Raw genomic sequence first — 72,089 nt, 5'->3', positions numbered from 1 at the left:
TCTTAAGGTGGTCCTTTTTATTTTATTTTTTTCCACAGTTTTCTTTTTTTTTTTTTAAATAAAGCTTTTTATTTTCAAAACATATGCATGGATAATTTGAGAATATTAACCCTTGCATAGCCTTGTGTTTCAGATTTTCTCCTCCTTTCCCCACCGCCTCCCCTAGATGGCAAGCAATTCAATATATAGTAAATATGTTAAAATATATATTAAATCCAATACGTATAAACATATTTATACAATTCTCTTGCTGCACAAGAGACATCAGACTAAAAAAAGAAAGTAAATGAGTAAAAAAACAAAATGCAAGCGAACAACAACAAAAAGAGTGAGAATGTTATGTTGTGATGTTGGTCCTTTTTAAAGACAGAGGATGAATTAGTCTTTTAAATTTTCTTTTTTTTGATTAACCAACAATTATTTTCTTTGCCTCTCCCTCCATCCACCATATACTGGGGCGGGGGGGAGAGAAGGAAAAAAACCCTATTAATATATATATGTTTAGTCAAGCAAAAACTAACCCCAGCATTGGCCACATCCAAAAATTTCTAACTGCACTCAGGCTCGGCTTCTCTCTCTCCTGGTAGCTCCAGAGCCATAGGCTGAAGGGAGCTGCCAGATCAATCAGAAGCTTTCAGGGGTCGAAGATCAGGGTGGATAAATAAAGGGCTTCCTTCCATTTGAGTGCTCCACCAATATCATTCAATCAACCAATCAAATATTTATTAATTACCTTCTATATGCTAGGCACTGGGGATGCAAATAAAAAGAATGAAATAATCCCTACTCCCAAGGAGTGTTTAATGTAACAACTCAAAATAAAAGAAGAATAGGGATCTCCTAGATGTCTTCTGGCTTGGATATTCTGTGACTTAAGATAGAAGGCTCTTCTTTAGAGTCTCCCTGTCTTCCCTTAAAAATATTGATTTTTTATTGCTGTCCAAAACCAAGTCCAAAGCCTCTACCCTGGCATTTGAGCCCATCTGCAGCCTCTTGCTCCCCTCTCAATCTCATCTTGAATTACTCCCCCTGCTCTTTGCCCCTTCTGTGCTCCTTACTATTCTTTGTCCCATCTCTGTGCTCATATTGTTCCCTATGCCTGGAATGTTCTCTCTCTCCCCTTCACCTGCTGGGTTCCCACCCAAGTCAGACATCACCTTCTTCTTCAGGACAGGCCTTCCTGTTCTGCCAGTGATCAGGACCTCGGGATGAATTGTATTCTGCATTTAATCAGTGTGGGGATCAACATTTGTGTCTCCTGAACTTGGCATCAGGAGATGGAACCCTGCTCTGGCTAGCTGTGTGATCCTGAGGAAATCACTAAATTTCCCTGAGCCCCCTCAAAATTACCTCGGATTTATCTTGGCTCTTGTTTGTAACTATATAATACAGTACAAGTTATCTCCACTGAGAAACTGTAAGCTCCAACAAGGCAAAGGATGTTTCACTGGATGTTAGGACTATGTAGCTCTTAAGACGGCCACAACAACTGTAGTCTTTGCACCCCCATTACTCAGCACAGTTCCTGGTATGTAGCAGATGTCTAGTAAATTCTTGTCAATTGACTGAGCCCAAGTTTTCTCATTTTAAAAATGGAGATGATAATAGTTGCAATAATTCTCCTCTCTCCTCTCTTCTCTTCTCTCCCTTCCCTTCCTCTCCTCTCCTGTCCTTTCCTTTCCTTTCATCTCCTCTTCTCTCCTTTCTTTTCCTTTCCTTTCCCCTCCTCTCCCTTCTTTTCTTTCCTCCTTCTTTCCTCTTCTCTTCACTCCTGTCCTTTCTTTTCCTCTTGTCTCTTCTCTTCTTCCCTTCCCTCTCCTTTCTCCTCTCTTCACTTCCCCTCCTCTACCTCTATTTTTGCTTCCCTTACTTTCCATCCCTCTTTATCTCTCATTATAAATGAAAAAAAAATTGCATTTTAGTATTCTTATTTCTTGCTATGTGTGGAAAGTTGCACATCTTTATTCTCTGCCTCTTAATATGTCTATTCAGAATGTTCTGTCAATTAGAAAATACTTGTCATCTAAGTGACAATTTGAAAAAACAACCTATGTGACTTCTCTAGCACTTGAAGAACTTAAAATAATGGAAGGAAATTAACTTACAGGAGCAGGTATTGTTTAGAAGCAGGGTTCTGAATAGCAACCCTCAGCAAATAGAGATCCATTAATAACAACTTTCATCAGGGTTCCAATTACAAGTGAAAAGAGAGAGTGACTGCCCTCAAAAAACTTCCATTCTAATGAAGACACAAAAAAAGGCAACTGGAAGGGATTGGGGTGGGACAGGGAAGCTGGTGGAGGAATGCTGGTGGAGTCTGGAAAGTTAGAAGCTCATCTGGGCCCTTTCTCAAAACGGAGACCCTGGGAGGGATCCACCAATGGAAGGATAGACATTTCTAAAGCTCCTACTGTGTTCCGGGTGCTGCGCTGACCCTGGAGATACACACAAAAATAGAAATACGGTTCTTGTTCTCAGGGACCTCTCATTGTACTGGGAGCAAAATAAAAGCAAACTTGCTTGAGACAGATGGAGAAATAACAAAGTGTGGAGCTGGGAAAAGCTTCCTGTAAGAAGAGGCCAGAAACTATCTTTTTCCCAAGATTTTATCTCTCCAGACCTTCCACTGGACTTTGAGCAGAATAGACACTCAATTTGTTGAATGAATTAATGAATCCCAAGTCACTATGTCCCATAGGGATCAATACCCAGAATCCATTTTATTTAGGCATCTAGATGGTATTATAAATTGAGCACTGGGTCCAAAGTCAGAGTTCATATTCAGCCTCACTAGCTCACTATTTGACTATGGGCAAATTGCCTTAGTTTCTCATCTGTAAAATGGACATGATAAAAGCATCGACTCCCAGAACTACTGTGAGGATCAAAAAAAGACAATAATGGAATTATGATGCCTGCCACATAATGGATGCTATATAAATGTTAGTTATTACTAGTCCCCTTTGAGTCAAATTGGGGAGTCATTTCCACTTCTTCCCATCTGAGAAGGGAGGAAATTGAGAGCCAGAGATCTTATTCAGGGTGACAGAATTGGAATCAGAACTCAGTAGCTACACCTGGACTTAAGCCTAGCTCTCCCAATCCCTTAAGTAGGTTGGATACCCTCCTACCTCCCCCATCTGAATCGCTGCTGAAATCTTTTGTGTGGGCTGTCTTCTCTTTAGAAAGAGGGCTCTTTGAGGGCAGGGACCATCTTACTTTTCTGTGTGTCTCCCAAGCTCCTGGCATATAACACTGGAGAAATGATCTTTTCATTCATTCTTTCATTGGCGGCCCTCAAGGGTCACTCCTTAAGATGAGGATGATTCCTGACAGACTTGGGGAAGAGAGAGGTTCAGAGTCAGCAGTAAACAGACTAATAGTTTTAATACAAAGGGACTCATTCTATGGTCCAGAAAACTTTATCTATTAGAAATAGGTTAGAAGATTCAGGATAATGAAATTCAGCAGGGGTTAAAGGGAAGGGTAGAGAGCTAGAACAAGGCAAGAGTGACTTTACCTGTGGGAGGCATCCAGCATTGAAAGGGTTAAGTCAGCTGTATCCTTTGGGGCAGTCTCATTGGCTCCATCAGCACCAGCGACAGGCCCCAGCCCTCAAAGGCCTTCTAAGGTCTTCTGCTTTAGGGTTTGATGGGACAGCTGCCCAAACAGCTCCAAGAGGGGAGGGGAGCGGAGGGGGTGGAGTGGACATTAGGGGCAGGGGCCTCGTACAACCGAACTAGGACAAGGTCACAGAATGTCAGAGGGGAGTTGAGTGGGATGATGTCAGTCTGGCGCTATTCTCCTAGCAGGAGCCAAGGGACTCGAGCCCCACTGAGAGAAAGCAGGCGACACTACCCAAACTCATGGCTCTTATTTATTTCTTAAGACCATTAATGTCTAGTCACTCAAATGAGATCTGTGTGTTCAGACTCAGCTTTAATGTGAGATGGTAATAATAATCACAATAATTCACATGTAAATGTTGGTGACATCTATGTATGAATAGACAAACATATGTATGTGTGTGTATAATATGTGGGAGAAAAGGAAGAAAAAAAGAGAGAGGGAGAAGGAAGGAAAGAAATAAATAAGGAGGTAGGGAGAGAGAGGAGGGAGGAGAAAGAGAGGAGAGGGAGAGAGAGAGAGACACAGAGAGAGAGACAGAGACAGAGACAGAGACAGAGACAGAGAGAGAGAGAGACAGACAGAGACAAAGAGACAGAGAGAGAGAGAGAGAGAGAGAGAGAGAGAGAGAGAGAGAGAGAGAGAGAGAATTTAATATGTATTGTATTAAGCATTTTCCTAAAAAGAACCTTACCAAGATTAGGAATCTCAATGTGGTAAATCACTTAGCTATGCCTATTTCTCCTGGGGATGGCATGGGAAAGAGATTCTCTGTCTTTTTATCCCTTAAGACCAAATGTAGCACACCTGAAGGATAGAAGCCTCTTGAGATTTTTATTTAAAAACAAAACAAAACAAAACAAACCAGTTACTCAGGAAACCAATAAGGTCTGACCATCTGAAATTTATGAGACTAAATTCTGGGCAATGTTGTGATCCACTTGGCTGTGAAAATGTACTTTCTCTCAAATGTTAAGGATCTGTGATTCATCTGCACGGGAAACTCCCCGTTCTCCTTCTACCAAGGCAGATTCCTACCTGGTTAAATACTTGGCAATTGCATGAGGCACACAGAGATTAAATGGCTTGTTCAAGGTCACATAGAATATAAGTGGCAGTGGCAGGCCCTAAACCCACAATTTCCTGACCTCAAAGCCAGGACCCTATTCACTATGCTAAGCTGCCTCTAAAAGGAAAGCCCCAGAGGAGTTAATTCATTCAATTTGGGAACTCCATCCTGGGATTGAGCTGTACTGATTGATGAGTAAATGAGTGTAGGCTACTTAACCCACCTAACAGGCCAGCTCCAGACCATGCTGCCCATTTGATCCAGCCCTCCACCTGGACCTCTTGCCCCCGCCCTTCCGGCTCCACATGGAGCAGTCCTCTCCCAATGCTTATCACTTCCAACCTTAAGCTCTGAGAATAATCATTAAATCAGCACTACGGCGCTCCTGGGATGCCCATTAGATCCTGCCCTGTGGCTCTACCCAACATCTATGTGACTCCTTCAAACTCCAGACTCCCTTCTTTGGCCATGACCCGGCTTGTGTGTTGTATAGTTCCCTTAGAATGGAATAGGAAGGAGGAACTGTTTCATATGTTAATAATTGAAAGGAGGAGTTGTTCAAATGAGAGAACATGTGCAAAGTGCTTAGCACAATGCCTGGCACACAGTAGGTACTTTATAAATACTAGCTGCTATTGCCACTGCTGCTACTATTATTACCACCATGACAATCACCATCACTACTACTACTACTACTTCCACTACCACCACCAATACTCCTACTCATACCCCTACTTCTTTTATCTCAGAGCCTAATACACTAGTTTGACCCTTCTTTTGCATTCATTCTTTCATTCATTCAATTCCCTTTCATCTTATTCTCTTCCCTGATTTAGTAGAAAGGGCACTGATCATAAAATGAGATGATCAGGGACCCTGTCTTTATGTACCTGTGTAATCTCTAGAAAAATCACTTAACCTCCTGGCCTCAGTTTCCCCATCTAGAAAAGTACCAAATGAGACTTAGATGGGTCTCGGGGCCCCCTCCAACCCTAGGTCTAAAATCCTATGAATTGTTAAATAGAAGTTGGGGGGGTACCATCTGGGATCTAAGCCCACACTGAGATGTGCCATGAATGGATGCACTTCCATGATCTAGGGATTAGTTCCTTGCATTGAATGCCAGGATTCTCATTACTTTAATCTACATTGATTCATGATTGGCTGTAGGCCTAAAAATGCATACTTTTTTAAGCAATGAAGTAAGGCTGTATTTTTTGACAAAACTTGTGTTACTTCTTAAAATTCATGCTTTTGAAGAGCTAGCAGACTGTACTTGATAATTGTGAAAATTCATGCATAAGATACAGCTTTCTGTTCATGTGGCCCATAAGTAAAAAAACTCAGATGGCTTTGACTTAGATATTATGAAGTAAATTCTGTGTGGCATTCAAGGCCTCATCCTTCCTCTCCAACTTCTGTCATTCCCTTTATACACATATTTATTTCCATCTGTATTTCTTCGCTGTAGCTACTCCTCTAGTTTTAAATGCTCTCTTAAAAAAACCTTTTATTCTGAATATAAAACATTATCATTCTCACATACAAAGAATAAAAAAGATTATATGTGAAGCCATAAATCTCCAATATCTACAGCTTAGTTTTTTTTTAATTACATAAGAAATTCAGCATATTCATTCCAAAACCTTCCTGCTTGTCTGTATTTCCTGCTGAACCACCTTCTGTTCTATGCATTTTAAGAAGTATTTCACTGAATCTTTACTTTCTTTTATATTCTTTCTTGCCATTTCTATTGTTAGTCCCACTCTTTCTTTTCTCTTCCAACAGAAAAATCTTCCCTTGTAACAAATAAGCAAAATCAAGCAAGCAAGCGCGCGCACGTGCGCGTGCACACACACACACACACACACACACTGTAACTTCCAACCCACAAAGTGGGATAATTCCCTATCATTCTGCTGATGTTACACTTTGCTGTGATTAGTCCTAAGTTTTCAGAATTGTTTTTTCTTTATAACATTGTAGTCACTGTATACATTGTTCTCTTGGTTCTGCTCACTTTCCCCTTCATCAGTTTATACAAGTTATCCAAGTTTTTTTTGGAATCTGTCCTTTTCAGCTATTTCTTGTAGTGAAATAAAATTCCATTACATATACTATGATTTATTCAGTCATTCCCAAATTGATGGATACCCTCTGGTTTCTTAGAATTACTTTTTGTGTTATAACAAAAAGTACTATGAGAAATGTTCTGATGGCCTTTCCTGCTTTGATTTCTTTGGGGGTTTATGCATAGGAGTGAAATTACTGAGTCAAAAGGTGTGCATAGTTTAATAATTTTTTGGGTACAGTTCTGAATTGCTCTCCAGAACAACCAGCCCAATTCACCGCTTTTCTATATGTCTAGTGCATTAGTGTATCTCCTACCATATTCCCCTTTAATTGTCTTTTTTTATAGTCATCTCTATGAATATGATAAGTGTAAGATGGAACCTCAGAGTTGTTTTAATTTATGATTCTTCCTATATCAGTAATTTGTATCATCTTGTTTTATGGTTGGTCATAGCTTCTTCCTTTGAGGACCTCCTGTCCATATAATTTGATCATTTATCCATTGGGGAATAATTCTTGTTCTTATATATTTGAGTCAGCTCCCTATATATCTTGTATATCAGAACTTTATCAGAGAAACTTAACAGAAAACATTTTTAAACCAGTGTTTCTCTTGTAATTTTAGTTATATTGATTTTGTTTGAACAAAAACTTTTCAATTTTATATGATCCAAGTTTTTACTCTTCTGTGAGTTTCTTGATCTTTTGTTTGGTCCTTATCTATAGTTGCAAAAACCATTTCCTTCCTTGCTCCTCTGATTTGGTTATGATATTGCCATTTATATCTAAGTCATGTATCTATTTGAAGCTTCTTGTAGTCTACAGTATGAGATCTTGGTACAAATCTATTTTCTGCCAGACTGCTTTTAAGCTTTCATAGCAATTTTTACTGGGTGAGAGAGTTGAAGGAGAAATCAAGCAATCAATATTTATTAAGTATCTACTACGTGTAAGATATGGGGAGATACAGATATAGGATTTTAAAAGACTTTGAGCTGAAGGAGCTTACATGCACAGGGAGGAAAATTCAGTGTATACATGTATATTTGCATGCAAAATAGGTATAAAAGAAAAGCAAAGTAATTAATAGCATGGATGGAACTAATAGCTGAGGTAGAATGAGAAAAGACTTCCTTTAGAAGATGGCCTCTGAAATGAACTTGAAAGGAGACTAGAGATTCAAAGAGATGGAGGTAAGGAGGGAGTACGTTCCAGGCAGAGGGGACTGCCAGTCCAAAGATCAGAGATGGAGTGTTGTGGCTGAGAAGGCATAATTGACACAGCTCTAAGTCTCCTTATCCGAGCAGAGCTTGGCCAACCTGGAACTCTAATCAGCGATGATCAAATCTACAATGTTAATGTCATAGCCCATGCCTTCGTAATAATTTTCTTTATAGTAATACCTATTATGATTGGATGTTTTTGTCTAGAGATCATAGCGAATATGGAGATAAGTAATGTACCATCATCTTGGAAAGGTGGGCTGGGACCAGGTTGGGAAAGATTTACATGCTAAGCAGAGGAATTTGTATCTGATCCTAGGAGTAATAGGGAATTATTGATACATATCAAGTCAGGGAGTGACTTGATCAGACCTGCACTTTCTTAAAAGTATGGGCAAATGGGTGGAGGTTATATTGGAATGAGGAGAAATTTGAAGCAGAGAAGCCAATTGGGAGGTTATTGCAACAGTCCAGGTGAGAGAGAGGTCATGGGAACCTGAACTCAGGTAGCAGTTGAGAAGGGAATGGATTTGAGAAATGTCAAACAGGTAGAAACAAGGTTTGGCAATTGATTGGGGCAAAGATGGTGGGATCCTCAACAGATATAAGGAAAGTCAGCAAAGAAGTAATTAGGAGGGGTAGGTAATGAGTTATATTTTACATGTTTGAGATGCCTTGGGACATTCAGTTTGAAATGGGACACTCAGGATACTCAGGAGAGGGTCTGGGGTTGGGTATGGAGATTTAGGAAGCATCTGCTAATATATATATTATAATATATAATTATATATATAATAATAATCCTGTTTGATTCAGGATGCAGGGGAGAGATTACAATTAGACAATGTCTGATACTTCTTGTATGTTTTGAATAGTTGCAGAAACTCACTGGTGCTGAGGTTACAGCCTTTGTAGAATGCTGTAAGCATATATCTGGAGGGCAGATCCCCCAAAAGGCAGCCAACTGGGGGCACTCAGCAAAGCTCAAGCAGTTCCAAGTCAGGCACTCGTTTCAGTCTCCTATGAGCTGCTCATCCCATGGACAGCAGAGTCTTCCTGTCACCTCCTGGCCTGCTAAAGATGTGAATGTCCTATCATCTGGAAGAGATGCAGGAGCTACACCATGGATAGGGGATGTGCAGGTGAGGGAGAAAAGGGAAATAGACATTTATAGAGCACCTACTAGGCGAGGAAACTGAGACAGACTTAAGAAGCTTTCCCACAGTCACACTTGGAGTAAGAGGCAGAGGTAAGAGTAAATCTCAGCTTTGGATGACATTATACTGGCTATGCTCAAAGTCTATCCTTTTTACATTTGAAGAAACTGAGACTCAAAGAGATAAGTAACTTCTCCTTGATCACAGAGCTGGGCTCTTCCACAGACCTTCTGCCTTTTCTCTCTACTCACCTCTATCATGTAGAATGCTGGGCTTCCTGTATGTCACCTTTTCCAGGAGATCTTTCCTAATGCAACCTACTAGTACCACCTTTGCCACTAACCTCTCCTAGTGATTGTAAGGACTGAATGAAATAATATTTATAAAGGGCTTAGCACAATGTCTGGTACACAGGAGGTGCTTGATAAATACCTATTTCTTCCTTCCTTCTCTCTTCTTTCTTTCCTTTCTTCCTTCCTTCTTCCTTCCTTCCTCTTTACTTCTTTTCTTCCCTTTTCCTACCCCCCAATTTCCAGTCCAGTTGATTTCCATTATCCATCTCTACTTCTACAGGGAAGTCTTGTTTGACTGGATCTATCCCAAGTATGCCCAGATCTAACTGAGTGATGGACCCACCATCCTCTGTTCTAGCTAGATCCCATCAAGATTGCTGTGGTCTGCTAACAAGACTATGATCAATTCTGATGAACGTGACTCTCTTCAACAATGAGATGATTCAAACCAGTTCCAATTGTTCAGTGATGAAGAGAGCCATCTACACCCAGAGAGAGGACGTTGGGAGCTGAATGTGGACCACAACATTGCATTTTCACTCTGTTTATGTTTGCTTGCATTTTATTTTCTTTCTCAATTTTTTAAACTTTTTGATCTGAGTTTTCTTGTGCAGCAAGATAATTGTACAAATATGTATACATATATTGGATTTACATATATCTTACCATGTTTAACATACATTGGATTACATGCCATTTAGAGAAGAGAGTGGGGAAAATGGGGGGAACTGGAACACAAGGTTTTTCAAGGGTCGATGTTGAAAAATTATCCTTGCATATGTTTTGGAAATAAAAAAGTTCAATAAAAATAAAAGAAAATTTGAAAGAAAAAAAAAAAAAAGGATTGCTTCAGTCAGGAGATGACATTGATATATTAAGAGAATTAGCAGGCAATAGTGGCCTGGAAGGCAAGAAGCCTTAAGCTAAAGTCCAGCCTCTGAATGACCTTGGGCAGGCCACTTGCCAACCCAGTACCCAGGTAATTCTCCGACTGTGAGTTGTAGAGAAGATGCTTATCTGCATTGGTAGGGGGAGTTTCCTCACCTGAGGGTTGATGGTACCAGTCTAACCCCTATTCCCTATCAATAAATGGGAAGACTATCCAAGAGGAGGAGATTTGGATGCAGAGAGATAGGAAATAATACCTTAGGAGAAAGGTTGTAGGCTCAGGCAATATTTGAAGTCTAGGAGTCAGAATCAAGAATGATGTGTAGAAATGGCCTGGATTGACTTGACACAGGCAAAAATCCTTAACAATTAGGACTCTCCTGAAGTGGAACGGGCTTCCTCCCAAGGAAGGTGGGGGAGGTCCTTCACTGGGAACAAAGGCTTCACTTCAAAAGCTGAGTTTTGGGATGTCTTGTAGGTGATCTTGGTGGTTCCTTTCCAATGTGAGCCTGAGCAGCTCTTGACTCTCATCTCCCATCTAGACTTCCTTAGCAACCCTCTCCCCAACAGGAGAAAAAGCACTGGCTGTACAGGAAAAGGACCTGGATCCAAAACTAAGCTCTGATGACCATCGTGATCTGTGTGACCTTGGCTGACTGACTGCAACACCCTTAGCTTCAGTGTCTTTATGTCTATAAGTTATATATAATTATCAATTATCTATTAACTATATATCTGTATCTATAAATTGGGATTAGACAGACTTTGAGATCCCTTTCTGGCTTTAGAGCTGTAATTCTATCAGTTCTGGGGCCACTGCCAGTAGGTATGACTAAACCCTCTCCAACAAACCACAGGATTTCTTCTGATTTGGGGGCATCCAAGTGTCTTGTTCTTTCTGTACCAGAAAGTGGTGGACAATAGAATACCTTTAATGCCATATGTGTTGGGGGAGGGAATAAAATGGGCTTGAATTTGACCCTGGGTGTCAAATCTCTGTGGTCCAAAGAACCGGGGAAGTTCCAAAGGGAGCTAGTATCATCTTGTGGGATTTGCATCTGTCTGTGAACAAGCATTTATTAAGCACCTGCTGTGTTCCAGGCACTGCGCTAACAAGAAAGGTAAAAACAGTTACTGCCCTTGGTCGAATGGGAGTGACAACATGCAAAATGGCAGCAGTCTCAGAGGGAAGGCACTCCCATTGATCAGAAGAAACACTGCCTCACACTTTCTTCTTGTTCTCAATGTACCTGTAAGTATAATCAAGGGAAGGACTTTCCTCTCACTAGAATCAGAGCTGAGCTCAGAATCCCCTGATAGAATAAATGACTCCAAATGCCCACTCAGGCAGGAATCAAAACAGGGACAAGACGGGGAAAACAGTGGGCCGAGAGTAAAGATAGCGCTTGATACTCAGTTATGGGGGGGGAGGGGTTAAGTTTTATTGATGTTTTTGATTCTCTATATTAGTTATTTCCTGATTTTCCCTCCCACCCCTACATTTAACCCTCCTTTATAACATAAATAACATACACACACACAGAATTAAACAAAATCAATTGACAAAAAAAGACCACACCTGACACTGAATGTCATATTCTGCTCTTGTAGATCCCCACCTCTCAGAAAGAACAAAGAAGCAGGAATGAATTCTACTGTTTATTTTCCCAAATCAAAATTGAGGATTACAATGACTCTGACCTTGGCTCTCTTCCTATTATTTGTACATTTCCTCCCGGCAATGAGAGACAGCATGACTTAGAGACTAGTGAGCTGGCCTGGGGAGCCCTGGCTTGAAATCCTACAGAAACATCTTTGCAAGCTTCATATTGACTTTGAAATTCTCATATTCACATTATCTACATTCTTTTGTATTTTTATTTGTTTTGTTTTTTTTTTCAGATTGCCCAATTATATTTTAATTTGGTTCTGATTTCACTTGGGAGTTTTGCAAGCTGTGTGGGACACCTCTGTTCTAGGAAACTTTAAGACTATAGGTCCCACAGGAGCTGCCAGGTACTTTGGGAGAAGAAATTTCCTCACCTGGGAGTTCTCTTTGACAATGAAATCCCACTCCTCCATCCAATACCATCCCACTGGCAACAGAATAATGGAGAACGATTCCATTTTACCTTTGGGGACTTTTTTTCACGAAACTTCCATTAAAACCAGAGAGACCTCAGATAAATTAAAAGAGATTATAATGGAAGCCAACTATAAGCACATAAGATTTGTGCATGCATGTTACACATTTTTTAAAATGAGGTTAACCCTGTCGTCTGTGAGCCCTGTTTAGTCATGGAGGGAGAAATGGAGAGAAAACAAGATTACAGTATTTCAAATAATCTTGTGTGACTCAAACACCCCAGGCCAAATCTCTATGCTTTTATTGCTAGGCAGTCACCAATTTTTTTTAACAGCTTATTTTCAAAAGAATACAAAACAACAGCAAACTACCAATGAGTAGTAACACAAAGAAACTGCTCTTGGGAGCCACGGGCCAAATCATGTCCCAGGTTTTCTGTCATAGAGAGGGACTATTGCTTGGGAAAGAAGGGTTTGAGAATCACATTCTAGTGAGGAAAGGAGGGATCCTTGTCCCAGCTGGTGGAGGGCTCATAATCACAACAGGGCACCAGACATGTGGCAACATCAAAAGTGTTTTGATTTCCATTTTCATGGTATCAGTGCGTAAGTGTGCAGTATGTCCACAGATTGGTAGTTTTCCAGAGGAAGTCGTCACGTGACCAAAAGCACCGAGTAATGAGCAGCCTCTGGGCAGAGGGAAGAATTGAATTTATATTTGAAGATCCAGGCTGGAGAGCAGGGTCCCTGCCTGTGAAAATAAACAACACAGACATATCAGGAAGGGAGAACCCCATGAAGGCTGGCTCCTTGCCTTAACAGGAAGCACCTGGGGTCTTTGCAGGCAGATCTGCAGGGACTCTGTGGGTGAAAGGTAAGGTTAAAAAGTCTGGCTCCTTTAACCACCTCTGATGCCAATCTGGCCTTAGTTGGGTAACCTCTCTTGATCTCGTTTCCCTTATCTGAGAAATGGGGATAATAATCCATGTAATGCCTACCTTGCAAGGTCATGAGTGTAAGGAATCTGCCGATCTAAAAAGTGATAGTTATTATTTAGATGATCAAGTCATCAGTGTACGCTGTCTGCCAAAAAGCCGATGGAACTTTGGATTGCATCTGCAAAAATATAGTCTACAACTTCTAAGTATTCTTCACCCGAGCTCTGTGAACTTGGTTTTAAAAAGTATTTATCATAATAACGATAGTTCAACATAATTGACTTCCTTTGTAATCCCACAGCTTATTTTGTGCATTCAAAAACAGCATTTTGAGAAAGGATCTATAGACCTCATCACTCTGCCACTGGATTCTATGAGACAGAGAAGGTTTGGACCTAGAAAAAGGAGGCAGTGGCCCCCCCCTCTCCTGGAGTCCTGTGCAAGGTCCTGAGCACCCCATTTTAGGAAGGATATGGACAAATAGGAATGTGTCCTTAGGAGGATGGCCAGGATTCTAAGGGGCCTAAAAACCAAGCCAAGGACAGGATCAGTTGAAAAAGCCAGGCTTCTTTAGCCTGAATTAAAGAAGTCCTCGAGGGAACATGATGGCTGCCTTCAAATATGAGAAGGGCCGTCATGGAAAAGGGGATTAGGATCTGTTTTGCTTGGCCTCTGAGGGCAGGACAAGGACCACTTGGGGATAAGTTACAGAGAGGCTGATTTTGGCTCAAATAGAAGGAAACCTTAATCACTGGTGCCGTCCAGGGGAGGATGGGTGGCCTTGGAAGGGTGTCACTGGGAGGACCTTCTTGCTGGATGAGAACTTGTCCAAAATACTGGAGCAGTGGGGGGAGGCGGAGGAAATCATTCTTGCTCCAAGTTGGGACGCCCATCAGATGGACGACCCTTCAACACTTGGGAGCTTTACTTTTACCTTTATACTCCTCCTCTTTCACCTGAATCACAGAGATAGAAGAGAGTGATGGGGAGAAAAACTAGCATATTTCCTGGAAAGGGATCATGGTCCACAGACATATCTGGAAGCACCAAAGGGGAAACTTATTCCAACCCTCTTATTTAACAAATGAGGCAACTGAGGTCCAGAGTGGTTAAGGGTCTTCCTTAGGCAACTCGATGACACGAAGGATAGGACACTGGACCCAGAATCAGGAGTCTGAATCCGCCCTCAGACACTTACCAGCTGTAAATAACATCTACCAACCAACTGTGCAACCCAAGCAATCTCAGTTTCCCTTAGTTTTCTTATCTCTAAAATGGGGATAACAACAACAGTACTGATGAAAAGGGTGATTGTCAAATGAGCTAGCATATGAAGTGCTTGACAAACCTTAATATTAACAATTAGCTGCTATTATTATTAATTATTATTATTGCCCAAGCCCACACGGACAGCAAGTAGCAGAGTCAGAATTGGAACCCGTGGCCTTTAGAATCATTCCCAGGGAACTTACTAGGGAGAGACCTTCAGATGACTGAGCCTTATCCCAAAGGCGATCAGAAGGGGGTGGGGGCCATATACCTCTAAGGGATGGCGCCTAGTGTCAGAAGATCTGTGTACAAGACATTTCAAGTGGCCCAGAATATATTCTTCTCTAGCTCTGATCTATGTTCCATTCTCTCACTGGGCAGATGAAGGTTGACAGCTGCCGTTCTTTTTATAGGGGCCAAGTATTTTCTGTGACATGCTGAACACCAGGAGAGTGAGATTCACACATGCAGGCGTCCAATCAGTCTACAATCTTCCACAGTGAGGACATTGGCAAAGACCCCCCCCCCCAAGTCTAACACACACCCTTAGAGATGGTCCCCTCATGTGTGCTGCATCTGTACCCAGAGAACCACGGGCACTGAGCATTTGTAGCTGCAGAGTGCTATAAAGGGTACTCATGGGACCCCCGGCACGTCAAAGCTGGACTTCTTAAACTTTTTCTATCTTTTTCACCCAAGGAACTTTTATGCCACTTTGGGCATATATATAAAAAAATACACACACACACACACATTATATAAAATAGGTATACAATAAAACAGATATAAAATATATATTGTATAAAATAAGTATGCAAATCAAACACTTGTTGATAAGGAATCATAATCTCATGACCTCCACATTCAGTTATGAGACAAACCTTATCTCAATGTGGTTGTCACCCACAGTTTTAAGAAGCTTTGTTGTGAAATATATAATTTATGCTTATTTTTTTTCTTTATTGCCCTTACCTCCAAAATATATTTGTATACCTGAGCTGGTCTGACCCTCACAAACTGGTAAGGTAGGAGGTTTAGCTATTATTAACCCTATTTTTCAGTTGAGGAAACTGAGGCACAAAGGAGTTAAAGAGACTTGCTGAAAAAGTACATAGCAAGTATCAGTGTTAACTTATGCTTTGAAATGGGTCTTCCCTGTGCTTGAAGAGTTTTTTGTGGTTATTGTTTTTTACTATGTTTGCTTTTTACTTTATAAGACAATGAGATACACACCCAACCTAATCTAATCTTAAATCCACTTACATTTCTGTTCAGACAGACTTCACACAGCAATATAACCTGTGTGTTCACTCTCTGTCTGTACCAGGTGGGAAACTGGCTTGATGGAGACCCCAGCCCAGCTAAGAAGCTGGGGCTCCCCTAAGGCACAAGGCAGAATAATAACAAGGAACTGGAGAACTGGAGAGAGAGGGAGCAGGGCTGGCCCTTCCCCCTTGGCCAGGCTGACCTAGCTGGTGTGATAGGGGAACTGAGAAGGTCTCCCTGCTCACAACGGCCCCCTGCCTGCCTGCCTGCCACCTGTTGTGGGCTGGAAATCCCACCCTTGGAGTCTCTCTTGGAGTGTCTCCAGCCCCAGCCTTCCTCTTTTTTATGCCTATTAAAATGTAAATAGGTTGGTCTATTATCCAGTAAACCAAAGGTGCTTTTTAAATTTTGTTTATGTTTTTATTGAGATGGAGACTAAGGAGGTTTGGTGGGGAAAAGGTGTTAAGAGAGACAGGGAGTCTTTTCTGTCCAGGGAGTGAATAAAACTGGGCAATAGGAGGGCATTTGGACCCTTGAAAGGGAGGAGATGAGGGAAAACTGAGCATTAAGAAGATATTGTTCTGCTGGGGAAGGAAGGTCCAGAAAGGAAAGAAATGAAAATTCACTTGGGTAATTTAAATGGAAAGAGGTACCTGCTTTTAATTTGGGGTGACCTGTAGAGGGAAAAATTATTCTGTTTTGGAAATGACCTGGAAAGCTGTATGGAATTGTTCATTCCCCTTTTAGGACAGAGGAAGGAGATATCTACTTAACTAAGTGATTAGCTACCAAGAATATGGCAGAACACTCACCACCTACATCCAATTAGTAAGCTTCCTGGGCCTGGGAGAGATGTTGGTCCGTGGGTTCTGCCCAGAGAGTACAAATGGCTGAATCCCCAAACTGGGAAGCTATAGTGGAAAGCACTGTGCTCAGATGGCATCAGGAGGGCCCCAGCCATTGGGGTTCTGGGACTGATAAGGATGGTGAGCCTCACTGAGCTTAGGTAACTATAGGCAAGGATTAAGTTAGCAGTATAGGTGCCACTCGGTCTGGAACGGGGTAGTTCCCTTTCATGCCCCTTTCTGATGATCTTAGCCTGGTATTACATTTCTGAATTTGTATATTCTCTTTTTCCTTGTAAATAAACCCAAGAGAATGTACTCTTGTGGTCTAGAGGGGGGTAAAGGCAGGTGATAGAATGAGGAAAAAGGAAAGTGAATGTTCCTAGCCAAAAACATGACTGGGGTGGAGGAAGGGGAGCGGATACCTGGGTAATGGGTGTGGTGGATCTCTGACATCCCCCCCCCCCAAAGCTGGGCTGGCTCAGTGCTCTGGATTGGGGGTTAGTGATTAGGGGAATTCACAAAGTAGCGAAATGGTAAAAAACAACTTTGGATCAGAAAGCAAAAACCCCCTAAAGCAGGACTTCTTCAGCTTTTCCCACTTGCCACTCCTTTTCACTCCAGAAATTTTTTGTGACCCCAGGTATTACAGGTATACAAAATAGGCATAGGAATCAAAATTTTACTCATAATAAATAATAATTTCATGAGTCTCATATTCAGTTACAAGGGGTCATGAACCACAGTTTGAGAAACTAGGTCCTACATGTATACATATATTGTATTTAACTTATACTCTAACATATCTAACATATATTGGTCAATCTGCCATCTGGGGAGGGAGCGGGAGGAAGAGGGGAAAAATTGGAACAAAAGGTTTGGCAATTGTCAATGCTGAAAAATTACCCATGCATATATCTTGTAAATAAAAAGTTATAATAAATAAATAAAATTAAATGTTAAGCAACGTTAAAAAAAGAAAGAAACTAGGTCCTAGATTAATTCCAGGAGCACAAACAGGGACCCCAAGATACCAGTTTTTTGAGCAGAACATACTGGCTCTGGAGTACAAAGATTCTGGGTTCTAATCTTGCCTCTGGTGCTTATCACCTGTGTAGCCTTGGGTCTCTCTGAGCCTCGATTTCCTTACCCTTAAAATGAGGGGAATTAGAGTAGAGGACTTCTAAGGTTCCCTCTACCTGGAGAGTGGGAGCCCTCTATGTCCTAGATGCCCCCCCCTCCCCGGGCAGGTTGATAAAGGCTAGAGACCCCTTTGCAGAATCAGGTTTTGAAATGAATCAAATAAAATACATATGATTGCAAAAGAAACCAATTCGAATGAAATATTGTTTTAAAATACTTTTAAAAACCTGGTTAAGAACCTCTTATTCAGAACTAAGGCCCAAGGTTGGACCCATGGTGCTCTAGGCTGATGGGGGTGAGGGGAGAAAGCTTATGTCTTTAAATAAATCCTCCAGACTCCTCAGGGGCAGTCCACCCTCCAGAGAGTTTCTCGACCCAGACCTTTAATGGCCATGAGGCCTTCAGCTGCACTGTTGGGCGCAGGCCAACTGGGCAATTAGGACCTTCTCCACAATCCCAGCCCTTTCCTGGGGCCATACTGCTATGGTGACTATTTACCCACTCAGTCTTTACCCCTATTGAAAATGTGAGCAAGAGCATGAAGCCTGTCTGGCATTCCTTCCTAAACTCGGGACTGGATGTTCCAGTTCCTCTGCTGTTACAGGAACATTTTTCTGGTTGTCCTGTGCAAATTCGTGCAGATTAACTGTCTAAATCCATAGCTTCGTGGGTGCCCGAGTCAGAAGCGGGTATAGGAAGTTCTTTGGCTCCCCCTTTATTGACATGTCAGACCAAGATAGGGCTTAAGGAGGCAGACAAGTCTTGCTGCTGATAAATGACCGTTTCTTCCCCATCCACAGGAGCCCCCTCATGCTTCCAAGTGCATCTCCTTGGCTTGAAACCTGTATTTCAGCCCCGGGTTTCAGCCTTGCCCCTGGCACTTGAGCCTTCTGGAGAAAAATCTGGATTCTAGCTTGACCTGCTTCTGCTTGGCCCTTTGCCTAGATCTCAATATTGTCCCTTTCCCCTCAGCAAGGAGGGAATTCCTCAGGCCCTGGGTTCCCGGGGTCATTTATGTAAAACAAGACAGGAGAATCTCCTGAACTCAGTAAGAGGAGAGCTGATAGTAAAGGGAAGATTTATAGGTAGGCAATGAGGGGCTTGCCCTCAGCTCAGCCTGGCCAAGGGACCATGAGGTTTCCTGGTTGGAGGTTTGGCGACCAATTTATCCCCAAGAGATAAAATTTGAACCACTGCAGCTTAGCCTAGAATGGGTCAGGAAGGGGGAATTAGGCCCCAATGACTTCAAGTTTCTTGTCCCTGAACTAGAGGGCCAACCTTGGTGTTGGATGGAGTTTGAGCAGAGTGGGCCATATCTCAGGCTCAGGGTTTGGGCCCCCATACTCACCTCCAGGAGGGATAAGTCATCCATCTCTTCCAATGTCTAAAGGCAAAAAAGCAAGAGTCACAAGCCCTAGTAGCTGACATGCTTCCAGAGTCACTCTAGAGATGTTGCCTAGAAAAAGGATGGGACCATCTGGATCCATGGGGACAGGGTGGCGCAGTGAACTCAGGGTCCATTGCTTGGAAACTCCCAATTGAGCATCAGAAAATGCACTTGGTCCCTAAGTTTCCTCAACAGTGACTGACACATAGTAATCATTGAATAAATGTTTGTTGACAGATTAACTGATTAGAGTTAAAAGAACAAAAAGTCCCAGTTCTACAATTTCCTTTTCTATAAAATTAGAAATTAATAGCAATGGGGCAGCTAGGTGGTGCAGTGGATAGAGCATCAGCCCTGAAGTCAGAAAGCCCTGAGTTCAAATGTAGGTTCAAACACTTAACACTTCCTAGCTTTGTGTGACCCTGGGCAAGTCACTTAACTCCAATTGTCTCAGAAGGAAGGAAGAAAGGAAGGAAGGAAGGAAGGAAGGAAGGAAGGAAGGAAGGAAGGAAGGAGGGAAGGAAGGAAGGAAGGAAGGTAGGAAGGAAGGAAGGAAGGAAGGAAGGAGGGAGGGAGGGAGGGAGAAGGGAGAGCAATAAAGCATTCTCTATCAATCCCAGGGAATTATAAAGATCAGTAAGATATTATAGGAGAATTATTTGTAAAAAGTTAGCATTTGATTTAAAGTCAGATATTATTATTATTATTATTAATGGATTTGGTGGGAATTCAGTTATATTGGGAAGAACTTGAGTATCTATTCTTTCATAGCCCTCCTAATTAGCTTTTACTTTAGCCAAAAGACATCTTGACTTTTAGACAGGATCTTGACCTTGGCCCCTGCCTAGGGTACCACCTAAAAGCAACTTGGACCTTCTTCTCTTCCATAAATAATGCTCCTATTTCTCATCTTCCCTTCCTCTCCTGCTGCTGCTCCATTTAACTTTCTCTGCCTCCATATCTAACAGGGTCAAGCCCATAGGTTCTGAGGAGTACTTGGTAACCGGAATTAGGGAATTCAATGGAGTCAGCCCCCGCGTCAGCCTATGGGCCACCCAGCACACCCTGGCCCTGCTCAGCTCAGCATCTTCCCTTTCCCCTTCTTCTGGGCCTGGACCAACCATTGTAGATCCTAGATTGAGATATGGAAGGGTCCTTCAAGGCCATTCAGCCCAATTCCCTTGTTTTTTATAAAAGAAAAATGAGGTTCAGAGAGACTGAGAGGTCATTCACAGTCACACAGCTAATGAATGTCAGAAGGGGGATTTCCACCCAGCTTTGGCACCCTCGCTGTCACTCACACTGTCTCTACCCTTCAGTTTGGGGATGGCCTTAGGGCCACCATCCTGCCCAGTCACCTTCGCCAGAGTCTCCCAGCTCTGACCCTTGGCCTTGGCGCTGGCCGACGGCTCTCGTGTTTCCATGGTCTCTTCGTCCATCCCGCAGTATCCCTCTAGGCTCCTCAAGGTCAGGCCTTCGATACCTGCCTCAATGTTGTTCCAGCCCTGCAAAGAACCCATGAGGAGAAAACTCATCACTCTGGGCTCTCCACCGCCGTATTTCTTTGATGGAAGAGGGAAATGTGCATCGTTGAAGAGCCAAAAAGACATCTTCCCCTCTCTCTGAGCCCAGCCCTTCTTAACTCCCATATCTACTGGTGTGATTCTCCACACCCAAGAGTGCTCTCCCCTCTGCTTTGCTCCCTGAATTACTCACCAGGTTTTCCTGGAAAGATTTGAGAATCCAAACTCTAAGCCTTATAACTTCAGAATCAATTAGATATGTTTGGTGTGTTTATATGTGTAAAACTGTGTGTCTATCAATTTATTAAGTATGTATATTCTGAATTTATTGAGTTTATGTAAAGCTAAGTCTGTGTGTGTACTTGTATCTGTCAAATTGTTGTATGGATGTTGCATGGAGCCCATCCTGGAGGATCTGGGACAGGAGGCAGCGGAGGGAGTTTGCTGTCTCATGGGGACTAACATCTGCAGATCCCCTGCCTTGGGTCATGATTAAAGCCGATAGGGACTGTCACCTTTCCTAGTTCACAAGCTTAGGACTTTGGTCCAGTGGACAGACTGGGGCCCAGTGCTAGTGTCCCTCAGATACAGGGGGTACCGATGGCTTGCTGCCTACTGACTTTTGGTGAGTCCCCACTGTGTTTGAGGGCGCCTGGGGTGATACACAAACTGGAGGAGGCACAGTTCCTTACCTTGAGGAAGCTCACACTTCAGTGGGGGAGAATGAAAGGATAAATCCACATGAAAGAAACTGACAGTGCAATTTAGCAACAAATGGAAGCCAAGAAGAGACTGGATTCCAAGAAGGAAGGAAGACTGAAGACAGCTGGGTGAGTAAGGGAGCCGAATGCAGGCAATTCTTGGCTGGATCTTGTTCCTTCCTTTTAAAAGGCTGTGATGGGTCAGTATCTGTCCCTTGCATACCACCTGTTTTTGAACCCCAAAGCTCCAAGTTCATCTGCTTGCTGATCCTGTGCCAGCTGAGTGCTTATTCTGCCGTCAGTGAGCTGTGACCATGGCCACGTCACCCTCCTCTGGGACTCAGTTTCCTTTTCTCTAAAATGATGGGACTGGACTACACAATCTCTCCCATTCTGTGGTGCAAGGAGCTATTTCAGAGACCAAGTGGTCCAGTGAGAAGAACACTGGCCCAGGCAAGAGAGGGCCCGGGATCTGATTCTGACCTTGCTATGTAACTCTGGACAGGTCAGCTCACTCCTCTGAGCTTTTTCCCTTCCTTTGTCAGATAAGGAGATAATATCTGGCTAGGACTGGAGAAAAAATGTTGGGGGAGTCTCTGCAATTTGAAGTGATTTGGAGAAAATAAGCTAATAATATCAATGCAAAGTGACATTTGTCCCATTGTAGTCATACAATAATATACCACTCACATGCCCCAAAATGGCCCTGAAGGCCGGAGCCTCACCTGTACCTGAGCAGGTATCTTCTGACCAGCATCTCCAACAAATGAGCACCTAGTCTTTCGTATGAGCCTCTCTAGTGATGGGAACTCACTACCTACTTTTTGGATAGTTTTCATTAAGAATTTTTCCTTCATGGATACATATATTGTATTTGACTTTCACTTTAACATGTATTGGTCTACCTGCCTTCTAGGGGAGGGAATGGGGGAAAGGAGGGGAAAAGTTGGAACAAAAGGTTTTGCAATTGTCGATGATGAAAAATTACCCATGCATATATCTTGTAAATTAAAAGCTATATAATAAAAAAAATTTTTTTAAGAATTTTTCCTTATACTAAACCTCAAACAACCTCTCTGTTAATTTTAGTAGTTACTTCTCTGAGACAGTCCTTCAAATATCTGAAGACAGTGGTCACATCCACTCTGCCTTTTGCTTTCTAAGTTAAATATCCCTTATTCCTGAACTCGATTCTCAAATGGTGAAGTCTCAAGATATCTCACTCTCCTTTGGATGCTCTTATCTATGAATGTCCCTAATAAAAGGGGCTACCTAGAACCAGATACAAGACTCCAGGTATTTTCTGATCAGAGAGGAACATAGTAGGTCATTCTGGTCCCTATGTATCCTAAAATCACTTTTTAAAATGTCAAACATAGTCTCAGAGCTGACATGGGTAAATGTTTAAATACTTATCTAGGTTTCTATTCTCCAGCTCCTGAGGCTGCATGTGTTTGGACCATTTCTTTTTTAAAAAATATATTCCCATATTAGTCATATTGTAAAGAAAAATTAAAACAAAAGAGGAAAACCATGAGATAAAAAAAATAAACAATCAAAAAGATGTAAAAATAATATTCTTTGATCCACATTCAGTCTCCATAGTTCTCTCTCTGGATACAGATGGCATTTCTCTCCCAAGTCTATTGGAATTGTTTTGAGTCATTGCATTGTTGGGAAGAGCTAAATATATCATAGCTGATCATTGTACAGCATTACTGTTACAACGTTCTCTTGGTTCTGCTCACTTCACTCAGCATTAGTTCCTGTAAGTCTCTCCAGGCTTCTCTAAAATCAGCCTGCTCATCATTTCTTATGGAACAATAATATTCTGTTACACTCATATACTTGTTCAGCCATTCCCCAGCTGATGGATATCCAATTCCTTGGCCCATTTCTAAGTGTGGGTGTGGAATGGGGTGGCAAGGAGAAGGAGGAAAGACTACTGTCCAAGGAGCTCAGCCCTATATACACTCTTACCTCTTCAATCTGGGAGAACAAAATTTCCATATTCCAAAATTTCATGTTCAAGGCCTTCCATATTCCAGCCCTGACCTACCTCTCCCACCTTAACTTTTGCTTCTTCCAAACTACTCTAGGAACCCAAGCCATCTCTCACGACTGTCTTGAATACCCCCATGTTCATTTCCATCTCCTGCCCTCTCTACCTATCCAAATTCTAAATACCCTTCAAGGCCAGTTGAGATTTAGGACCTATGAGCCTCCTCCTCCTAAGGGTATGTCAGAATACTTAATACCAGAATCAAACAATCTAATCTTCGATAATCTGGCTTGTGCTATTGCTGGTTCATTGTTTTGGGGGGAGACTCATCTCCCCTACTGTATATGAGCTTTTAGGTCTCTCTTTATCCCATCTGTCCCACATCTGGCACACCTGGGAGGGCTAGAGACGTTGAGTGACTCAGACCATCTGCTGGCAGACTTGGGGTCCCAAGTCACCCTGCTGCCAGAGGTAGGAGGTGAAGACCTCTGCATGGAGCCCTCCTGGTGACCTTGGAGAGAGCAGGCCCAGGGCCCGCACAGGGAGCTACAGGGAACATGAGGAATACTTACGGCTTCGCTCTCAGAACCCAAGGATAGCTGACGTCTCCCTCGAGACTGCCAGCTGATATCAGACGCTTGGCTGGCTGTAGTGGAGCGGTGGGTGAAGCGGTAACTGCTGAAAGATTGAGTGCGCGGGTGCCTTATACCAAGCACGGCCCTAAGGCATGGGAAGTTCTGAGCGATGGCCATTCTGGGGATGAAGAAACCCAGTTGGTTATGCTCTATGTCCTCAGGGATCTTCCTGTCACCAAAGACACTGAAAGGGTGAGTCCTTCCCCCCAACCCTCTGTGGGGCTGTGAAGGGATCATGGTGTACATGGGGTAGGAAAAGAAAAAAAAAGCCATGGCCCTGGGTTCAAATCCTGCCACCAATGTGATTACACTGTCCAGGCCTTATCTATAAAATGAGGGCCTGGACTAGGTGATCTCTAAGGTCCCTTGTGGCTCTAAATCCCATAATAGTATGATCCTGAAAGGCCCCCTCAGCATTCAGACCCTCCTCTATAATATCCCATCCCATCCAGGATAAAAGCAAGGATCCCAGTAAGTATCAGACAATGTTTGAGCTGAAAGGGACCTCGGAGATCTCTTTGATCAGCCCCCCGTTTACTAATCACAGAATCATACAGATAGTAAGTAGCTGGTCTCAAAGCCAGATTCAGTGCTCTTTCCACAGTATTGTAGGAGCATCCCTAAAAGAAAAGAACAGGCCAAAGTCTGTATAAAAAAACAAATAACTTATGTCTCTGAGATGGGACCATCATCTCCTAGACCTGGAAGACTCACGGTTCCAAGTTGGCTTTGTAATGACTGGAAATAGTTAGGGTTCTGGGAGCGTCGTGTTGGGACTGAGTCTAACTGGAAGGAAGCAATTCTCATGCAGCAGCGGGGGTGAGGGGGAATGGAGGGAGCATAATAAGTAGATGGATTTTTGGTTGCCTCAACAAACCTTGACCTTGACATTTACAAATGGGTCCATACTCCAAGGACATAGTTATAAAGGCGATTTAAAAAATAACACGGATGCAGAAAAGATGGCTCCTCCTTATCAATACTCCCAGGCTACCCCCATCCCTTGTCTATTCGGAGCATTCTCTCTGCAGATGTTTATCCAGAGTGTCAGGGTCTGAGGCCTCCTGCCTACAAGGGTTCCACATGTCAGGGTCCAAGGCCTCCTATCTACAAGGGTTCCACATCTTCTTCCATTAGCATCGGGGAGAGCAGAGTAGGTTTCCAGGAGATGCTCCTAAGGGTGGAGCTATGGCTAAGCCTGTGTTAAAGACTCCCATTGGGAGGACCTCTAAAAGCCTATCCTATGGCCTGATGCCTAAGACTTTCCTGAAGGACACAGAAGGCAAGATAGACATGTACAAGGAAAGCTGTCCAGGTGGACAAACTTCCCAGGGGTTTGAATGGGAGGAAACTGCACAGGGTCCAATGTGGGGACTCTGGGACTCTGAAAGAAAGGCATGAAGAATGGGACATAAGTGCCGGTGGGCGCTTACCTGTACTTGGGGTGGCTGATGGCATAAATGATCGGATTGTGGATGGCAGAGGCCTTGGCAATGATGGCCGGCACCGAGTTCATATAGGGAGTCAGGACGTGGGAATACCTAGAGGGGGGAGGGAACCAGAACTAAAAGTGATGCTGCTGACAGAGGAATATCTGCTCCAACTCTCTCCCCCGGGCTCTGAGGTCGGAGCCTCACAATCGCCTGAACAGACTCATTTGTTCAGATGTAGCCGTCTACAACCCCTTCAAACTCAAGTTTCTGGTTTGTCTTATTGCAAGAGAGCTGGGGGTCTGAGCAAGAGGAAACGTGTCTGGGTTGGTAAAGTGAAGGAGGAGGTCATCAGCAAGCGAGGCAGGAGGAATGCCAGCAGCAAACAGGTCCCTTTTCTTCTGGAGACCATTAGTAGCTTCTAATGCACACTCATCTGAAACCTGGTCTTGTGCTAGAGTCTTGGAAGGTCAAGCAGTTCATACTCCTGCATTTAAGGAGGATTATACTCACCATCACCAGGCAGAGAAGACTCCTCCCCTTTCCTGGACAGAAAAATTCTTTCTTTGTCTTTGGTGACCCATTTCATAGATTAATAACTCTTATTATATGAATAGTGTATATCAGGGTGGTGCAGTAGTTAGAGCTCTGGGCTTGGAATCAGGAAGATTCATCTTACTGAATTCAAATCCAGCCTCAGCCAATTACTAGCTGTGTGACTCTGGGCAAATCACTTCACTCTGCCTCAGTTTCCTCATCTATAAAATGAGCTGAAGAAGGAAATGGCAAACTATTCAAGTAGCTTTACCAAGAAAACCCCAAATAGGATCACAGAGAATTGGATATGACTAAAAAGTGACTGAACAACAAAAAAGTAAATAGTATTTACCTTTTGCAATTGCTTTCTTGCTATGTATTCTTAGTTTACTCTGACCATCCTCAGACAAGAGAAACAGCAGCAAGAATCTAAGTAATAACAGTGATAAGACTTTCCAATATTTGCAAGGTCTAAGAATTTGCTGAACAAAATAATTATATGGATATGTATACATATATTGTATTTAACCTATATTTTAACATATTTAATATGAATTGGTCAACCTGCCATCTGGGGGAGGACTGAGGGAAAGGAGGGGGAAAATTGGGAGAAAAAGTTTTGCAAGGGTCAATGCTGAAAAATTACCCATGCATGTTATCTTGTAAATAAAAAGCTATAATTAAAAAAAGAAAAAGAAAAAGAATTTGCTGGAGCAGGCACCCCTACTACCCAATTGTTCCATACCTAAATGCCTGGTCTTCATGAATTGCTGGTAGCCAGAAAAACCTGTCACCTGATGGCAATGACTCTCTCAGGGCTCAGCTACCCTGGTCCTCAAGCAAGAAAGTCAGTCTGTTATTAGGTCTATAAGCAAAACTTTTTTGGATTTGTTGGAGCTGCTAGTGATAGCTTGGTATAATCTTTGAAACTCAGGACTCCTCCAGGCCAGGAAAAACATTGGGAAAGGATTTTAGTGGATGAATAATGATATTTGGGATGATGGTGATGGTGGCAAGTCTTCCTAGGGAAAGTGTTGGCTTCCAGCTGAGCTAATAATTGCTGATGGTTACTTGTCATATAATATTTATATATTTATTTTTGTATTAAATCATATTTATACAGTACATTAAAGTTGAGAAGCACTCTATAAATATAATCTTACTTTATCTTTGCAGAAACTCTGGAAGTAGATGTTATTATCCCTATTTTCTGGGAAACTGAGGCAAACAGAGTTAAGTAAATGCTACTATTATCCCCATTTTCTGGGAAACAGAGGCAAGTTGAATGGTAAAGTGACTTGCCTAGGAATATATAACTAGTAGCTATCAGAGGTTTGATTTGAATTCAGGCCTTTATAACTCATACTCAGTGCTCTAGCCACCTAGCTTTTGCTAATCCAGTCATTCCACTGAGTTCTCTGCTCATTGCAGGGCATAGGCCCAAGTGCCCTGCTGATTCCTGAAAAGAGATAAGGACTAGGGGAAAGAGACACAGCCCCATATTTAGCCTCAGAATCCCAACCATAGACCTCAAAATCTTTTTACTATGTTATAGGATCGTATATAATAGAACTGGAAGGGACCAAAGGGAGATCATCAGATCCAACTCCCTCATTTTAGAGATGAGGACATTATCACACAGAGGGCTTGCTACTTGCCCAGGGTCACACAGCTTATTTATGTGTCAGAGGAGGGTTTTGAATTCAGGCCTTCCTAATGCAAGGCTGGCACTCTACGTGTTACCCCATGGTTAACATCCTACTAACGCTTCCTGCTTAGTAAATTCACTTTCTAGAAGAAGTATCAGGAGAGTGTAGTGTACCAGGACAATGGTAGAAAACTCAGAATCCTATCATTTCTTAGATTGATACCCTCGAGAACCCAGTATTTAGTGGAACAAGAAGGGACTCTTGCTGAAATGACTTAAGTTTTCTGTAAGAGTGGTAAGGTTGACTCTAGGGAAGTTCTGGCTAGATAATTACCCAGCAAAGGCCACAAGGGCCACCGTTGAATAAGGGGCCCAGGACAACACAAAGAGTAGGATGACCACTAGGGCAATCTTTGCCATCTTCCATTCATTCTTCATCCTTTGAAAATGCCTCGGGGATGGAGTACTTGCACGAGATCCAATGTTCTGAACGGCCCTAGAGAAACAAGCATGGGAACATGATGGTTTACCCCAGAACTACTCAATCAGTCCAAAGGCCATTGGGGGCCTAGTGAGGAATGGAGAGGTGGGTAAGGATGAGAATGGTCAACTCTGTATAAAAAAAAAAAGTCCTATTCATTAGAAGGGGAATAAATGACTCTGAGCATCAGAAAGAAGGCAACTGTCCCTAATAGCCACAAAATGGTTGGGTTGTTGCTCATCTGGCTTAATCAGTAAAAGTCAGCTTAAAACTCAATGCAGACACCATTGCCCCAGGCAGCCTTTTCATTCCTCGAATACATCCACCTCTCCCGCTTTATTTGTCTTCACAACATCCCCATGAAATAGATGAGACTTGGTCTGTTTTTTCAGTTTTATACATGAAAAAACAGGGCCAGAGAGCAAAGAATGAATGAATCAACGAATGATGGCCTAGATCTTTGACCTTTGGCCTTCTTTCTGATTACTAGTCATACTAATTATTAATAAAGTCATACTATATAAAGTTTGAAGGGATGATATGTGGCACCCAATCCAAATTTCTCATCTTACAGAAGAAACAAAAAGGTAAAAATAATTTCTTCAAAGTCACATAGGCAGGAAGGAACAGGTCGGGGCTTTGTCCTTTGACTCCAAATCCTTGCCACCCATCCCTCCTCCCCCTCTCCCCAGCAGCTAAGAAGGAAGGGCTGCCCCAGGAGGCTCACTTGTTGGTGTCCTTAATGGCCCTGAAGATGAAGATGTAGCAGTAGATGATTACAATCAGTGGGATGAAGAAGACGAAGCAGAAGAGCAGGATGGTATAAGCACGGACAGATGGTGTGAAGGTTGTGTAATCCCAGGAACAAGACGTGAGCAGCCCTTCCGGGACATAGGCACCTTGGGAGGGAAGAGAGCATTTCAAAATCTCCAGTTACCTTAAGAACAGGACATCCTATCTTGGAGTCTTCCTCCAATGGCTTTCTCTGGCTACCCTTTTATCCTTGTGCCTTCTCACCTGCCTTCTTCTCGACTCATCCCCTTCCAAACACTGGTCCAATTTCAGACAAAACCACAGAGATCCTTCTCTTTACCAGGGGCCTGCTAGTCTTACCTACTGGCTGTACATCTTTAAGGTTCCTTAATGGACATGTTGCCACTTTCCCATCACCTAGCTCAGTTGGCTACTCTGCTCATCTTTTTCTTGTTCCTCTCCTACCATCCCCTCCTTTCATGTCCCTTCAGTGTACACCACTGAGAAGGAAAGGCTTAGGAAAACACACTCAACTCCATCCAAAGAAAGGCGGAAGGCTCCAGGCCAGAGAGTACAACCAGACTCCCAGGAGGATGAGTCCGGTCTTCTTCTTGGAGATCATCCCAATGGAGGCCAGAGGGCGGGTGATCACAAAGTACCGGTCCAGGGCTATCACCATCAGCGTTATCATGGAGGTAATGCCAAAGAGAGCCCCACAGAAGGCATAAAATTCACATCCTATGGGTAAATGGAGAAAACCCATTCCCAAGTCATAGACAACATTAATTAAACATCTGTTATTACACAACTCTTGCTAGACTGTAGGGGGTACAAGGGAAGATCATAAGCTTAAAGGATCATATATTTAGAACTGGAAGAGAGGCTCTGAAGGATCCCTTCCCAAGGCAAACACAACAATACCACCCACTCCCCAGGCCAGCTGATGGTGCTAATTAGCACTTGTACCTGACTCATCCAGGCAAAAGATGCATGAAAAGCCCACCCGCCTTCTGGCTGCCGATCCCTCCTACCTTTCTCTCCAAAGATCCAGCGTTTGTACAAGCTGCTGGCGAAAAACACTGGGGCTTGGGTGAAGGACATGAAGAAGTCACTGATGGCGAGGTTGATGATGAACATATTAGCGGGCGTGCGAAGACTGCGGCTCCTGTAGAGACCGGATTATCGACAGGTGGGTTATTGGAGGCCTTTGTGGAAAACTGGCCTCCCACCTTTCACTAGGCCCAGATTCTTCACCTTTTGGGGGAGGCCAAAGGCCCTTCTGTCTGGGGACCTCTTCTCAGAATGACATTTTTAAATGCATAACATAAAAACACATAGAATTTACAAAGAAAATTGATGGCACTGGAATATAATTTTTTTAAAAATCAAAATATTTTTTAAAATTCAAATTTATGGACCCTAGGTTAATAGACCTTAGAGGTTAGAAGAAAGGAAACTCACCATTCAAGGTATATTTACCATTATGTTAATTACTTAGGGAAGTAGAGGCAGCTGGGTAATAAAGTGTACAGAGAGCTAGATCTGGACTCAGGAAGACTTAAGTTTAACTTCAGACACCTGTTTTCATTGTGTGACCCTAGGCAAGTCACTTAACCTTATGACTTTCCTCATCTGTAAAGTGGAGATTTTAAAAAATTCCTGTTTCACAGGATTATTGTGAGGATCAAATGAGATCATATAGGTAAGCCTTGAAGTGCCAAATAAATGCTATTATTGTTACTCTAATTATTACTAAGTGAGGAGACCATCTCTCTACCCAGGGGTGGCAGTGACCCACTACTTACCTATCCCTTTCTGGGAAGATGAATGAGATTCCCTGGAAGAATCATAACAGTTGGTAAAGTCTAGGGTTAAAATGTGGGGATTTTTGATCACGTCTCCCTCAACATTATCAGTTGATTCAATTACGTGTTAGGTTCTCCTTAGGTTACTATTTCATTCATATCTTTGTATCCCCAGCACCCGGCACATAGTGGATGATTATTAAATGTTTGCTAGATTAAGATAAGAAACCTGTATTCTTGGAAACAAAGTAACTGCCCATAAACTGGGCAATGGCTAAACAAATTGTGAACCTAATGAAATTTTATTGCATCGGAAGAAACAGTGACTGTACTGAATACAAAATAGCATCACGAGACCCACATGAACTGATACAAAGGGAAAAAGGCAGAATTAGGAAAACAACAGACACAATAATTACAAAAATAGAAGAAACTAAAAAAAAAAAAGTGGCAAAACTGTATGCCATGAAGTTATAATGACCCACCTTGCCCTCAAAGATGAGACAGGAGATGACTCTTCCATTTCTTCACAGAGAAGAGAGAACATAGGTAGGGAACACTGCATGCATCAGACTTTCCTGATATATACATTGGTTAGTTTTATTGAATATTTTTCTCCCTTAGGATAAGAGATAGCTCTGTGGGCATAGTGTCCAGCACATACTAGGTGCTTAATAAATGCTTACTGATTGATTCCTTGGTTGGACAAGGGGTCAGAGGAAGACACCAATGGGAAATGTAGGTAAAATTTTAAAAAATGAATATAATAATAAAAACTTATTTTCAAAAAGAGAACTACATTTGTAAATTCTCATTTCTATGTTTTAAAGTTTGGTTCCCTCTACCCCCTACCTTAGGTTTCCTGGTAAAAATTTCAACCTTGAGTTGGTAAGATGGGCATCAGGAGGCATTGCATCAGCATGTGGAAATGTGATTCTTCTGCTGTCCTTCTTGCTTTGGGGTTATCAGATTTGAATAACCATTCATTACATTGGCCTTGTACCTGAGTACTAGGCAGGACCAGATGTTCAGAAATGTACTCTCGATTATACCAATGGTTTAGTGGCAGAGAGTGTGGTTTTTTTGTTTTGTTTTGTTTTGTTTTGTTTTTTGGCTGAGGCAATTGGGGTTAAGTGACTTGCCCAGGATCACACAGCTAGGAAGTGATTTGAACTCAGGTCTTCTTGACTTCAGGGTTAGTGCTCTATCCACTGAGTTTGTATTTTTAATCTACTAATACATATTCATGTTGTATTTTCCAATGGAATGTGCCAGGTCTACTCAAGTGCCAACTTCTCTGCTAATTACTGGGGATTCAAAGAAAAAAAAGATAAAGTTCCTGCCCTCAATGAGCTTATATTCTATAGGAAGAGATATCATGTTCAACACAGACTCTCATAAGTCAATGCATGGCATTTGCAACTCAACAAATGCATGGGCAGTCAAAGAATGGATCATCTCCTCCCTCCACGCTGGAAGGCTGGGCCAGAATGGAACAAAACTTTGGAAAGTGATTTCAGGAGGCATGAAGATGGTTGGGGCTTAGCCTTGTATCAATTATACTGATTGTCTTATCTCCCGCCAGCTGCTCAGCAGGACCTAGCAATGATCTTCCTGCCATTTTTGAGGTTCAGCAGGAGATGTGAGACTTTCCTAGAAAGTGTCAAGCCAACAATTTCTCAGATCATTAGATACAATTGACCTTGATTTAGGGGAAGTTGAGAGGAACTATCCTTGATGGGCAGTGACTTTGATAGACAAGGAAATAAGTGTAACGATGATGACAATATCTAGCATTTTTATAGAGTCTTAAAGGTTAGTAAATCATTTTTTAATATATTTTCTTATTTGATCCTCACAATAGCCCTACAAAGTAGGTGCTATTGTGATCCCTCTTTTACCAGGAAGAGTACAAAGGAGCATCTAAACTGCACAATGGAAAGCGTGTTGGACGTGGGTTTGGGAAGTTCAAAGGCAATCTCAGACACTTACTAGCTATATAATTCTGGGCAAGTCATTATCTTTTTTCAGTCTAAATTTTCCTCATCCACATAATGGGATCATAACATAGTACCTACTTCCCAGGATTATTGTGAGGATCAAATAAGATAACAATGCAAAGTCTCTTGCTAACCATAAAGCATTATTCAAATGCTTTTACGGGTGAGGAAATTGAGGCACATAGAGTTTAAGTGATTTTCATGGGGTCAAAAGATAGGAGTTAAACCTGAAGTCCTCTGGACTTCAGTGTGACTGTTCCTGGGAGACCTCAGGGTTTTGAGACAGAGGGGAGAGTGATGTTTTAGTCAGCCATAGACATGGTATAGGTACTAGTTTCAACATTAGTCACAAGCAAATTAAGAAATTACTGGTTGTAAGCAGAAAGGAATCCTGCCAACTAGGAGGAAGAAGTGATAATGGAAATGTTTAAGCAAGGTTTAACTAAAGAGCTTCAAGTTCCCGATCCTGATAAGCTGGCAAGATTGATGGGCATTCTCACCAAGCTTACTGATGAACTGACACATAAAGAGGGAATGGGCAAGGCACCAAGAGGAGTATCAATGGATAGGTGAGAGAGACCTTGCTACATGTCTGGGAGCCAGCTGGCCATGGTAGGTATCACTGGCATCCCATCCACGTGTGTCAATCAATCAACAAACATTTATTGGGTGATTGTCATGTGCCAAGCACTAAGCTAAATGCTGGGGACACAAAGACAAACATAAACCAGTCCCTGACTTCAAGGAATTTCCATTTCATCAAGGAAGACAACAAATATACATATGTTGTTGTTGTTCAGTCAGTTTTCAGTCTTGTCCAACCCTGACTCCATTCTTGGCAAAGACACTGCAGTTATTGGCCATTTTCTTCTCCAGCTCATTTTACAAATGAGAAAATTGAGGCAAATAGATTTAAGTGACTTGCCCAGGGTCACATAGCTAAGGAACCATCTGAGATCAGATTTGAACCCATAAACATGAGTGTTCCTGACTCCAGGCCCAGCACTGCAGTCACCAAATTGATAGGGAATGATTCTGTGATTTACTGAATAGGGAACTCCTAAATGAGGAAAATCCCTCTATCAATGCAGACCAGCTTTTTCTCTGCATTATTTTATCAGAGAATTGTCTAGAATAGAGAAAGATTAAGTGATTTATCCAGTGTCACACAGTCAGCATAGGTCAAGTCTAACTTGAACCAAGTCAAAAGCACAGAAATTAACTCTCCCAAGGGGAAAGAACAAGTTCTAAGAGAAATTTTAAAGAAAGGATACATCAATCAATATGACTCTAATCTCCATCCCTGTGACTTCTCTGTAATGGATGCTACTCTATAAAGGACACCACTTCTTGGTCACCTCTCCCCTCTATGTTTCCCCTACTACAATGTAAACTCCTCGAAGGCAGGGACTTGTTATTGTTTATATTTGTATCCCCAGAATTTAGTTCTGTACTCATACACATGAAGTACTTAATTCACACTTTTTTCATTAATTCCTTCATTTTTCATCTTCAAATCCAGCTCTCAATCCATTCTGCAATAGTGTTTCTTAAAGGGAAACTTCTTTGCTTCAGGATCAAGATAGAAGGACTGAGAGAGTATATTCCTGCCTCTAGAGATGGTTTCAGAGGCAGATGGAAATAGGGCACAAAGAAAGCATGAGGAAAGAGAGAAATAAGGAGAGCACAGGACATGTATGCCTCCTTCTCTCCTCATAGACTCTCCCTGGGCCAGTATTCACACAAGAACACATGAAAGGCCACGAGTAAATACTTTTTGCTTAGTTGACCTGTTTATAGGGAAAGCAGTACATGACTCACAATAGCAGAGAGAGAGCAGTAATAATACACAACTACCTTGAATTCTATCTCAGCCAGCTTTGATCCATGGTCGGACTCTTGACTGGTTGGGGTTTTGAAGGCTTGCTCACTTAAAGATTAATTCTCTGTGCCTTATGTCCAAAGGACCAAGGAATCCAAGGTGATTTGTCCTATGGATTTCCTGAATGTGAGTCAGGCTTATCTGGGGGACTTTTCTATTCCCTATTGAATAATTTATAGGACTAGTTTTCTGCTCCTGTGAGCATAGTCTACCTGCAACAGACAATGACCTATTAAAACTGTTGGGGAGGAGCCTTGATGCCTTACCTTGTCTGTCCTGCCTAACAGACCCTACCCAAATATTTGAAGGCAGTGTTGGGAGTTAGCTGGCCACAGACTGGTAGGCCCTAGGTAGAGAAGAAATAGCTTCCTTTTTGCCTACGAGTTTGTCTTCTTCTCATCTCCTTGGGGAGGGGTAGCTAAATTGTTCACCTGTTTGTCACAAGCAACAAAGCAAACTTTCCATTTGGGCATTGGAACATCTCAAGCTCCAAAGCTAAGTCGCCTCAGCTGGAGGTAACGACAACCTGGTCTCAGAATTACCTCTGACATTTAGTCCATGTGGGTGAGAAGTGGGACTCATTTGTCATTGAGGCCTGTTCTTGGGCAAACACTGGGCAATGAGCTCATGGGATTGCAGATTTAGGAGCCAAGATGGTAGATTAGAAGCAATCCACCTAAAGTCTTTCGACATTCCCCTCCAAGCAATTTCAAAATAATGCATTAAATGAAATTTTGGATAAGCAGAACCAACAAAAGGCCAAGATGAGACATTTTTTCAGCCCAAGAAAACATAAGAAGCCAGCAGGAAAAGTCTGTGTCACTGGGGTGGAAGCCTGTCTAGCACCCACGCTCAGCTGTGACAGCATTAGCAGCAGAAATGAGAGAGTGATACAAGAAAATTATGAAAAAAGAATTAGTATGCTTCATTCTTGAAGAGAATCAAAATGACATTACTGTGTTTGAATCAAGGTACAACGTGTCTTGCTATAAATCAGACACAAATAATCCATATGAACATTTGTGGTGGAATTGTGAGGGTGGTCCTTCAATAAGGGTACTCAGACACCTGGGGCTGCTGAATCCCACTGCTCCTTCAGCAATGAGAAGTGAGTGACAAGCCCAGGCCACATGTGTGCAGGATTGTGACTACAACTCCCAGTATGTCCAGACCTAATGCACCATCACTTCCTTGTCACCATAGAACTTTGAGGTAAGAGATATGATAAACTGGTATGGGGCAGGGAGGAGATATCTTTTGATTCATGCATAACTGGATTTAAATGATGCAGAATTGCATGAAGTAATCAGTCTTACTCTCTCTTTCAGAATCATCAAAGTGTATCAGCAAGACAAAAATCAAGATGACTGGATGTAAAGGGCTGAAACTCTTGAGTTAATGCACTGATGTCAGACAACCAAGCACTTAAAGCTAACTACAGATTGGCACTCTAACATATGCTTGGAAAATGGCCCATCCCACTATTCTGTGCTGACTTGATCTGTTGGTGTATACAGAGAATTGGAGGAGGGATTAGAGGGTGGAGTAAGACAAGCCAGAGTGACTTCTGACTGGGAGAGGAAGAAAAGTGTGGAGATTCCTGTGACCATTCCTCTCTCTTCGACCAAGAATAAAGACCAAGGACTTTTGCTTATCCTGACTCTGGCTGATTCTAAAGTATCCAGGGTGCTAATTCGTTCTTCACAATTGATGATGGCTCAGGTTGTAGTAGATGACCTTGTCATATCTGATGTCTAATCAAACTCTAAGCACTCCACAGTGCCACCTTCAGCCACTTTCATGGCCTTTGGAACAAATTGTTCTCATTTGCCTATTCTGCTAGGGGAAGTATTCACATGGTTGGAGTAACAGCTTAGTTTTTAAAAAAAGACACAAAAATTGATTAAATAAAAAAAAAAAACTACTTTAAAAAGCAGAACAGGTCAAATGGAAAAGTGGGTATAAAAACTTACTGGAGAAAATTATTCCTTAAAAATTAGAATTGAGGAGCAGCTAGGTGGCGCCGTGAATAGAGCACCAGCCCTGAAGTCAGGAGAACCCGAGTTCAAATTTGAACTCAGAGACTTAACACTTCCTAGCTGTGTGATCCTGGGCAAGTCACTTAATCCCAATTGCCTCAGGAGAGGAGAGGAGAGGAAGGGAGAGGAGAGGAGAGGAGAGGAGAGAAACATAACATTTCAAGAAATTATCAAGGAAAACTACCCTATTCTCTCAGATTCAGGGGATAAAATAGAAATTGAAAGAATCCACTGAGCACTTCCTAAAAGAGATCCCAAAATGAAAACTTCCAGTAATATTGTAGCCAAATTCCTGAGCTTCCAGCTCAAGGAAAAAATACCACAAGCAGCCAGAAAGAAACAATATCATGGAGCCACAGTCAGGATTACATAATATTTAGCAACTTCAATGTTAAAGGATTGAAAGGCTTGGAATTTGATATTCCAGAAGGCAAAGGAGCAAAGATTACAACCAAGAATAACCTACACAGAGAAACTGAGCATAATTCTTAATGGACAAAAATGGATTTTAATGATATAGAGGATTTCCAAGTATTCCTGGTGAAAAGAGCTTGGTTGAATAAAAATTTACCTTCAAACAGAAGACCCAAGAGAAACATAAAAAGATATATATGAAAGAGTAATCATAAAGCTCTCAATAAAATTAAATTGTTTGCATTCCTATTTAGAAAGATGATACATTTAATTTCTAAGAAACTATCATTATTAAGGCAGTTAAAAGGAATCTACATTGATAGAGGACATGGATATGAGTCAGTTATGTTATAATGATCTCCAAAAAGATGAAGGGGTCAAAAAAGAGTGTGCTGGAAAAATAGGGGAGGGAGAGATAGATGGGAAAAATTTTCTCACCTAAAAGACATGCAAGGAAGTTTTTTGTTTTTTACTGTGGAAAGGAAAATGGGAGTGGGGTGGACAATAATTGAATCTCACTTTCATCAAAATTTATTCAAAGAAGAAACATTGTGTAGATATTGTTCTAGCTTACTCAATAGGGAAATAGGAGGCAAAGGGGAGAAAAGAAAAAGGGAACAGATTTTAAAAGGGAGGCCAGATTAAAGAAGCAGTATTTAGAAGCAAAATAGACTTTTGAGGAGGAACAGGATAAAAAGAGAAAGAAAATGAAACAGAAGAATATGGGATAGAGGAAAATGCACTGTTAGTAATCCTAACTATGAGTGGGATGAACTAATCCATAAAACAAGCAGATAGCAGAATGGTTTAGAACCAGATTCCAATGATACGTTATTTACAAGAGAAACGCTAGAAACAGAAAGATACACACAGAGTTAAAATAAAAGACTGGAGCAGAATCTAATATGCTTCAGCTGAACAACAACAAAAAAAAATGCAGGGGTAGCATTCTGATCTCAGACAAAGCAAAATTAAAAGGAATAATCACAATGGAGCAGTAATGAACTGAACCAGCTACGCCCAGAGAAAGAACTCTGGGTAATGACTAAAAACCATTACATTGAATTCCCAATCCCTATAGTTATGCCCATCTGCATTTTTGATTTCCTTCACAAGCTAATTGTACAATATTTCAGAGTCTGATTCTTTTTGTACAGCAAAATAACGTTTTGGTCATGTATACTTATTGTGTATCTAATTTATATTTTAATGTATTTAACATCTACTGGTCATCCTGCCATCTAGGGGAGGGGGTGGGGGGTAAGAGGTGAAAAATTGGAACAAGAGATTTGGCAATTGTTAATGCTGTAAAGTTACCCATGCATATAACCTGTAAATAAAAGGCTATTAAATTAAAAAAAAAATAAAAGGAATAATCAGCAACTAGGTGGTGCAGAAAATAAAACACCAGGTTTGGAATCATGAAAATGCATTTTTCTGGCCTCAGACAATTACTAGCTGTGTGACCCTGGACAAGTCACTTAACTCTGTTTGCCTCAATTCCTCATCTATAGAATAGTGAACTGGAAAAGGAAATGGCAATTTAATCCAGTATCTTTTCCAAGAAAATTCCAAATGGGATCATAAAGGGTCAGACACAACTGACATGAGTGAACAACAACAACAACAAAAAGGGTTAATCAGGAAAACTACATTTTTCTAAAAGGTACCATAGACAATGAAGTAATGTCAAAAAAAAAAAAATTATAGCAACTGTATCTGATAAAGATCTCATTTCTCAGATATATGTATAGAATTGAGTCGAGTTTATAAAAATAAGAGCAATTCCCCAATTGATAAGTTATCAAAGAATATAAACAGGCAGTTTTCAGAAGAAAAAATCTACGTTCTCTCTCTAGTCATGTGAAAAAATGCTCTAAATCATAATTGATAAGAGAAAGGCAAATTAAAATGATAACCTATCAGAAACAAATGCTGGAGGGGATACTCTGATGAACTATTGGTGGAGTAATAATTTGGTCTAACTATTCTGGAGAACAATTTGGAACTAGGTCCAAAGAGATATATAAACTGTGCATAACCTTTGATCCAGCAATACCACTACTAGGTCTGTATCCCAAAGAGATCAAAGGAAAATGACCCACATGTACAAAAATACTTATAGTAGCTCTTTTTTGTGGTGGCAAAGAATTGTAAATCAAGGAGTTGTTTATCAGTTGGGGTATGGATGAAAAACTGTGGTATATGATAATAATGGAGTACTATTGTGCTATAAGAAATGACAAAGGAAAAAGTACTGCAAGACATATGAATTGATGCAAAGTGAAGTGAGAATTGGGAGATCTTTGTGCACAGTAATGGTAAAGTGGTAATGATGATCAACTATGGAAGACTGAGCAATACAATGATCCAAGAAAATTCCAAAGGACTTATGATGAAAAAATACTATCTACCTCCAGAGAGAGAAGTGTGCAAATTAAAGTATAAGTTTCTCGCTTTTTAAAAATTGTTTTTGCTTTTTTAAAAAAAATTGGCTAATATGGAAGTGTTTTGCATGATTTCACATATATAATTGATATCATATTGCTTGCCTTCTTGGTGGATGAGGGAGAGTGGGAGGGAGGGAAAGAATTTGGAACTCAAAATTGAAAAAAAAATGTTAAAATGAATAAATAATAAGGGATAAATAAATAAAGGATTGCTGATTTAGAACTAGAAGAAATTTAGACGTCATCTAATTTAATCTCATTTACAGATGAGAAAACCAAAGAGGTATGACCAAAGTTTATGTAGGAAACAAATAAAAGATGTGGGATACTCCTGGGACTCCAAATTCATCCCTTTTTTTGTGTGCCACAAGCTATTACTTTCCTTTCTATATCCATGATTCCATTTCCTCACTCCCTTCTCCAGAGCCCTGATGTTTCAAACCAATCAGTGTAGGAATGAATACCCGAGAGAAGGGAGCGTGGCAGGGCTTGGCTCCAACAGTTTATAGAGAAAATGGAGGCCCTCAAAGGCCAAACAGAACAGTCAGCTCCAAGAGCTCAGCTCATGTAGATATCACTAGCACAACTGTCCAACCTTGGAAGGGGATCAGTTTAAAGTCCTTTCTTAGAATACTTGAGTCTGACCTTGGAATAATTTCATTTAAAGGCCTTTGATTCAGTCACCAATGGGATAGGCCTGGAAAGAATCCCTTTCATTCTCAAATTCAGGCCAAGGGCTGGCCTTCGGCAGCATTAGGAGGCAGAGAATTGTCTTTGGTCCTTTTTGTAGTCCCATTTCTGCCCTCTTGCCCCATCTAATGTGCCCTTCTTAGGACCCTTCCAGTTCCTTAATGCTTCTCTGTCCCTCAAGTATGGAGCAAAGTGGCTGAGAAACTCATTCCCCACAGGGGGATGAGGAGATGAATGAAAGGGCTGTGTAGGATGTGTGTGTGTGTGTGTGTGTGTGTATGTGTAGTAAATTTTAGTGTAAGGGAAAAGCTGAGAAGGGTAAATAAAGATGCCCCTGTTACTCAGAGGAACAAACACAGCTTCTCCTGCTACAGGCCAGAGGCATCTAAGTGTCACCCCAAATCATAGAATTTCCAAATTGGAAAGGATCCCAGTGGCCATTTAGTCATACCTGGAAAGGAATTCTCATTATAATCAATCCAACAAGTGGCCATTCGACCTTTGTTGGGAGACATCCATTCCTCTGCTAGTCATCCCACCTCTGCTAGGATGTTTCTCCTGGTATCAAGCCTGAATTTGTCTCTTTAAAACTTTTCCTGAGCTCTCTGCCCTATGGCCTGGCCAGCCTCATTCACTGCTCTTAATGAGTCTTCCTCGTATTCTAGCTGATTTGAGAGTTCTCTGTTCACTCTCCCTGCTGAGTGTAAACCCCACTCCCTGTGTGCCCACTGCCAAATACCTGCAGAAGGTGTAGATGACCAGCAGGTTCCCCAGCACTCCTGTGAACCCCACAACCAAGATGGTAGCACCAATGGTATAGTGAGCATAGTCCGGAACATCTGCTGTGGGGAAGACATTCTGGGAGTAGGGTGGCAATACCACTGCCTATGAGGAGAGAAAAAAAGGAGAGAAGTTCACACACCCAGAGCTGAGATAGACCTCAGAGGTCATCTTCTCTAACCCCCTCATTTTACACACAAGGAAACTGAGGCATGGTGAGATTGAACTGAGTGTGTGAGGAGACTTGCCCAGGGAGAGTAGATGATCTAATTTTCTGGGAGCGGGGGCTCTGTGGAAGGGAGAAAAGGAAAGAGGTTCCTTCTGCACATTTCTGCCAGCTGTGCCCCAGTAATAACTGCTGGAAGCAAAGATTACCCTATGGTTTCATGCTTTAATTAGAATATAAAGTGATGCAAGCTAAGGTGCGCTTATACAAGGAGACCCGTTTCCTGCAAGGGACTATTTCTTTAAATTAAATTTTCTTTTCAAATTTGCATTCTCTCCCTCCTAGCTCTCAGTCTCTCTTCCTCCTTCTCCTCCCATTGAGAAAGCAACCAACCACTTACTTCTAATTAAGTCCCTGGGACTTCAATTGCAAAGACTCCAGAGCCAGTAACCATGGAAAACCACTGGCTCACAAGGAAGTCTTGAGTATCCTGGGCAAACAGGTCTTACTGATCTCAGATTCCTTACCTAGGGCTTTGCAGGAAAAATTCTCATAGCCGCCCCAAAATAAGAAAGACATTTCAAGATGCTAAGCCTCTTGGAAATCTCATATTAAGGAAGACTCAGGGCTAGTCTTGAATAATTGCATCTCTAAGGAGGAAAGGTAATCTCCGATTTGCAAATAGAAAAATAATTCAGACCTCCCAAGATTTTCTAAAAGCCAAGAAAACATCCTACTTACTTTCTTTAATTATAACTCACATTCCAATGAGACTTTAAGGTTAAGAGACCATCATCTGCCAACAAACCAAGGAGGAGGGGCAAGTGGACTTCTTAAAATTATTTCTCGACTGTACTTTTGATTTCATCAGGAGGCAGCATGGTATAGTGGGTAGAAAGCCGGCCTCAGAGTCGGGATGACACATACTGACTGCTGACCCTGGGCAAATCACCTAATGTGTCAGACATCTCATGAATTGCAAAGCAGATGCCCATCTGTTTTAATGGAGAGTTTTTCACTTGGAGGTCTCCATTGGCAGATGGATATCACAGTGCAAGGATTAATTCTGATTTTGGAGTTACATGTCTTGCCCAGGATCACCCAGTTAGAGCTAGGATTAAATCCAAGTTGTTCTTTTTAATAATTAACTTTTGTTTCCAAGTGAAGCTCAACCTTCTTTCTCTCCTCTCTTCTGGCTCCTGTGAATCCAGGTTGTTCTGACTGGAGATCTAATTCTTGATGCTAAATTCAGTCCTTGTTCCCATCCCATCCCAAGTGAGGAGGTAAGTTACATCAAGGTCATTCTAAGAATTGGGGGGGGGGGGTAAATATAGACCTATGAAAGAATTTAAAATAATCCCCAGACCTCTTGCATTTCCCTCCAACATTACCCAAATAACACACTCCAAATTAGCTTCTTTTTAAAGTTGGGGATGGGAAGGGGGAAGGCAAGTTTAAGTCAAGCTAAGAGCTGGCGATATAACGAAAGGTAAACTTAGATCCTGCTTTTCAAAGGGCTTCCACTCTAAGGGAGGAAACATGTAGAGAGCTGGGTCTCTCCAAGATACAAGAACTATCCAGAATATAGAGAAGGTCCTCTGAGAGGGAGAGCTTTGGACTGACTTCTCCAATCTTCAAGTAAGGGAAATAATATTAGACAGGGAAAAGGCACTGGTTTTGGTGTCAGAGGAGCCTGGTTCCAATGTCACCATCAACGCTTACTAGCTGAGATGTTGGGTCAGATTCCTCAGTCAAACAATGAGAAGCTGAGCAGGTGGTTCATTAGGATCTTTTATCCCCAGATCTATAATCTATGATCTGATCAGCCAACCTGGGCCTGTGCCTGAGGACAAAGCCGACCCTTTCCTTCTCCTGGGGAAGCAAAGACAACTCATCTCACCCTTTTCCTTCACTACTGATAATCCTTTACACCTGGATGCCCTTTGCATATTCCAAAGTACTTTCTCCTCTCTTAAGCCATTTGATTCCAACTCACTTCCCCAAGACTGCTACAGAGCAGGGACTCTTCCTCTGAGTGGATAAGTGGGGAAATAGGGCAAGGCAGGTCAATGAGTTGTCTATAGCCTTGGTGTAGTATGGATTCATGATGAATCTGAGATAGGGCCCCTCTGAGCCCTGCTTTCTAGTTTTAGGATCATAGAGCAATGGAGGGTAATGACTTTGGGAGAGGAGGGAGATCTTCTCCTGGCAGAAGTTTGTGGTCCCCATCATCTGGCTTGAAGCCAGAGTACTGGGAAGTGATTGGATTTAAACAAACCAACAAGAACAAAAGAAACATACAAAACAACACCACTATCGGTTCTCATCCCAATAGAGAAAAGCTGGAGAGAGATTAGGAGCTTTCATCAGCCGGATCTATAAAGGATCAGAATTTAGGGCAACTCCTATCTCATGATTATTCAGGTAATCTGACCCCGTGCATATTTTCTTATCTTGTATTTAACTTCTGTGCTTTGCACATAGTAGGCCTTCAATAAATGTTAAAATAAATTTGATTTCCTGAATTAGCCAGAAAATCTACTGTGTAACCCAGGTCTGGGGCCTCTGGGAATAGAGGGAAGCTCAGTGAGAGGATATGACAGCATGAAGCAAAGGGAACACCACTGGGAGCTTGTGAGGATCGAATGATACCATGTCGGTTAGGTATTTGGCAACCCTTAAAGTGCTACATAAATGTCAGTTATTATTGTCATCATTTCTTTTTTGCTGGGTACATTCCTGCAGGAGGAGACTGTACATACAGAGCTTCCTTTTTGCCTCCCAGGGAGTCCTTCCTGCCCCCAAAGCAGGGAGAGGAACACTCTGAATCACTCCCTCCATCCATTTTTAGAGTGTGACCTTAGTTTTGGTCTACTATGTGCACACTCTCCTTAAAAATTAGTTCATAGCAAGTATGGGACTACCTGCCATCTAGAGGAGGGGGTGGGGGGAAGGAGGGGAAAAGTTGGAACAGAAGGTTTTGCAAGGGTCAATGCTGAAAAATTACCCATGAATATATCTTGTAAATAAAGAGCTATAATTTAAAAAAAAGAAAAGAAAAAAATAGTTCATAAGATTGTAGATTTAAAAGAGACCATCTTGCACAACTCCATTATCTTACAGATCTGGAAACTGAGATCTGAAGTGAGGTTAAATAGTTGGCCTAAAAGTCAGGCAAGTAGTAAGTAGCAAAACCAGAATGTGTCATTATTTTTTGTTGTTTTGTTTATTGTTCTGTGTGTGTGTGTGTGTGTGTGTATGTTTTTAACCTTTCTTTGAATTCTTAGCTCTTAACACAAAGCCTGAAACATTGTAAGGATTGGAAAAAGGCTTATTGACTGACTGAAAGACATCACCCATGTGACCCAATTATTAAATGTCTTAGCAGAGACTTGAGGGCAGATCCTCTGGACTCCAAGGCCAGTCCTCTGTCTGCCACACTGCTCTGCCTGTACTTGTCCATGCTATCATCACCTTCCTTCCAGCTTCTCGCTCTCCTCATTATGTGGGTTTTGAATCTCCCTAAAGTCTTCTCTTTTCTCCCTACCTCCCCTTCCATTTCTCAGTGGGCTGAGTCCCAGAAGCACTCATCGGCTACTCCTCCTTCGCTCCTCCTTTCTCTCCGTATCCTCCAAGCCCTCCAAAAAGGAGAATTAGCTTCTGAAAATATCTCCTCTTTTCATAGTAAGTTCTATGACAATCTGATCATGTAGCATGGAAAGCTTGACTCAGCCTTTCAAGGATGATCTTATATTGCTCCAACCCGGCGAAGATGGGCATTTCTCCTTGTTCCCCACCACAAAACAATCACAACATGCCTCAATAAGCTCTGATGGCTCTGTTACCTCCGGGAAATGGGAAATCTCTTATTTGGTTTTTAAATTCCTGCACAACCTGGTCCCCTCCTCCCTTCCCAGTCTCTCTCATTTTACTCTCCTCCACATACTTTACATTCCAGTTCTACTGGCTATTCCTAGACCAGGACACTTCATCTCCCAAGTCTGTCCACGCCTTTTCACTGACTGTCCCTCATGCCTGGAACGTTCTCCCTCCTCCCTTCTACTTCCTGGCTCTGTGTGTGTGTGTGTGTGTGTGTGTGTGTGTGTGTGTGTCTTTCTCTGTCTCTGTCTCTGCCTCTGTCTCTGTCTCTGCCTCTGTCTCTGTCTCTGTCTTTGTCTCTCTCTCACTCTCACTTTGTCTATCTCCTTCCTTCCCTGTCTGTCTGCCTCTATCTCTCTTTTCCCTCTTTCCCCCCTCCTCCCCTCTCTTCTTGTGTGTCTTTCTTTCTCTCTCTCTCTCCTCTTCCTCCTCCTTTTTCTTCTTCTCTGTTCTTTCTCTCTTTCTCTCCATTTCTCCCTCCCCACATCTCTCATTCTCTGTGTCTCTCTTCATCTTTCTATCTCTCCTTATTTCTCTGTCTCTCTTATTCTTTTTCTTTCTTTTTCCTCCTCCTTGCCTGTGTATCTCCCTCCCTCCTTCACTCTCTCCCTTCTTATCTGTCTTTGTCTCCCTCTCTCTCTCTCTCCCTCCTTCCCTTCTTCCTTGTCTGTCTATCTGCCTCTGCCTCCCTTTGTCCTCCCTTCCCCCATCCTTCCCTCCCTCCTTGTCTCTCTCTTTCTTCCTTTCATCCTTCCTTCTTTCCTTTTTCCTTCCTTCCTTCTCTCTCTCTCTCTCCTCCTCCTCCTCCTCCTCTTCTTCCTCCTCCTCCTTTTTCTTTTCCTCTGCGCTCTCTCTCTTCCTTCATCTCCCTTTCTTCCCCCATATCTTCTGCTCTCCTTATTTCTCTCTGTGTGTCTCTTGTCTTTCATCATCTAGCTGTCTTGGATTATCTCTATCTCTATAATTTTCTCTAGGTCACTCTATCTCTATCTCTTTGTCCTGATCTCTTCCCATCTCTTTGTCTTCTTATTGTCTAGCTGGTTCTTTGATTCTGTCTTTCTCTGTTTCTCCTCATCTCTCTCTGACTCTGATTGTCTCTCTCTCTCTCTCTCTCTCCTCTTTACCCACCTCTCTAGCTGCTAGTGCTTTATCCTCTGAAATCATCTCCCCATTGTACATATCTGGCCCTATCTTGTATATTCAGTTATTTGCATGTGATCTCCCTCATTAGAACATAGTCTCTCAAGCTCAGGGACTACGGTCTTTTCCTTTCTCTGTACCCCTGGCACTTAGCAGAGTGTCTGACGCAGAGTAAGCACTTGATAAATGCTACAGTGAGGGTCATTGATGATAAATGTGCTTTCCTGCCTTTGCCTTTGTTCACATTCTTCCCTTTACCTGGAATGCCCTACCTCCCCTGTTCCCTTATTGAATACTGGGAAAAGTTCTGCATCTGGAGTTGGGGGACCTGGTTCAAATCCTGACTTTACCCCTGACTACTATATGGCCTTAGAGAGGTTACTCAAACCATTGAACCTCAATTTCCTCATCTGAAAAGTGTAAGGGTTGAATTAGATGATATCTAAAGTTCTTTCCAAGGTTCTAAAACTATGGTTCTATGAGCAGAGATGACAGGACTAGACAGCAATAGAATTATAGGTGAAGTCAAGTGATGTGCTTAGTATAATAGAGAAGCTGGGGTTGAAGCCCCTGTCCATGGTGTCCCAAAAGTCTTGGTGCAGTCTAATACGCTTCCAACCTCACCATGACTTTTGGGGCATTAGAGCTTATTTATTCCCCGCTGGTTGAAGTCAAATAGAGATGGTCATCTTGACCTCTTTTCTTTAATAAGGTGTTAAAAGATGCTTGGAAAGGATTCTAACATACCAGTAAAGCTCAACGATAGCTTAAGAGAAGAACTGGGGTTCTAGTTCAGGGTCTAGCAAACTCAGTACTGAGTGTGGATATTTGGGCTCTCCCTTCACCAAAAATCTCACAATCTTCTTCTCTCAAAGATGCCATGGGGGAATTCTAATTCACCATTTTCATGGTGGGCTCTGGGGATTCTCTGTTCTTTTCTGAAATGGCTGATTCGACAAAGAATAGTTCTCTTAACGCATCATTGAACTTCACTGCCCATCTCTTCTCACCCTCTGATCTATCTGTTCATGAAACTGTTTTCCTGGCAGGCTAAGATGTAGAATGGGGGTGGGGGTGGGGAAGATGCAAGTGCTGTCTGCCTCCCAGATAGCTTAGACTAATGGGTCCAAAAAGTGATTCCGTGCCCTGACTTACCGTGGGAGTGATAGGAGGAAGATCGACCAGGTGGTAAGCATCTACTTCTGTGTTGTTCCATTCACTGATGGAGGCCATAATCTTGGTGCAGTTGGTGTCCTGAGCTGAGCAGGAGAGATGCCTTAGCATGGGAGAAGGATTCATGTTGAGAGAGCAAAGTTCATTGCTAAGGCCCTTTGGGAAGATACACTGGCTTGTCTCAAAACATCCACATTCAGTCCCACTTCATTTGCTGGCCCCTGGCTTCTCTTCCCTTCATCCACGATAGACTTCAGGGCTCTTTCTTCCTAGAAAGTGAGTGAAATTGTCTTGGACTTCTCGGTGGAGTTTTGTTACTGTGTCACATCATCAGTCCAGAAGATACAGCAGCCCGGGTCTGCCCCTTTAAATATCAAAGCCTGAGGGACTGGCACATGCCCAGTCAGGGCTTTGGTCAACTGCATCAAAACCGCTAATGTTATCCTTAACTAACAGCTTGGTTTGTGCTCACATCCGATGAAGGAAGGTGTGTGTGCTTTGTGAACAGGCAGAGAAGGAGCTGAGATGGGGGAGCTCCAGAACTGATCCAAGACTGAGTCCTTGATGGTCCATTTGTAGCTGCTGGGTGACATCACGCCCCTTAAACTGCAGGGACAGGGGGGCAACTCAGGCTTAGAGATATAGGGGAAATCCAGGGCGTCTCAACATCCGTGCTAGAATCCAATGAGACCATTTAGTCGGGAATTGATGGAAGGGGCAATGATGGTGAACACAGATCCATAAAAAGTCAACTTTAGTTTTCCATGAAGAAAATGAGGGTCACCAGAAAACCAGGTGAATTCCTAAGCACGTTCCCCAAAGCCTGGAACTACTGTTTCCTTTTATTTGGGAAGTTTATACCAGAACCACATCTTCAATTCCCCAGGTTTCCCTAGGATGGTAATTGTTGCTGCCATTGCGAGAGTTCCAATTCAATGCTCAATTCATTCAGTTGAAACTTGCTTTGTTCAGGTCGATCTTCTCATGTCACTGGACAGATTAATTTTTTACAATAGCTCTGGGAATCAAGGCCTGAATGGCCACACTCAAGCATAAGTGAGCTGACAAGGTTCCTATTCAACCGATCAGAGCTTGGATTTGTAGAACAGATCAGTTCCATAATTGTTTCTTACTAGAGATCTTTGAATGAAAGATCAATCATAGATCTCAAGCTGGAAAGTGTTCCATCTCATTCAAATACCTTGCTTTACAGATGGAGCTATTAATGATCAGTCAGGATTTGAACCCAAGTCCTCAGATCATTGCTGTTTCCACTGTGCCTCTTGGTTGACCAATGGATAGAGATTTAATAGAGAGGGATGGAGTTGGTTAATGAACTCCTAGTGTTTGATTCTGGGATGTGTTCTGCTCTGCCAAAGCCTTCCCTGAAATGACCAACTCTTCCTTGGCTTCCTAGGGACCTCAGGAAGGTCCCTAATCTGGTCTGCCCTCCCTGCCATGGATGCCCTGTGGGATGTAGGAGTGGGATAGGCAGTTGTCCCCCTTCAATCTTTTCCATCCCCTCAGATCATCTCATTCTCCCTTTGTTCCCCATTATGGATTCTTCTCTTCTCCATATCTTCCTTCAGCAGCTTTTTGTACAAGCCATTTTATATAAATCATTTATATTTAATATTATTCCCCATATTGTCAGGAGAAGAAAAGAGGAGACACATGGTCTGCCATAGTGGGTGAGGGGAGGATTTCTCATCCTACCCCCATCTTGGGCACTTGGTCCCTTACCTTTCCCCAGCTCAGTCTCAAGAAGAAAAATCACATGGCAAAAGTAAAATGCTGGAGGAACAGGAAAGCCACTCCCTTGCATCCTGTGGTCGGGTGAGCTCAGGACCCTCTGCTTTTTCAAGGGAGATGGTGAGGGGAAGAAAAGGCAAGGGCTTAGCCCACAGCTTAGGCCATTGGGGAATGGCAGAAGCTGGGAATCTTCTGGACTGAATATGGGATCATGGGAAGGCCTCTGAGAAAACTGTGGGGGAAAGAGAGGGAAGGCAAGGAGCATCATAAACTGGAACTGCGCACCTCAATCAAACCAAAAAAAAATTAGCAGAATTAGGTGGGACAGTAAAGGGGCAGATTATTTACTAAATTAGAAAAAATAAGCAAATCCTCCCTCACAGACAGAACTCTTATATTGTACAGTAGATTGTCCTAAGAGGGACAAATCTGTTTGTAGGGGAAGGGATTTTTCCTCAGTAGAGATCTTCAAAGCAGAGATTGGGAGGAAATGTTATACAAGGAATTTTATTCAATTACATGTTGGATTATGTGATCTCTGAGGTTCTACTCATCTGATATTCTGTTATTTTTTTAAAAAGGATCAAGAATACATTATCTTCTAAGAATTCTAAATAAGTTTGGAGAGACAGAGATGTAGATATATTTTTTATTATAGCTTTTTATTTATAAGATATATGCATTGGTAATATGGCATTGACAATTGCCAAACCTTTTGTTCCAATTTTTCCCTTCCTTCCCCCCACCCCCTCCCTCAGATGGCAGGTTGACCAATAGATGTTAAATATGTTAAAGTATAAATTAAATACAAAATAAGTATACATGTCCAAACAGTTATTTTGCTGTACAAAAAAATAGGACTCTGAAATATTGTACGATTAGCCTGTGAAGGAAATCAAAAATGCAGGTGGACAAAAATAGAGGGATTGGGAATTCTACGTAGTGGTTCATAGTCATCTCCCAGAGTTCTTTTGCTGACTGTAGCTGCTTCAGTTCATTCCTGCTCTATTGGAACTGATTTGGTTCATCTCATTGCTGAGGATGGCCATGTTCATCAGAATTGATCATCATATAATATTGTTGTTGGAGTATATAATGATCTCCTCCTGGTCCTACTCGTTTCACTCAGCATCAGTTCGTGTCAGTCTCTCCAGGTCTTTCTGAAATCGTCCTGCTGGTCATTTCTTATAGAACAATAATATTCCATAACATTCATATACCACAATTTATTCAGCCATTCTCCAATTGATGGGCATCCACTCAGTTTCCAGTTTCTGGCCACTACAAAGAGACCTGCCACAAACATTCATGCACATATAGGTCCCTTTCCCTTCTTTAGTATCTCTTTGGGATATAAGCCCAGTAGTAACACTGCTGGATCAAAGGGTATGCACAGTTTGATAACTTTTTGAACAGAGATGTAGATATAGTAAGGAAGTCATTTGATTTTCTTATTACTGACAAATATCTGTTATCTGGGCAATGTCCTGGCTTTTTCACATAGTTCACACCTACCCAGCCTACTTGCAGGTATATGGTTATTGTTTGGTTTCCACACCTATGGGGAGGGGAGGGGATCGGTAAAGATTAATGGACCATTAACAGATGAGAGAGAGTCAACAAACCCACAGGTACATGGGGGCAAGTGTTCTCAGTTTCAGAAGCAAATAAAAACCAGTCCAAAGGTCAAAATTAGAAAACCTAGGGATAATTCTGACAAAAAGCAAGCTCTGAGTTTGAGAACATCAAATCTGAAGTCAGCAGCAGGGTTACTGTAAATGGTATTAGATTTTGGAGAAAACAATCCCAGAATCTCAGGATTTCAAGGAATATACTGTAGAGACAGTTTAGTCCCCAGTTTTTTAAAACTGTGGTTCATGACCCCATATGTAATCTCAAACTAAATGTGGAGGTTATAAAGTTATGACATTATCAGTAAATGTTTGATCTGTGTATCTATTGTATATATCTACATACCCAGGGTTGTATAAAAATTTCTTGGTGAAAAAGAATTGCAAGTGGAAAAGTCTAAGAATCTGTAGTCTAGTCCAAGCCATACCTGGCCACAGATGGTTTTCTGGATTAAAATCACACAAAAAACCTACCATTGGTATTTACCTTATATGTATTCTCAATCTCTCTGTCTCTCCATATATATGTGTGTGTGTATTTATTTATATAACCTACATACACATGTGTATATATGTATGTGTATGTATATACATGTACATAAATTATATATAAATATGTATCTTTACATATAAAATTTCTGTGTGTTTTATTTTTATGTAAAATGCATTTTGGATACAAATCAATATATATTTACTTAATTGCGTATGTGTTGTTTCACCCCAAAAGATATAATAGAGACAAGAGGCAGAGATAGACAGGCAGATGGGTAGATAGATGGAGGGATACAAGGATAGAATGAAACATATAATAGATATAGACATGATAGAGATAAAAACTAGATATGATGGATAGAGATAGATACTTATGGTAGAGATGTATGATAGGTGGATAAGAGAGAGACAGAGAGCATTTATCAAGTGATCATAGTGTGCTAAGCACTGGGCTAAATACAGGTGAGACAGCCCCAGTCCCTACTCCCAAAGAGCTTCTCTTCTAATGGGGGCAGTTAAAACGTGGAAGGGGAGGGGTATGGTGTGGGGTGGCCCAGAAGGGGCTTGGTGTCCTGGTTCTGGGTTAGACAAAAAGACAAAAGCTCCTTCCTAATAGGAGGCCAAATCTGAGAGTCCAAGGTTAAGGGAAGAAGATGAAGATAGAAATGATGGCAAAAATTGAGTGTGTAGACAGCCAATTGTGGAGGTTTGTGCTCTAGGCAAGGTGAGGTGAAAATTCACCTATCAGGTCCTGGTATAAACCTGATGGATTCAGGTTTTTATTTGTTTTGTCTTTATATTCTTGGGGTCTAGCACAGTGTCTGACACAAAGTAAGTACTTAATAGATGCATGGTGAATAAAGGACTGGACTGGGAATCGGGAAGTCCTGAATTTAAATGTATCCTCATATACATATTGTATCTGGGGATATCTGCCTCAGTTTTCTTATCTGTAAAATCAGGAATAATAGCACTTCTTATGGTGGTTGGGATCAAATGAGATCTGTAAAATTCTTTGTATTCCTTGAAATATCATATAAATATTAGCTTTATTATTAGTTTTAATGTTATTAAGACTGATCAGCTAATTCAAAGTTGATGAAATGCTCAGATTTTTAAAAATCACAATGTAAGATACCCAAAATTGTCCCATTCACTCTTACCTGACTTCCTGAAGCTTTTGTTGTCACCATAGTTTATATAGAAAGGCACTTTCTAGGTTCAGGCGTAGCCTAAGCTATAGTAGAATTCTCTGGTTGGCAATCAAGCAGGCAGCCTAGCCATCTTGATGGTAGAAGGTGCTGCACTGGAGATGCTATTTCTCATATCTCTTCTGTGGAGCCAAGCTTGGCCATTATAATTTCTCAGCACTCCATTCTGCCTGTTTCTTGTGGTGATTTTTTCACTTTACATTGTAGTCATCGTGCAAATTGTTTTCCAGATTCTGCTGAGACCACTTTGCCTCAGCTGCTGCAAGGCTTCCCATCTTTCCCATAGTCATGATTTCTTATAGCACAGTAATGAGGAAGAAGCTCATTTTTAGGACCAGGGCATGTTTACATAAAAACATGGAGGCAGATGATGGAATATCAAGTTCAGGGAAGGGTAATTATTCCAGTTGAGCTTAAATTTAGCATGCATAAGTCAATCATTCAATGATTTATTGAACATTTATTAAGCAACCACTGTGTTAAGTACTGAAAGATACTAAAACAAAAATGGAAGTCCCTACTTTCAAGGACCTTCTTCTCTATTAGTAGAAATAATGAAAATATAAAGTACATTTGAGCCCTTTGTAGGTTGTGTGTGTGACCAGATGGGTTTTACCTACATGTGGCCTGAAGAAAAGGGTAAATCAGTATCTCCCAGACTCTCCTCTACTCAATCTTCTCCAAAGGAAACTTTGATTCCTTTGGATGCTGGAGGGAAGCAAGAAATTCAGTCCATACAACTAGCTCATTCTTCTAGAGAGAAGATACTAGACTAAAATTATATATATTCCCCTTAAATATCATTAGTCTGGGGGAAATAATTTTTAGGTTCAAACTGTGCTATTGGTCATTATCTCTTAACAGGAAAGTAGTGCCCCATCCTATTTCAGAAGACTTAATTTCCTTCTCACCAAATTACATAAAGACTGTTGCACACAATGAATATTATTATTCAAACTAATAGCAGACAGAAATCAGAAAGGTAATGCATATTATAACTTACCAAACAATATAGAGAATGAACAAAATCTCCTGGGAGAATAAGATAGAGAAACAGAGACAGAAACACAGAGTCAAGAGCGAATTGGGAATAGGGACATGGTTAGGGCATTGAAATCTTTCCATGTCTGCTTTTTCCCAGGTGCTCTCCCAGCAAGGAGCCTAGAACCTCATATGTTCTGTCAAAGATATAAACCAGAAGACCAAGATCTCTCTTCTGCCAGGGTTTTATGAATTTTACACTTACCTTTCACACAGACACAGAATACTAAGAATTGTACTATTCATTGCTTAGGCAAATGTGTAGCTTGAGTTCTGAGTTTTTATATATTTACATATATATATATTACATATATATGATATATAATTACATATATGTAATTTTATGCAAAATAGACCAAAAGTAAATTTCAATATACAAGGTAATTGCAAGATGTAGGAAGCATTAGCTTGTTGGCCATGTTGGGAAATGTTGGCGATGATATTTGGACTGAGCCATTAAAGAAGTTAGGGAGTCTGAATTAAGCAAGTGTAAGGGGAAATAAGGCTGCCAAGATAGGTGAGAGCCATATTATTGAAGACCTTCATTGTTGGCTGAAGAGTCTATGTTTTATCCTGGATGCTTTTTTCCTCCCTTCTCTCAAAATCAGAACAGCATTTTCACATCTCCAGTCTTCTAACACCTTTCTCATTTTCCCTGCATGCTTAAAGATCACAAGTAGCAGCTAGGTTAGCACATCTCCTAGATCTTTGGAACCTGAAATATAATTCACCTGGGAAAGGAGACAAACCTATTTAAAGTTATTCCAAGTCTTCCCCACCCCTTCATCCTGTGCTGCATATATTGTCAAGAAATTTCTGTAGTAAAATACCAATAGATACTCCACTTGTCTTGAGCTTCATTTCCTTCTCAATCAAGCTTGATCAGTTTTTTCCAACTTGAGGATAATTGTCCTAGACTGAAGGGATTTATGTTTTGCTTTTTTATATGCTACCTGGGTAATGGATCTTTCCTTTTTTTATTTTTCTTTCCCTAAAATGTAACTTTTTTTAAAGTTTTTTTTTTGTTGTTGTTGTTGTTGTCCTTAGCAGCTTTTATAAGCCTCAACTCATTCTGGCCTTTGAGCTTTCTGAACATCACTCTCACAGTTCCAAACTACCCTCACATTTTTATCCTTGTTAAGTATCTTTACTTTTATCTTTCATCATGGTCCATTTAAAATATGAGCTCATTGGAGAGCTCCCTGTGCAGTCACATCAGTCTCCTTAGTTATGGCCTCCTGATGATCCCATTCCCATTTAATCTCTTGAATTTTGTTCTTCATCTTCAAAAGAATAATTTTTAAAAACCAACAACAACTTTCCTTTTGGAATCTTAGGTCACTGGGCTATACATATCCAGTTTCTGAATATTTTCTGATTTCCTGCTCTGACCCAGCAGGTTTGAATAGTTTCTGGATTACAGCCATCCTTCTAATTCTGTTGTGACCACTATTCTCTAATGGCCATCCTAGGGGAAATGGCACCTCAAAGCTGCTAATTAGCATGCATGTTTTTAATTACTTTTGTTTGATTTTCAGTGGATGTTTTCTTTTTTAACTTGTATCCTGAGGCATCCAAATGATCAAGAATGTGGTACTGTGAATTTAAAAAAATAATAAAAGAAAATAAGCACATCACTTTCATGATTTTTTCTAAGAACCTTCTATACTCATTGTATGTGTATTGGGGACGGAGTGGGGTAGTAACAGTGGAAGGAGAAACATATTCTTTCCAAGGAAGGAATTTTCCAGGCTCTCTTTGTTCCAACTGTTCCTGAATTGTTCCCAACTTCCCTAAAGTGTTATGTGTTACTCATACACAAGCCTGCAAGAGTGCCAGAGGTCAAACTTCCTAAAGATTTGCCAAGGTATATACACTGTATGTTTCTTGTGCCTAGAAATTTCTCTTTGAAAATTGAACACCTTTTTCTTAGTTCTGGACACTGAGAAGCAGGGAAGTTTCTTTGTTTTATGGCCAGAAAACTTCACCCTAGATCTCAGTTCTACAAATGAGAGTAGCTACATTTCTCCAGCCTTTCCAGGCTTGTTTTTCCAGGTCCTTGGAAGTTTCTTCTTGCATAGTCACCATTTGGTTTTATTTCCTGTATATCTCAGAGCACCTCTTCCCACGGGCTGGCCAAAAGGAAATCTCTGATCTTTTAGGGCTCTGGAACTTTATACTGGATTGTGTACTCTTTATGTCGGTCTTCTGAAACAATTAAAAAACTAATTCACCGCTAATGACTACTTGTCTTTAACAAGCAAGCAAGCAACAAACACTTATTATGTATCTACTGTGGGTTACATACTGTATCCTTGGGAACAAAGATATAAATAATAAAACAATCCCAACTCACACGAAGTTTACTTCTAATGAAGGAAACAATAAGAACATATGTCAGCATATTCAGAATGGATATAAAGAAAATAAATGCAAAGTGGTTAAATATTATTTAGTTCGAGGAGAGAGAACTAGCAGTCAGGAAATCAGGAAAAGCTACACATTGGAGGAAAAGAAGAATTTTATAAGAAGTAAGAATGTATGGTATTCTAGACATGCACAAGCATAGAAGTACAAGATGAGCTCAGGAAAAGAGAAAAGCCCATGGATTACAGAGTATGAGTGGAATAATTTCCAATAAGGTTAGAAAGACATCTTGGAGCAATGTTGTGAAGAGGTTTAAAAGCTAAATAGGAGAATTTATATTTTAACCTGTAAACCACAGAGAGCCATTGGAGTTTGTTGGGTAGGGAAGTGATATGATCGTATCTGGCCATATAAGGAAAATCTAAGCTAAGGAAGATTCTAAGCTAAAGAGTTTTGACTCTTTCCCAAGAGCAACTGGGAAATACTGAAGGCTGCTGAGCAGAGAAAATAGCAGGATCAAATGTGTGCAGGAGAAAGATGATGCCGACAGTTATGTTGGAGGAAGAGCATCAGATAGATACTAAAGTCCCTGCCATGCAGTTAAGCTAGATTTCTTTTTTAAAAAGGCAACAAAACTCTACATGACCCTGGGCATGTCAATTAACCCTAATTGCCACACACAAAAAGAAAGAAAGAAAGAAAGAAAGAAAGAAAGAAAGAAAGAAAGAAAGAAAGAAAGAAAGAAAGAAAGAAAGAAAGAAAGAAAGAAAGAAAGAAAGAAAGAAAGAAAAGAGAAGAGAAAAAAGAAGAGAAAAAAGAAAAGAAGAGAAAAGAAAAGAAAAAGCAACAAAACTATCCTGAAATGAAATTAATCCAGGAGACTATGGATGAAATCAATAACACAATTTCCTGGGTGCCTAAGACATCAGTGTGAGAGAATCTGGGCTCTTCAGTCTCAACTCACCCTTTTTGCAAAGGCAAGAGGAATATAATCACTTGAATCAATACTCTATCCAGGCAGTGTAGTGTACTGGACCCAGTAATAGGCCCAGAGAGAGGAAGACAAACTTTGAATCTTGCCTAAGAAACTTAGCTGTGTGATCCTGGTCAAGTCAAATAATTTCTGTGTGGCTCAGTTTTGAAATATATAAAATGATGCTTTTGAATACCTCTAAGATCTATCATTCCAAGAATATTCTTTTCATGTGATTAAGTCTTTTTTGTTAAATGTTACGTGATCTAATACTATGTCATTTCATTCTGTTTCCAAGTCTAAACCATTGGACCAGCCTGAGTTTAACAACATGTGCAGTTCGAAGGGAACAGACACAAAAAATAATTAAGAAATGCTAAGGAACTAGAGTAGAATTGTGACAGTGAGATTAAGACAGGAAGGGATCCAGCTCTTCTCAGCTGATCCAAAATAATTCCAATAAACTTGGGATGGAAAATGCCATCTGCATCCAGAGAGAGAACTATGGAGACTGAAAGCAGATTGAAGCATACTATTTCACCTATTTTTGTTTGTTTGTTTGCTTTTCTTGTGGTTTTTCCCTTTTGTTCTGACTTTTCTTTCACAACTGACTAATATGGAAATATGGTTAAAATGAGATTACTTGCTGTCTTGGGGAGGGGGAAGGCAAAGGAGGGAGAAAAGAAAATTTGGAACTCAAAATCTTACAAAAATGAATGTTGAAAACTATCTTTAAATATAATTGGAAAAATAAAATACCATTTGTTTGTTTGTTTTTGAGGCAATTGGGATTTAGTGACTTGCCCAGGATCACACAGCTAGGAAACATTAAGTGTCTGAAGTCGGCTTTTGAACTCAGGTCCTGAATTCAGGGCTGGAGCTTTATTATACCATCTAACTATCCTGAAAAATAACATGCCATTAAGAAAAATATAAAACAAAGTTTAAAAAAAAAAAAAAAAAAAAAAAAAGGAGGGGACCCATAAGAAAGATTTGCCAAAAACAGGGTCACTTCCATAGGCTAGCATTGGAAAGTCTGTTTTTGTGCCAAGTGATTGTCACTCCTGGCTCCCTAGCTAGTTGTGGGGTGTAGTGGGTCAAGGTAAATAGAACCATCTCAAAGAATCAGAGAATCTCGACTTAAGAAGAGACCTCAGAAGCCATCTAACCCCATCTTTCCCTAAGCAGCCTGTTCCTCTCCAGCCTGAATGACACTTGGAACCAGGAAAAAGGGGAAGGCCTTCCTTCAGAGGCAATGTCCGCTTCTGGACTTGCCCCAGGGCTTGGTGGATTTCCTCTCTGAAACTTCTACAGCTGATCCTAGTTGTGACCAAGCAGAACAAAATGCCCTTTCAAATAACTGTCTTCAAGTAGTTAGCCTGAGTTACAACCAGGGCTAACATTTCATTGCCCCCAGCTTGGGCCCTCAAATTGTTTCCAGCATTTTTAAACTTTTTTCTCCCTAATTAATAATAATAATATCTCACATTTAAAGAGCACTTTAAGATTTACCTAGCTTCTCCCATATAGTAACTCACTTGAGCTTTACAACAACCCTATAAAATAGGTGCTTTTATTATCCCCATTTTCTAGATGAGACTGAAAGGGATTCAGTGACTCACACAGCTAGTGACTGAGGCACAATTCAAACTCAAGTCTTGCTGACACTAGATCATGGAGACTTGACTTGCTCCTGATGACACAGACCTCTGGACTGCCCTTTCCTATGCTACTGACATTGTCACGCCTTCCTTGACTCATTGGTAGAAGTGATGGACTTGAAATATTCCTTGTTTTATATGGTCCCTTCCAGACTCTGCTCTCCCTCTACTACCCTCTACCACTTTTCCTTCTTTGAGGTTCATTCAATCTATATGACTGAATGAACGACCCATTCATTCAATTAATGGGTACTACCCAATTAATACCCAATTAAGATGCCATCCTTTGGGACATTCCTTTTTTTTTTTTTCTCATTGAATTCAGTGTCTGGTCCACAGTTTTCTCCCCAATTCTTGCCTTCATATTAAATAACTTTTAAAAAAATGTGTGTCCCTCAAATAGCCATTAGGGGCTTTCCAGGCCCTCAACTTCCTCATTTCCTATGACCTGCTCCTCCAGCCCACCTCAGATACACACAGAAATGATCTTGTCACCACTCACAAATGCTCCATTTGCATGATCATGAACTCAGGAATTCCCTTATCTGATCATAAGCTATTTTCATTTGACCTCTGTTAAACAACTTTCAATTCTGTTCTTCCTCATTGTGACCTCCAAACCCTTGACCTTTCAGTTCTTTCTCAGTCCATCACCACTGGACTGACCACTGACCACCCTCCTCTCTCTATCCCCACCTTCATACCTTGATGAGCTAGTTCAATTTTACACTGTCCACTTCTCATGAGCTTCATGTCCTCTTAACCTATTGCTGATTTGGCCCCGTCAAAACGTCAGTCTTGGTACATTTCCACTATCTACTGCCTTTATTTCTACTTACTTGCTACTGAATGAAATTGGAGAAAATCATGAAACTGGGCTGATTGGGTTCGATACCAGTTTTTTATGTTACATAATTTCAACTGGGTTCTTATGGCGGCAAGGCAATCCTTCAACAACTTTATAATTAACTCACTATTCCACTGACCATCTTTATTTTTTTTTCTCTCTTCTTAAAAATATTTATTTATTTACAAAACATATGCATGGATAATTTTTCCAACACTGACCCTTGCAAACCTTTTTGTTTCAAATTTTTCCCACCTTCCCCCACCTCCTCCCCTAGCTGGCAGGTAGCCCAAAACATGTTACATATGGTGAAATACATGTTAAATCCAACATATGTTTATATATTTATACAGTTATCTTGCTGCACAAGAAAAATCAGCTCAAGAAGGAAGGAAAAGAAAAACTGAGAAAGAAAATAAAATGCAAGCAAATAACAACAGAGAGCCACTGACCATCTTTAAAAGTAAGTGTCCCCCAGGGTTCTGTCTTAAACTCTTTTCTCCTTCACTTGGTGATCTTATCTCTCATAGATTCAACTTATTCCAGATCTAACTTCTCCCATAACCTTCAGACTCACCTCTCTGCCTATTGGACACCTTGAACTGCACGTACCCTCGATCTCTTAAGCTCAACATGTCCAACTCCATGTCTTTCCCTCAAAACTCTACCCTACTCCAAAACTTCCCTATTTTGTCCAGGATCCATGTTCTCTGTTACTCAGACTCCCAACTTGGGGGTCATCCTTGACTCCTCACTGCCTCTCACCAACACCATACTGCCCAATCTGTAGCCAAATCTGGCCAAAATTCCCTTTTTAACATGTTAAGCCCCCTTCTCTTTCTGACACTGACCTGGTACAGGTTCATCATTTCACTTCATCACTCATCACTTCATACCTAATTCTTGCAGTAAGTCTCTCTGTCTCAATTTTCTCTCCACTTCAATTATCTCCTACTCAGCTATGAAATCACGTTTGGTATTCAAGGCCCTTTACCACCTGTCGCCCTTCTGCTGTGACAGTTATGCCTTAGCTTTTTTGATCCACCGACACTGACTTCTTTGCTGTTCCTCAAACAACCAGTGAGGTAGATCCTACTATTATCAATTCCATTTCACAGGCGAGGAAACTGAAGCAGTCAGAAGTCACATAATTTGCTCAATATCAATAAGCTAGTAAGTGAGGCTAGAGTTGAGCTCTAAATCCTCTTCTCTCTTTACCATGTCATCTTTCTGCCTCTTAATTAATAATAACAGCTAACATTTTGTGCTAAATGCTTTACAACTGTTACTTTATTTGATCCACAATACCTCAGTGAGATAGGTGCTATTACGATTATCCCCATTTTACAGATGAGGAAACTGAGGCAGGCAATAGTTAATTGACTTTCCCCGAGTCACACATCTGCCTGAGGTCAGATTTTAACTTAGAGTTTCCTGACGCCTAATACTTCATCCATGGTTCCACCTAACCTGCCTAAGTGTAACTAAGAGTGTAAGTTTTTAAAGATAACAACTGTGTTGTCTTGTCCTTATCAAACCAATGTGTCTAAATCAGGGATGGGGTCACAGGAGAGACAGTGTCTGAGATGGGAAAAAAGAAGGAACACTGAATTGTCTCTCTCTCTCTCTCTCCTCCTCCTCCTTTTCTTCCTCTCTCTCCCTCTCTCTGCTCTTTTCTCTCTCCCTTCCTTTCCCTCTTTCTCTCTTCCTCCCTTTCCCTCCCTCTTTCTTCTGCTCTCCGTTTTCCCTCTGACTTTGTCTCTCCCTATTCTGCCTCTCTCTCTCTCCCCCTCGGTCTGTCTTTGTGTGTGTTCCCCCCCTTCTCTCTCTCCCTCCCTCCCTCCCCCCAGGCTCTGTCTCTTCCTCCCCGCCTCTTTCTCGGGGAGGTGGGGCGCAGCGGGGGAGGTGACAGGAGACCCTCTTGTCCTCTGTGCTCATTGGGGCAGAGCTCCAGCGGGGGGTCGGGCTGAGCTGGGCACCCCGGGGTCCCGGCCCCCAGCCCAGGTGCCCGTGCAGCCGGAAGCTCTCAGGAAACTCTTGCTAACTGACTCCCCAGCGGGGCGGGAAGTTCCCTGCGCGAGCCTTCCCTTCTGGGCGCGGCTCGCCCCCTCCGCGGCGACTCCCCGAAGTTCCCGGCAAGCTCCTCAGCCCGCGCGGCCTGTGACGTGACTTTTCACATTTTCCCTCTCGGCCCCAGACGGCGGCCGGCCGCCCGGCTGAGCTCTTCGCGTGTTTATTGTACTTGGCGGGGCACAGGAGACGCTGCCTTTTGTGCTAACTGGCATTTTACCCTTCACTGGCTCGGGCACTTTGCCCGCGACCCCAGGGCTAGAGGTGGGAAAAGCTTTTCCATCAGTGCGCCCAGGAGGACGCCGAAACCTTTCTCCTCTGCCCCCAGAGCCCAGGCCTGGCTGCCAGGAGCTCAGATAGGTCGCGGGGCCTGGGCCTGGGCAAGCAGGGGCCACCGAGAACCCGCAGCTGACCCCCGATCCAGCCCTCCGTGACTTCACGGATGACCTTGGCTACCTCCCTCGAGGGCAGAGAACCTTCTCCAGGGTACCTCTAGAACTCAACTGCCAAAGTGATTTTCCTAAAACCGGGGTCTGTGTGGCTCTTCCACTCAATAAGCTCCTCAGACTACCTCCTATTGACATCAGTGTTGCCAATATTCATGTACAGTTGCTCAGCGTACGAGGCAGCATGGCATTATGGGTCTAATGTTGGAGCCAGTGAGACCTAGTTTCACATCCTGCTTCTGACACCACAGCTGTGTGACCCTACCCAGGTCATTTAACTTCTTAGTGATTTATGCAGTTCTATAAATTACAAGATGCCAAACTGCCTTCCTTGGTCATAGGAATTATCATCAAGAAAATCACAGTCTCGGTTCTGCACACATACATTGTATCTAGGATATACGGCTACATATTTAACATATATAGGACTGCTTGCCATCTAGGGGAGGGGGTGGAGGGAGGGAGGGGAAAAGTCGGAACAGAAGTGAGTGCAAGGGATAATGCTGTAAAAAATTACCCTGGCATGGGCTCTGTCAATAAAAAGTTATTATAATACATTTTTTTTAAAATTAAAAAAAAATCAGTCTCTATATTTCTATTTCGTTCTAAGAAATATACATATTTCTTATGTATATTTACATCCCCCTCCATTTCTGTCTCTTTGTCTTTCTATATTTATATTTATCTCTCTATTTCATGTATAATTATCTGTGCGTACATGTGTCTCTTCTCATAACATATAGGTTCCATTCAGTTAGCAATCAAGAAACATTTCTCAAGCTCTTACTATGCTAAGGTACCTTGTTAACCTCTGAAGATATAAAAAGGTAAAAAAAATCTCAGGGACCAACACAATATTTTACATATTGTGGGCACTTAATGTTTGCTGATTGATTGACTGACTTCTGATCTATCTTCCAAGAAGCCTGAATCATTTTGGCCTCTGATCTAGAACTCGGGAACATTTTTGAAGAGGAGATAACCAGACTACAGACACACACTTATATATGTATATGTATATATGTATTTGTATTCATATATATAAATATATGTAATATGAGTATATTTGTGTGGATATATAATATGTATGTGTGGATATATATGTATATGCAATATGTGTATATGTATGTATAAGCATATGTAATGTACGGTTTATGTATATGTACATATGTGTGTTTGTGTACATATAAATGTATATGTATATGTGAAGAGATGTAACATTTATGTGTATCTGTATATGTAATATGTGGAGGTGTGTATAGGTATATATAAATATATGTAATATGTATGAATGTGTATGTGTTACATATATGTATATATGTATAATTTGTTTTGTTAAATATTTCCCAAATACATGTAATTTTTTCTACATTCTTTTTTTATTCCGAGTTTCACATTCTCTCTCTCTCCCTGTCCCTTCCCTATCCCTGGAGAAGGCATGGAATATATGGAGTAAATATGTGAAATCATGCAAATTTTATTTTCATTTTAGCCATGTTCCAAAAGAAAACACACATACACAGATGAAAAAAAAAATTTAATGCTTTTTCAAAAGTGTGCTTCAAAATGCAATCAGAATTTATCAGTTCTTTCTCTGAAGGTTGACCCTTTGAAATTGTCTTGGAAAATTGTCTTGAAAATCTTTTATAGACAATCATCATTACAATATTGCTGATACTGTGTACAATTTCCCTCTGGCTTTGCCCAATTCATTTTGTACAGTTCATACAAGTCTTCCCAACTTTTTTCTGAAACCATTTCCTTCATCATTTTCAACAGCATAATAGTATTCTTTCTAACTACAGCAATATTTTCTCCTTGACCAGGGAGTTCTAAAATGTGGTTATAATATTCCTGGGAGTTTTCATTTAAGGATCTTTTTCAAAAGGTGATCAGTGGATTCTTTCCATTTCTATTTTACCCTCTGGTTCTAGGATATGAAGGCAGTTTTTCTTGATATTTTATTGCAAGATAATGTCTAGGCTCTTTTGCTTTTTTAAAAAATCATGGCTTTCAGATAGTCCAATGATTTTTAAATTACCCGTCTTCTAATCTATTTTTCAGGTCAGTTGTTTTCCCAATGAGATAGTTTACATTTTCTTCTATTTTTTTCATTATTTTTATTTTTTTCTTAATGTCTCATGGAAGTCATTAGCTATCACTTGCCTACTTCTAACTTTTAAGGTATTACTTTTTTCAGAGAGCTTTCTTATCTCCTTTTCATTTGACCAATTCCACTTTTTAAGTAGTTCTCTTCAAAGATTATGATTTATATCCCTGGGGTGATCAGCAGGCATACAACAGGCACTTAATAAATGCTTTTTGTTATCATTAATGATGAGGAAAATTATAACTCTGAAGGGTTGAAATAGGGAAGTCCTAACAAGGTGTCCATTGGATTATTAACTCTTTGAGGGGAAGGCCTGTGTTTGCCTTTCATGAGGATAACCAGCCTGGTATACAGCAAGCATATAAGTGAGCATTTATTGACTAACAAAGCAGATAACCAAGTCTTTTGCTCTGGGACCTGAGGTGAACTGGGGCCAGAGAGAGGTCAGGACCTGCCAAGCTTTTATCCAGTAGTTTCTATTCCCGTGGGAAAAGGGAAAGCAGGTCTGGCTAATGGACTAGAGCTCTCTCACCTCCATATTTCCACAGAACACAGCCTCTCCACTCTCCTGCTGTGGCCAGAACTGCAGCTTCTCCTGTGTGCTCTCTCTGCCTCATCACCATCCCAAGGACAGGATGGGCTTCTGCTGCTCTGCCTGATGGCTCCCACCCTTTCTCTCTTTCTCCCCACCAGGTGAAGCTCAGAGGCCTTTCTGTGATGGAAGGCTGCATGCATGGTGTCTGAGCCCCAGTCCCTGACACCCAGCAGGGAAATTAGCTTCTCCACCGACCCGGGGCTGAGAAAAATGGATCCACATTTTCAAGTGCTGTGGCTGGCTCCTTCATTTTAGCCCCAGGAAGCTGGGAGGGTGAGGGCAGAGCTCCTGAACATAAGCGTGTACAGGCAAAGGCTGACTGGAGATGGTGAGGGCTAATAACCAGTACATGAGGTCAATGGCTCTGCTAATGGGACCCGCTCCCATGTTGCATGATAAACATAGGGTTTCATCTCCAGAGCTAGGAAGGGAACCAATAATCATCTGTGTTGGGCACTGTGCCAGCCGTGAAGACAGGAGTGTGCAGAAACATCCTCCAAACTCTCCATTTTCCCTGCTCTCCTTCCGAAGTCCAAGCAGGACCAGGGGAATAAGGAGAAAAAAGAATTAGAGCTCCTGGCTTTATATAGTGGGTCAAGGGCACCCAGGATCATTCCTCCCCTGCCTGATCTTGCCCCAGGGCGCTGACATCTCCCTGGCTCTTTCCCATTTTCATGGCAATTCTTCCTGCTCACTAGGCTTCCTTCCAGGAAATCCAGCCTCAAACACTTACTTGTTTGTGACCCTGAACAAGTCATTTAACCCTCAGTTTCCTCATCTGTAAAATGAGCTGCACGTGATAAAAGTGGAAATGTTTAGAAGAATTGTAAATGTTTAACCTATATTGGATTACTTGTTGTCTAGGGGAGGTGGGAGGTGGGGAAGGAGAGAGAAAAATTTGGAACACAAAGTCTATATTTTGAAAATAAAAAGCTATTATTAAAAAAAAATACATGCAAAGATAGTTTTCAACATTCATCCTTGCAAAACGTGTTCCGCGTTTTTCTCCCTTCCTTGCTCCCACCCCTTCCCCTAGACAGCAAATAATGTGCAATTCTTTTATACATTTTGCATGTATTTTGAAAAATAAATTATATAAAATAAATATAAATATATATAAATTATATAAAATAAATTATAAAATTATAAAAAATTTGAAATATAAAATTATAAAAAATAATAAACAAAATGATCTGCAGAAGAAAATGGCCAACCACTCCAGTGTCTCTGCCAAGAAAACCCCAAATGAGGATCACAAAGAGTTGGCTAATGACTGAAATGATTGAAGAACAACAATAATAACAATAGATCACTCAGAAACCAAAGATACAAACTAACATTTTTTTTTTTTATCAGAAGACTTTGTGTTGAGGATACTTAGTTCTTATTTTGCTATTATGTTCATTTGGTTGTTTTGTTTTATGTCCAAGCTATAGGAATGTCTGATAATTGTTTTGCAAATATGCAAAAGCTCTTGATTAAGTTATAGGTAGACTTATTGATAGTATTACTGTTGCAACTAACTAGCTTTGTCTTAGTTAACCATACTTTTCTTTGCTTTTTGGTTGATTGCTGTGTGCTATGGATATCCATGTCCTTTTGAAATATGTATCTGTTTTGTCATTTTATTGTTGTTAAGCATGTGGTCACCTCAGTACTCAGATGCAGTTACTGTTAACATTCATTTGTCTATTTATAGAGGATGCCGGGAATGTAACCTTTGTTATGTTAAAGTGATGATATCTGTGTTTGTAACTTTACCTATAGTAGAGTTAAAAGTTTCAAGCCTGCTTTGGCTGATTTTTTTCAAAGAATGAAAAAGTTTTGACCTAGAGGAAGAATGTAACTCAGGACTCTCAAAGGCATTACACTGTTCAAACTGGTAAATATTGATCATTCAGATTTTAAAGGAATATATAAATATTATCATAATCATTAATAATATTCATGCCTGTGTGAGAGGCAGATTGATAGAGCTTGGGACAAGAGACACCTTTTTTCCTGGCTTCTAACTTCAAGAGGTGGTGATGCAATTGGACTCTTTGGTCCCCTGATCTTTGTGGGGGACCTGGATCAGAAAACCCTGAATTTTCTGATTCTGGCTCACCCCCCCCCTCCCCCCACGCACACTCTTACTTCACTATGAGATCACTCAGCCTCAGGAAACTCCTAAAATACTCACCACCCTTAATTCATCTGGAAATTACTCCCTAGACCACCACCCCTGTTTCATCTGGAGATTGCTCCCTGGCCCTGGGCTACAGGAGACCAAACACAATTGAACTCTGTCTCTCAGAGGTCTGCTATCTTCCTGATCCTAACCCACTGAGAACCTCTCCCGGTCAATAAACCCTCCTTTGCCAACCTTAATTCATTATGTGTAAACATTCCTACAATTCTCTTATTGCACAAGAAAAATCAAATCCAAAGGGAAAGTAAATAAGTAAGAAAACAAAATGAAAGGAACAACAACAGAAAGAGTGAGAATGCTATATTGTGATCCATATTCAGTTCCCACAGCCCTCTCTCTGGGTCTCTTTGTCACAAAATCATTGGAACTGGTATCAATCATCTCATTGTTGGAAAGAGTCACGTTCTTCAGGATTGATCATTGTATAATATTGATGTTGCCGTGTATAATGATCTCCTGGTTCTGCTTCTTTGTGAACCCCATCTTGACAGACCCATGTGAACATGCATAACTTACATGAGTACCACCCACACTTTACACCAAAATATATTCCAAATATCCTCAGAAGCAGCCTCAGGAGCGCTCTCTCTCTCTCTCTCTCTCTCTCTCTCTCTTAAGTCATAGATAACATATCTAGAGTGTCAGGAACTACCTACCAAAGTCCTAAAAAAAAGTTTTCTCATTTAAATTGCCCAAAGGTCCCACAACTGATAGAGCCACCCAAAGACAAAGTTAACTCAGACTGGCCTAGACTGTTCCAACAGCTCTCTGCATATAACAGACCATTCTGGTGTAATGGGAATCTGGGGACTTAACTCACCCCTCCTTTACTCTGTTGGTATCACAACACCAGCACTTAGCACAAAACCAGGTAAAAAGCAAGTAATTAATAAATATTTGTTGAGTGGTTGATTGGAAGCCACATGACCTGGTCTGATGGCTTCATGAAAATATTTGCCTTTGCTCATGGGCATATGGCTCTTTCGCTAAATCTCGAGGACTAGATCTCCAGGGGTGCTTAGTTTGGCAAAGAGAAGGCTTAGGGCTGACGTGGTAGCTGTCTTCAAGTATTTGTGAAAAAGAGATTAGATTTGTTCTACTTGGTCCCAGGAAACAGAGTTGGGATCGGTGGGAGGAAACTGCAGACTCAGATATAGATTGGACACAAGGAAAATCTTCCCAAACTGTTACAGCAAAGCAAAAAACAAGTCAATGAGTATTTATTCAATGTCTATTAAGTGCCAAGCACTGTGCTAAGTTAGGTCAGGGATACAAATACAGTCAGTTCTGGATTTTTTTAATTTTCAAAAAAGCATGGAACTATGTAAAATCTCAAAATAAAAATCACAGGATTTCGATATGGAAAAGATGGGAAAAGGGACACAGCATACAAAAATTCATCAGTGACCACCTCCTTCCCCCCAAAATAGGAACCTAATAAGGAATGGAAAAGAAATACATAAATACTGTAATAAATAGTGACAGCTTAAGTCTTAGGCTAATCAGCTGAACTAATAAAGTCTCAAAAGTTGGGCTGGCCACAACTCCCTGAAGGGTTGGAGGCCATGTTGGAAATGGGGTGGGAAGTGGACCAGTCCTTCTCCTTTCTATTCATAACTTCTTTTATAGCAGAAGATATAGAATAAAGGACAAATTATCTTGAAAAAGACCTGAAATTTGCTTGTGGTTGTGTTTATGAATGTCCCATTTGGATACTTTTAATTCCTACCAGATGGGAAACCAGATTTGGGGGAGAGAGAATACTCAGATAGAATTGCTTGAAAGGATAGTAGCTTGTGAGTTATGAAATGGTACAATTTCCTGCATTTCCAATATTTCTTGAGAAAGAAATCATTTATAGAAAAGCTTAAAATTTCTAATATGCTCAAAATTTCCCATATATCAATTATGTCAGAACAAATTCACATTTTTAGAAACAAGTGTCATGGCTGAACTAAATATATAAGAAAAAAGAAAAACAATTCCTGCCCTCAAGAAACTTATAATCTAATGGGAAGGACAACAGGCAAAAGAGGGAATGAGAGTAGATAGGAGCATGTTTGTTGAAATCCAGAGTCAGAAGAATGAGTAAGAGGGAAGTGATGTTCGACCAGCTTGGGCCTCTCCTCAAAAGTTCCTAGGAGGAGCTTACCAATGAGGAAAGAGAGAGCTGAAGAATGTTCTGGGATGACATTAGAGTTGAGGCAAAATATCATAGACTGGAAAATCAAAAACACAGTCTAGAAGACTTGTCTGAAAGAGGAGCAGGCTGCTTCTGGAGCCTTCATTGAAAATCTTCTAGCATATGCCCAGAAAAATAACTCTGGGAGATGACTAAAAACCATTACATTAAATTCCCAATCCCTATATTTATGCACACATGCATTTTTGATTTCCTTCACAAGCTAATTGTACAATAATTCAGAGCCTGATTCTTTTTGTACAGCAAAATAATGTTTTGGTCATGTATACTTATTGTGTATCTAAGTTCTATTTTAATATATTTAACATCTACTGGTCATCCTGCCATCTAGGGGAGGGGGTGGGGGTGGGGGTAAGAGGTGAAAAATTGGAACAAGAGGTTTGGCAATTGTTAATGCTGTAAAGTTACCCATGTATATATCCTGTAAATAAAAGGCTATTAAAAAAAAAAATCTTCTAGCAGAAGCTTTATAAATTCCAGTTGGGACTTGTGAAAGGGATCCCTATTCTGTTATGGATTGAGCTAGATTATTTCCTTTTACCTCCAGGATTCTGGGACCACATAGGGGAAGAGCATAAAGGAACCTAAAAAGATTAGCAAAAAAAAATTTTCCCAATGAAGACAATATTGAAGCCACAAATAGGATCAATGGTATTGATCGAGTTTCCTGGATCTTAATGGAGGAGGGAAGCCAGTTTCTACAATATACACAGTCATAGTAGCTCTGATCAAAGCCAGGGCAGTATCCAGGGCAAGATTGTTAATTCATGAGGATTGACTATACCCAGGTATGCGTTTCATTGTTTTATTTTGTCATTTCATCTATGTAACTACCCATCATTTGCTGAGGGCCAAATGAATGATACCTATGAGAAATACTCCAAAAATTCTGAGGGAGGTTGTTGTATTATGTCCTTTGTTCTTGAAGATGACCATAACCTCAGAGAGGGGATGTCATGACCTGCAAGTGGATTGAACTGAAGTGAGGGAAGGCTGTGCAAAGTCATCTGTCTCACTTTCTCTGGAACTATCTATTCTAGCCTTCCAATAGATAGTTCTTTTTATTCCCTTCGTTCTTTGGGTAAAGGAAATTGGGTGGTGAGAGAGCCATCTTGGAATTACCTGGAAAGCTTGCCTTCCTCATCTCACCTCCTGGTTTCCTGGCTTCCTTCAAGTCTCAGCTAAAGTCCTACCATCTGCAAAAAGCCTTCCCCAGGCTGCTTTCCTGCTAGTGCCTTCTCACTCGTATTATCTCCAATTTACCCTGAATGTATATTGCTTGCATATATTGTCTCCCAACAGATCAGGAGCTGCTAGACAGTAGAGACTGGTTTCTTTGTACTCTAGAGTCTTAGCACATAGTAGGCATTTAATAAATGCTAGATTGTCAAATCGTCACCAAAAGCCTGCCAGGTATGAGGAATCTTCCTGATTGGCTGAGGTCACGCTTAGCTCACACCTTGGAATCACAAGGCAGGGTCGATCCTAGATGCCCAACTATAAGCATCCCACACCTTTCTCATGCTTCCTCCAGTACCCAGCAGAATGCTGACTGTGTGTTTGTTCAGTTGAACTTATCACTGCATCAGTTAATTGTGTTACAACCTGGACAAACCACTTGGCCCCTATCTTCACTAGGCAACTCCTGAGTGCCAATCTACTGAGGTGAGATCTGTTTCTGGGGAGGACCCACCCAGAGAGTTCCCAAGGATGACACATTCACAGAACCTTCCCATTTGGACACATTCCTGGATCAATTAATGATGATGTTGATAATAATAATAATATTTATTTAGCAGTTTACTTATTTCGTTTGATCCTTATCACAACCCTGTGAGGTAGCTTATAATAATAATATGTTATATACTATAATAATGTATAAAATTCTCATATTACAGATGAGGAAACTGAGGCAGGTAGAAGTTAAAGTGATTTGTCCGGGGTCACACAGCTAGTAAGTATCTAAGACAGAATTCTAATTCAGGTCTTCCTGACTCCAACACTCTTTGGTGCCACTTAGCCACCAGGCCTACAAAATACTAAATAGAATTTTAATGCTAAAGAGGGTTATTTAGAGACTAAATCCAGAGAATAACCAATAGTATTTAGTATTTAATTTAGTATTCATTTTAATATTTAAATTTAGTATTAAAATACTAAAAAGTATTTTAAGAGACTAATAACCAACTGGATGATAATAAGAGCCTATAACTGGGTAGTAAAGCCTTGTGGATAAAGAGCCAGTCTTGAGCAGGAGATCATCTACATTGGCAAAGGAAATTCTTCACAGGGAGTTTCCTGCACTAAGGGTTTGCCTTCCCTCCTTCCCTTTATCCCACCTCGCAAATAGAGCAAAATTGTAGCAACAAAATCAGAGAGAGGGAACAGATCAAAGAAAGGCCATGAAGGGGTGATCAATAATTCGTGATAACTAGATATGAAAGGAGAGGGAACAGTCATAGGATTCTCCAGATTCCAAGGCTGAGAGACTGGAGTGAATGGTGGGTACCACCCTCAGGAGCAATAAAGTCAAAAGAAATAGCAGGTGTACAAGCTTGGTTTGAGACACGGTTTGAGTTTGTAAACAAATGCTAAAAAAAGTATTCTAATGAGGACCTGGAGTGTATGGCAACAGAACAAGGAGAGTGGGTGCTGATTTGGGGGACCCGAGATGTGGTATTTTTATGGATGAGATGGAAATGTCAGACTGCAGAGCCCAACCAGCTCAGGGACCAAGCAGTCCAAGAAGGCTTCTTGCCTTATATTGGGATTTAATAGTCGGTGAAATTTTAAAAGTAGCCAAAGAAAAAGCCTCAGGGCCATAGTGAAGGGCTGAGCAGCTCTGAGATCAAGCTGGTGGCCATGAACCCTGGCCAAGCCTGTGGACTGATAATCCTGTCCCAACTGAAGGGTGATACCTTGACCCTAACCTGAAAGGCAAAGTAACAGGATTAACAAAGCCCTTAGTGAAGCAATTCTCCAGACAGGCAGTTTACAGTGTCTGTGTGGACAGTCACTAAATATTTACTGAACTCTTACTGAAGGCAAGGGACCAGATTATTTGCTAAGGGAGATGCAAACTCAGAGAAGCTGTGCAGAGGGGCTTCC

At 41.2% G+C, this 72,089-nt stretch overlaps 1 protein-coding gene across 1 annotated transcript; it reads right to left on the bottom strand.

The window, feature by feature from the left end:
- Positions 1-11,909: 11,909 nt before the first annotated feature.
- On the bottom strand, positions 11,910-47,955 carry OPN4 (opsin 4). The gene is made up of 11 exons (XM_003754913.2): positions 47,374-47,955; positions 40,993-41,138; positions 30,005-30,138; positions 29,508-29,711; positions 28,948-29,119; positions 28,074-28,235; positions 25,558-25,665; positions 24,062-24,242; positions 20,622-20,768; positions 19,225-19,260; positions 11,910-13,166 (listed from the first exon to the last, which is right to left on the bottom strand). Exons 1-11 carry the CDS (start codon positions 47,515-47,517, stop codon positions 13,128-13,130), a joined length of 1,473 nt encoding a protein of 490 aa, XP_003754961.1. The 5' UTR covers positions 47,518-47,955; the 3' UTR covers positions 11,910-13,127.
- Positions 47,956-72,089: the final 24,134 nt, after the last annotated feature.

This window comes from Sarcophilus harrisii, chromosome 2 (genome assembly GCF_902635505.1).
Source record: "Sarcophilus harrisii chromosome 2, mSarHar1.11, whole genome shotgun sequence".
Classification (NCBI taxonomy): domain Eukaryota; kingdom Metazoa; phylum Chordata; class Mammalia; order Dasyuromorphia; family Dasyuridae; genus Sarcophilus; species Sarcophilus harrisii.
The sequence above is the reverse complement of the archived record's forward strand: the minus strand, read 5'-3'. Positions and strand labels throughout refer to the sequence as shown.

Excerpts from the sequence above, each read along its gene's own strand:
- OPN4 (XM_003754913.2), bottom strand. The coding sequence starts at position 47,517 with ATGAATCCTTCTCCCATGCTAAGGCATCTCTCCTGCTCAGCTCAGGAC. Across the intron at positions 29,712-30,004 it reads CTGGATCTTTGGAGAGAAAG|GATGTGAATTTTATGCCTTC; the intron begins GTAGGAGGGATC and ends ATTTACCCATAG. Across the intron at positions 25,666-28,073 it reads GCCCTTGTGGCCTTTGCTGG|GTATTCCCACGTCCTGACTC; the intron begins GTAATTATCTAG and ends TCCCCCCTCTAG.